General features: G+C 32.5%; 3 protein-coding genes and 1 long non-coding RNA gene across 4 annotated transcripts; all 4 read right to left on the minus strand.

The window, feature by feature from the left end:
- Nucleotides 1–3970: 3970 nt before the first annotated feature.
- On the minus strand, nt 3971–5048 carry LOC103492870 (2'-deoxymugineic-acid 2'-dioxygenase-like). The gene is made up of 2 exons (XM_008453415.3): nt 4902–5048; nt 3971–4213 (listed from the first exon to the last, which is right to left on the minus strand). The coding sequence occupies exons 1-2, from the start codon at nt 5046–5048 to the stop codon at nt 3971–3973; spliced, it is 390 nt and encodes a 129-aa protein (XP_008451637.3).
- Nucleotides 5049–32051: 27003 nt separating this feature from the next.
- Nucleotides 32052–35473, minus strand: LOC103492609 (palmitoyl-monogalactosyldiacylglycerol delta-7 desaturase, chloroplastic-like). Its single transcript, XM_008453037.3, has 4 exons — nt 35113–35473; nt 34243–34590; nt 32810–32916; nt 32052–32701 (listed from the first exon to the last, which is right to left on the minus strand). Exons 1-4 carry the CDS (start codon nt 35422–35424, stop codon nt 32473–32475), a joined length of 996 nt encoding a protein of 331 aa, XP_008451259.1. The 5' UTR covers nt 35425–35473; the 3' UTR covers nt 32052–32472.
- An 11148-nt stretch (nt 35474–46621) lies between these two features.
- LOC127151655 (uncharacterized) lies at nt 46622–47328 on the minus strand. Its single transcript, XR_007824697.1, has 2 exons — nt 47159–47328; nt 46622–46797 (listed from the first exon to the last, which is right to left on the minus strand). It is a non-coding gene; the product is annotated as an uncharacterized LOC127151655 (long non-coding RNA).
- Nucleotides 47329–47913: 585 nt separating this feature from the next.
- LOC127148514 (magnesium transporter MRS2-I-like) lies at nt 47914–56505 on the minus strand. The gene is made up of 10 exons (XM_051082520.1): nt 56412–56505; nt 50824–51332; nt 50698–50756; nt 50382–50472; nt 49662–49736; nt 49121–49345; nt 49006–49050; nt 48498–48542; nt 48310–48462; nt 47914–48209 (listed from the first exon to the last, which is right to left on the minus strand). The coding sequence occupies exons 1-10, from the start codon at nt 56503–56505 to the stop codon at nt 48144–48146; spliced, it is 1362 nt and encodes a 453-aa protein (XP_050938477.1). The 3' UTR covers nt 47914–48143.
- Nucleotides 56506–60948: the final 4443 nt, after the last annotated feature.

A 60948-nucleotide genomic window follows, 5' to 3' on the forward strand; every position in this document is an offset into this window, starting at 1 on the left:
GGGCACCACCATTTGGAAACCTTCCTATTCTCTGATTGAGATGGTTTGTTGGAACAAAATTGGAATAAGGGAATCGAGAGAATTTTTTCAGAGAGAATGGAGAGTCTTCTTCGTAGAACTCACTGTTGTGATTGTTACGCAAAGAATTCCCACTTCTTCTGACGAAAGAAGTGGGAAGTTGAAGATAATAAATGGGAACGTTGGAAAACCACCCACGTTCCCTATTAACTTAATAATAATTATTAAATTAATATATACATTAAATTAATTAATTAATTTAATTAAATAATTAATTAATTTAATAATTAATTAAATCATATTTAATTAATATTTTCATTTAAATCATATTTAAATGAATATCTCTCGCATAACCTATAGTTTTAATTTAATTAATTTAATTTAATCAAATTAAACTAAACTATTAATTAATTCTCCAATTAATAATTTCTAAATTAAATATCTTATATTTAATTTAATCCATAATTTGAATCATATTCAAATATAAATTTCTCTCATAACCTATAGTTTTAATATGTATCATATTCACATTAAATTTTAACTTATAGTTTTAATATGAATCTAATTCAAATTAAACTAATATTTGAACTTATACAAATATTTTATTCTATCGTAATTTAATTTTGAATCATATCCAAAATTAAATTTATATAATAAAGTCTAATAAACTTTATATTATAATGTATCAATATACATTATATTAATTCCCAAAGTAAATTTGAACATTTCAAATTACAATAATATAAATAAATCTCATTACTCTTTATGAGCTAGGAAGGGGACCTAATGGACCTACAGATAAGAAGCTACAACGATATGAGATTAATTAACTAAACTCATTAACTACATTAATCAATATTCGTTAAATATGTGTACATTCCACTAAGGACTCACAGCTGAACTCTTCTTACTGTAGATATATTTCTGTGTCCACGGATATAGACCAATACCAGTAAGTTAGTCATTCACAACTCATTGCATAGGATACCCTCACTCGCATGTCGCATACATGAACACATTGGATCAATGTATTTTTATCAAATACAAAGTGAGACGTATCCATAGTGTTAACAGGATAAAGTACTCAACCTTAACCCTATACTATAGACCTTTTAAGCTGATCTTGAACATTGATCCCCGTATGTCTCTACATACTGTTCAAGACTCATCAAACAGCTTAGGATGTTAGTTTATTGGATTTAGGTTATTAAGACAAAACTAATAATATAATCAATAACACTTATTGAAATTATAATAATAAAACACTTTATTAATGACAGTCAATTGATTATATTTACTATCTACGAGTTTTAGGACATAAAACCCAACAATATTAGTCTCAGATCAATTGATAAAAATTTTAAAAAAAGAACATGATGTTTTGGGGATAACCTTGTTGCAAATCAACCCTGATTCAATATGTCGTGAATGCCAAAATTAGTAAACAAAGTAAAGCTCCTCATAGAAAGGTTGGGTAGTTGCTATACTAATAGAGTTTTGGAACTTCTTCATATGTACATATATCATTCGTGTGGATGATAATCAAAGGCATTAGCGCTATATATGTAGTTGATCATCATCTCATCACTTATTCCAACCATATAAGATTGCGTCAAAGGTTACCTATGTGTTTTAGAGGGGTGAGAAAATAGACAAATTAAATGTGGATTTGTTGATATCTTTACATGTTCCACCACCGCGGGCATGGTAAGGCGTTGAGATTTTGTAACGCAATACGTGAGATGCAATGAGTTAAGACTTTGAGGCGTTGAGAAATGTGTTAAGTCTTTTAACGCGTTGAGACTTTGAGGCATTGAGGCATTACATATAGACATGATCGTTAAAGCATTAATTGCGTTTTGACTTGACCATTGAGGCTTTATAGATATCGACCTTTACTACTCTTATGAACATCGAGGCTGATGGAATACGAAACATGTGCAGTGGAAACAAATATCGAACTTTACTCTATATGCAACTAAAGACTTTACTGATTAACATGCTAAAAAGACCTAATTCAAACTAAATTAGGGTTAAGGAAATACTTACCTTTGAAGCTTCCAATCCCCGGAATCTCCTCAGGATCACAAACCCGGGACCACCATTAGTGTTGACCCGCTATTTTCGAATTTAGAACCGGGTTATGAGATCCATCAAGTGAAGGGGAAAAATTAGAGAGAGATGAAATTTGGAGGTGGAAGTTAGGTTGAGATTGAGAGAGGAAAAAAATTATTTTGTAATTCAAAATTACAAAATTGGCAAAAATCTTTTTCAATTTGAAAAACATCCTTTATATAGACAAATTATATGTAAAATTGCATGTAATTACTTTCTTAAAGCTCAACACCTAATAATCCACTAAAAATTAGTGGAACTTAGTGGACTAGGTGTTTACATCTCATCTAGCCACCTATCCCACTAAGTGTTAGTAGGATTATCCAACAAAATGTTGGATTTTCCCACTAACTTAGTCCAATGGTATTTTGGTCATTTTGACAAATTAAGTCAAAGTCAAACTTTGACTTTTCAAATCAAAAGTCAACTTTTTGACTTTTTACCATTTTGTCCGTTTTGACTAATTTCGACCTCCCGAGCATGAATCCGCATTCATTTTTTTGAAATTCAAATCACATTTGAATATAAAGCCGGTCAAAGAACACTTTGACCTTTTCCATCAATTTCGAGCTTCCAAATGTGAATCCATATTCATATTTTTAATATTTAAACTACATTTAAACATAAAACGCTATAACTGATGGCTATATCACATATATTCGTCGATTTCTCTCTCTTTATCTAATTCAAACAATTTGAATTATTCCAACATATTATTCTAAGTTAATTCCATATGAGCTAGCAGGGGAACCTAATGAACCTATAGATCGTGGGCTCCAACGGTTCAAGATTAACTGGATAAACTCTTTTAGACCGAGTTAATCAACATTCGTTAACTAACGGGTCATTCCACTAAAGTTTCGTAGTTGCACTCCCTTCACTATATATATATTTCTGTCAATCTGATATAACCATGATTAGTAAGTTAATCTTTCACAGGTTGTTTGAAACCTCGGTTGGGTCAAAAATATCGTTTTACCCCCAATACTACTACATCTTGTTCTTTTAGTCCCACTGATCCACTATTGAACATTTAGTTTAAGGTCCAACCTATAAATTAAATCCTTCTCGGACCAATGAGAGGGCGAGATCCCTTGTTCAAGACTTGGATTTAGTTCTTAAGGGAATAACGTATCTACTAACCCTAAAACAGGTAGGAGTAAATTCCATCTTGCACACTATGTCCCTAGCCATCCATCCGTTCTTGCTTACTAGACCGACACCATTGAGTTGCCTCACCTATGTTGAACAGAAGTTCATAGTTAGCTCAAGATTAAGATTAAGTTACCTAGGTCATCATAATCGAAATAGTCAGTTTATATAGTCAATGGTGTTATAACTTAAAAGTGACTATTTCATGGTTCTAGTCTTATGTAAACTCTTTACATAGGATGCCCCCACTCCCATGCCTCTACATGAACGATTCAGGATCACATCATTCCTACTAACTATAGAGCAGGTCGAATCCATAGTTATTTCCGGAATAAGGTGCCCAACCTTATTCATACACTTTAGATCGTTTGGGCTATAAACTCGAACTTGATCCACATTTATGTCTCTACATAAAGTGCATCTCAAAACCAATTGACAAAATAAGAAGTATCCCATATTTATCTTATAAGGAGTGTGAGTTTCTCTTGGTTTTTTCAATATGAAATCATCAACATCTCAACGTTAAGATGTAGCTACTAATCCTTTGACCTCTCTAGAACTCTTTTGGAAAACAATGATTCCATATCATAGTTAGCATATAGGTAATATAGTTTTTCTTTTACATTGAGATATATAACACGGTAGTAATCAACTTATTTTGAACACTCATTAAAAAGTTGCATGTTTATGCTAACATAAACTTCATCATTTCATCATTATTATTTGACACAGCAAAAAAATGTCTATTGAAGTCTTCAACCTTAAAGGAACGATAATGTGGAGGATTGGCTTCATTTATCAAACATGTTGCTGGTTTTATTATCATCTCTTTCTCAGGAAAAATAGTATACACTAAGCTTTGTCGAGATGCCTTTGCGTTTGTCACGACTCGATGTTCAACTGCCTTGAGCTTTCCATTGCTAATCACCTATATATTTTATAAGATAATCACACAAAATCTACTTGTATAGATCATAGTATTAGAATAAATATTGCTTCACCTAAATGTATTTTAAAGTGCTTTTCTATGACTTGGTTCGGACTATATTAATACTTTTTATACATAGAAACGAAGGTTTTCTAATGACAATACAAACACTAAAATTAATTATAAACGAACATAAGTATATTCTATTATTAAAATTTGTAATTTTTTTGGTGGAGTTTAACTTCATTAATTAGTTAGTTTGTAGATTAATAAAACTTGAAGTTGTGAAAATCTTAATAGTATAGGAGCTCGTGAGTTTTGTAGATATTTTTAGACTAAATTTTTACATTAACTTTTGTTAAATGATTTGGTATGAATAATTTTTTTTCCCAATCACTACTAAAAGTAATTTTAAATCAGTAAATATAAAAGACGATAATGTCAAAGACTGATGTAAATATTTGGAAAAGAAAATAAGATTAAACGTGTAAATATTAAAACTTAATGAACAATAGAAGAGAAACTCAAATCTAAAAAATAAGATTGTAATATATTATGTAATGTAGGAAGTAAATTAAGTTTGCACGGAAACACAAAATGTAGCCATTTTGAAACTTAATTAGTAACCAAATGAAAACTAGCTAGATCGAAAAACCAAGTACCATTAAAATAATCCATGCCAACTTACCTCTAAAAGATAGCCAAAGTTAACCACAAATGCACCCTCAATAGGATCAATAGAAATCCAATGGCCATCCTTGAAGACTTGAAGACCATCAACATCTTGAAACAAGATGGTGATGAGGTCCCGATCGCAATGTTGATTCAATCCCATAGTCAAGCTAGGGTTTGGGCATATTGGATAGTGGTTTGTTGTTATCCTTCTATATGAACTCATTTCTCCCTCGAAGTAGCCTTGGCCAAGGCCCAACCCTTCACTTATCAGATCTATTATCTCTCGAGAAAATTTTTCCATTGCAACACAATACGCTCCAACTACCTCTCTGCAATAATAATAACCATCATTTTAACTTTGATTGATTGTTGTTAGATGATATAATATAAAATTTACCTTCACTCCACAACTTAAAACTCTTGGATCAAATAGTGATTTAACAGTTATTAATGTGTTTGATAACGTTCCTATAACTAGAGTGATCAAACATTTAATATTCATATTGATCGATTGCAATTGATTATATATAGGTAATTCAAATCTTGATCCTCATTATATATATATTTTGTTTATCAACAAATAATATATATTACCTAACGAAGTTTGTAGTTAGTTTTAGAAATATTATAGATATTTTATTGGGATAATTTATTAGATAGACATGTACTAATATTTGTAAACGATCAATCATTTATTGTTTTTAAAAAATAATATATTAGTCTCTGCTATTAATACACAATAACATTTTACTATATTTTAAAGCGATTCAAAAAAGTATCTATTGCTCCGCATTTATATGCAATACAACATATTTCATGTTTGCAGAGCTTTTAGGGTATAGATTAAAATGTTCTACAAAAATATATATTATTAGCTCATAAAGGTATTCTCAATTTATTTACTATTTTTTTTCTTGAGAAAGTTAAATTTATTTACTATTTTTTTTTGAGAAAGTTAAATTTATTTACTATTATTCATGCTATTTTTAAATTACCTTAATTTAGGAGGATTTTGAGGCCAAGAATGAATATTTTTGTGTAGAGGATAACAAGTTAAAGTCAAGCAATCTCTCCACAAGTGTGTTTGTTCATTCTCATAATTGTTTGAGCTTGTGAAAACTTTGCAGCTTTTATTGTCTTTGGAAAATTCCCTTCTTTTACCTTCTGGTGGCATGGAATGAAACTCCTTCAAAACACTCATAGTCTCTTCTACTAATTCTTTTGATACTCCATGGTTTATCACCTATAACAGATTGCCATCAGGAAAATGTCGATAAAGATTTTTGTTGACGACCAAAGAAAAAGTAGTGTCATCAAAACCTAAACGTGTAATATTATGACTATGAAACTATAGTAATCAATAATTTTAATTTAAACCCCTAATATAGTTTGATAGCTCATAAAGTCCAATCAAATATTCGATATTAGAAAAAAAAAAAAAAGATTTGGTCCATTATTGTGAAGATTTTGAGGGTTCTACATTAAAAAAAATGAAAGGACTTCTTAGTCTTTGTAAAGATATATAACTTATTTGTCTCCTTGTCAATTGTTTTGATATAAAACCTATATTTATCTAATAAAATATAAGATTTGACGATAAAAATTGAGTGTTGTTTTGAAGAATAAAAGATTAAAGTTTAAGAGTTAAAAATAAATTTAAGCTTTTAAAATTGAGTGTGTTCTTACCCGAGTTAGTTGAATAAATAACCAAAAAAGAAAAAAAAAGGGCCTAAAATAATGGGATATATAGCACAAAGATAAAAATAATTGCATATATAACAAATGTTAGTAAAAGCTATAACTGATTGCTATAATAAGTGAATATCACTAATAGTTGTTATCGGTCGTTATCACTGATAGTTACTATCATGATAACTTTCTATTTGCCATCAACCATTATGAGTGCTTCTTCCTGGATAACTCAAATTGAATGCTATCATTAATAGTTTCTATATCAGTGATAGCAATTAACTATTAATGATAGCAATTGATAGTTGTTATAAGTTGATATCGCTGATAGATGTTGTCAATGATAGCTTTCATTTGAGAAATGTGCTATTAATTTATATCATTAATAGTGGCTATTAACAATAACTCCTATCAATGATAGCCACTCAGAAGTAAACTAACTTTAGATTTGAGAAATGTGCTATTAGTTGTTATAGTTACCTACTATTCTTGATAACTAGTATTAGCGATACCTTTCAAATTTAAGAAATATGCTATTAGTTGTTATCATTAATACCTTCTATCAATGATGTTGCTAACAATAGAAGGATATCACCAATAACATTTAATAATAATATTCTATCAATGATAAACAGTAGAAGAATATCATCAATATAAGTGATATCTCTAATAGGGTTACGATAAATGACACCAAAAGTAATGTTTCTATAAAGTGACATTGTGGTTGTTTGTTTTTAGTGTAAATAACAGACAAAGAAAATAGATAAGATTAACATGTTACCAGTGATACTAATTTTGAATTACAATGATAACATACTATTTGAATTGCAATGATAACATACTATCCATAATAAGCTTCTAACCCTTGATAGTATAAATAACAACATGCTTTATTTAACTTATATAATAGACGTTTTTTTTTAGCAAGAAACAAAAGGGATCTATGCGTATTCCATCTACAGTGAGATGGGACACATAGAAACCCTTATAATAATATTATAAAGTAGTTACAGAGTGAAGGGCTGGAGAAAAGCCCTGAAGTAAACATTAGGAGGCAAATAAACTATTTGAAAAAATCTTGAAGGTTAAGGGCAATTTGTACCAAATTGTAGTTTGATAGTAGTTTGCATCTGCAAGACCACAGTCCTATCAGGTTACAAACATTTTCCTAAATGTTGAATGTGGAGTTTTGTTTTTCCCTAAAAGTTCTATTGTTCCTTTCTTTCCAGATTGACTAAAGAATTGCTACACCTCCACTTAGTTTTATAACATTTTCATTGTAAGTGGGTTTATAAGTGCATAGGGTTGATCTAAGAGCTTCCAAATTTCTTCTATCTATAACTTCACCAACAAGTGAGCATAGTTTGTGTCATAGATGTTTAGCAATTTTGCAATTGAGGAAGAGATGATCCAGATCCTCTCCTTTTTCCATACAGAATGTGCAGATACTCGAGTTGAGACCAGAATTTTGGAGCTTTCTCTAAAGGATATCCACTATGTTGATTTTCTTTTGAAATAAGGACCAAAGGAATAATTTTATGTTTATCGGCAGCGTGGACTTACACAGGTTTGAGAAGATCTAATGATTGTCGGACAGTTGCTAGTTTCGTGCAGGGTCGTCGGCTAAGGTATGTTTGATATATAAGCTATATTGTTAAAGAATGATCCTTATTTGGCTTCTATCTTTGTTTTCCTTCTCCCTTTTCTGGGTTTGGGTTGTTGAGAATAAACTGAAAGCAATTCCAGTTGCTTTTTTCTCTATCATTTAATGTTCTTCTATGGTCCAGGGTCCATATTTTATTAGTATCGTTCCATCTGTCTTTTATGGTCACCTCTTTATCAAAAGCTAGAGCAAACATTCTTGGGTAGGCTTTATGAAGAGAACCCCTATTAGTCCAATTAGCAAACCAGAAAGAGAGGTTCCCATCATTATTGGTCGATCTCCAATTGGTAGTTGCTTTCAAACTAATCTAGCCCTTTCATTATGGAATTCCAAAGCGCATTAGAACTACTGTAATTGCTTTTTTTGGGAATTCCCCCTACGAAAGACGTTTCATATTTAGCAGTGATGATTTTCCTCCATAAAGCGTGATGTTTAGTTTGAAAGCGTCTTAACCACTTACATAGAAGTGCAAAATTAGTATCCTTTAAAGTGGAGATGCCCAAACCTCCTTTGGATTTAGGTCTGGTAATGTCATCCCATTTTCAATTTGTGAATATCATCCCAAACCTCCTCAGGTGTGTTGTTGAAGACTCTTTGTTTCCTCTCCAAAGGAAATTTCTCCAATGCTTTTCAATTTCCTTGTAAATAGAAACCGGAGCTTTAAAAATAGACAGTTGATAGGTTGGGGTGTTGGATAGCAAAGCCTTGATAAGAGTAAGCTTTCCACCTTTGGAAATATGTTGGTATTTCCAGCTGTTAAGTTTTTTGTGAATTTTTCCAATGATGGACTCCCAGAAACCTTTGGTGCGAGGCTTCCCCCCTCTCCCCCTCCCCCCCCCCCCCTCCCCAGGGGGACTTCAAGGTAATTGGTAAGGAAAGGTTGGCAAGGGATGTCCTAAATATTTGTGAAATTGGTAACCCTTTCCTTAACAACATTAATAAGGGTGAGCGACGATTTTTTGCAATTGATGCTAAGTGCTGATGCTTTTTCAAAAAGAGTGATAGCCATTTGGAGATTTTTAATGGAAGAATCACTGTCTTCAGTCAAAATGAGGATGTCGTCGGCAAAAAGGATATGGTTGATGATGATTCTGCCGTTTATTTCAACCCCTTTAATAACCCTTTGCTCTTATAGGAAGTTTAATAAACTACTCAGGTAGTCCATAGCTAGGATGAAGAGAAAATGGGAGATTGGATCACCTTGTCTAATGTCTCTGTTTGGTTTAATTCTGCCATATGGTTTTCCATTCATTAGCACTGAGTATTGAACACTTCTCATGCTTGATTGTATCCATTTTGGTCTCAAAGGGCAAAAAAGCTTTGGATTAAAGAAGGAGATGAAAACTCTTCCTTTTTCCATAGAGTCTGATTCATTCAATAAAAAAGGAATTTAATCTCCAAAATTGTTGATGATCAAGGTATAGAACTCAATTCCAATACCACTATTACTGAATCCTTCGTGTCACACTTCAAAAAAATCTATATCGGTTCTGAGACCTCAAGATTCATCATAGACAACCTAGATTGGAAGCTGATTGGTAGCAACCACCACAACAATCTCTGTGCAGTTTTTGAAGAAGACGAAATTAGAAAAGCTATCTTTTCTTTTAGCAACAACGAAGCCTAGGATCCTGATGGTTTCTCAATGCCTTTCTACAAAAAATTCTGGCACTTGCTAAAGACATATATTCTCACAGTATGCAGGGAATTCCATTCAAAAGCAATTATCAACAAGAATGTGAATAACACATATAGTACCCTTATAGCTAAAAGGTCAAGCTATGAAAAGTCAACTGACTATAGGCCTATTAGTCTAACCACCTCTTTATACAAAGTCATTGCACAGATTTTGGCAGAAAGAATAAAGAACACCCTCCCTACCACTATAGCTGAAAATCAACTTGCCTTTGTTAAAGGGAGGCAAATTACAGACACCATCTTAATGGCTAATGAAGTTGTTGACTATTGGAAGGTAAGGAAGACAAAGGGATTTGTGCTTAAGCTGGATATTGAAAAAGCTTTTGACACAATCAACTGAGATTTCATTGATTTCATGCTCATGAAGAAAAACTACCTTGGGAAATGGGAGCTTTTTTTCTTTCTAAGTTGGTAAGATCAACTTTCAGAGCCTTCCTCTTTTCACTGTGTATGTTGCTGATCAAATTTTGGGCTTCGAGTTTATCAATAGAATTGATTTCTTCAATCACGGATTGTTTTTGTATTTTGGAGAACACAAGCTTGCTATTCTACCATCCTCTTATTTTGGTGGCTAACTGCTTAAGCCTTTACATGAAAACGAATCGCCTTCTTGTGTCGTGTTGTCCCACCAAAACTTTAGATTGTTCTTAAAGTCGGCATCATTCAAGTGAATATTGTTTCAACGGAAAGGGGTGGGGCCCCAACCGATCTTAGAAGATTCAAGAGCCACGGGATAGTGATCTGAAGTGGTTCTTGAGAGGGTTTTGGAGTAGTGAGGTCTGAAAGCTTGTTCCCATTGGGAGTTGTAAAGGAAACGGTCTAAGTCTTGAGAGAACAAGATTTATCCTTAGGTTAGACTAATCAAAGGAGGATCGGCCAAATTGTTCTTAAGGATAAAATTGTTGAACCTATTCATGCTAAAGGGAGCAAGATTTTTGGCACTAGTTTCCTTTCACCATCTAATCACATTGAAACCTCCTCCAATAAGCCAACCGTTAGTGTACATAGAAGAGATGTCACTCAGTTCCTTCTAGAAAGCAATTCTTTGTCTTCTTTTAGCTGGACCATAAATGGCTATAAGGGACCACACTAGTAAATATTTTGACTTGAGAAGTTTGTCGTTAAAGAGAATTTTCCTTCATGAAAATTTACCATCTTGTGCTTGTGATCATTCCATAAAACTAAAATGCCTCCTGAATTTCCATTTGATTTTTTATATATGAAATTTATGGATTTTAGCTTTCAAATGGATTTGATAATGGACTTCTTAATCCCTTTCATAAATATCCTTGGCTAATGTGGGATCTTCTTCTTTTGTCAACTCTGCCATTAATGCTCTGTTTTTCAACTTTTCAAATTCACCGGTCGGAATTGCCAAGTCTCCTACGAAAATGAATTGTTCTGCTTTAATTGGGTTGAAATCGTCGAAATCAATGGCGGCTTGCCTCTTGAAGGGTCCATGAATTTTCACATCGCGTTTTGCTAACCATTTTCCTGAACAGATAGTTACTGTATGAGTACTACGAAAAAAATGATCGTCTTTGTCTTTAATTCTAATGGCAGTTGGAATAAAGCCATAGTAGTTGTATTTGACCTTGATCTTAGCTTCATTGAGGTTAACCATGTCCATCGTTACTTTGTCTACTTCCTCCAGAACCCCTCAGGCATTTCCTATTTGAATGAAAGTGTCCATATTCCAGGCATGGATAGGGATACCCCAAAAGGAGATCCATCCACCATAGCTTGGAATCAATTTTTGTCCTACATATTTTTCTATGGACTAGAATTCAAATTTTACCTGGAATTTGCCCACTTTTGTCCATCTAAGGTTGCTGCATAGGGACTTTGCATTCCATGGTTCAGTGAAGGTGATCAAAGCTTTTTCGACGTAGAAGGGATGGTAGGAGAATTTTGATTCAATCTGCAGTTTTAGACTGCTCATAATTATTTTTCAGTCGTCATGGAAGAACCTCCTAGTTATCACTACCGCATTTTCAAGAGGAAATTTTTTCACTGATTTTTGTCTCTTTAATTATGAGCAGAAGGTTGAGTCACTTGAGTATCCTTGAGAAACAACCCTTGCATAGGATTGAGTAGGAAAGTTAGAGTGAGTGTTACCTTATAAAGTAGTTGGTAGCTTTCTGGATTCCAAATTTGTGATATCTATCCATTTGTTGCATGTTCCATTAATGAAGGGTGTGAGTAGGAAAGTTAGAGTGAGTGTTACCTTTTAAAGTAGTTGGTAGCTTTCTGGATTCCAAATTTGGGATATCTATCCATTTGTTGCATGTTCCATTAATGGAAGCCGCCACCAATTTTATATCAATGAAGTGTGCTTCAACTTATGATAGATATATGTAATTTGTTATTTTATTATTTCAGATTATTGAAAAGACTCTTAAAAATAGTACAAAAACATATAGACCAAATGTTGCAATTAAAAATATGGATGAGCTTGTTGTAAAAAATTGACGAACAAAACCAAAACCAAGAAAAATTTAGAGAACGTAAAAAATCCATTAAAAAAAAGGTTTCTCCAAGTAAAAGCACAAGGTATTCTCCAAGGTAGAATAGTGACACTCCAAACTTTGATCTTAAAATATCACAAATATAATTAATGTGACATGTTTGTTTGACATTTGATAGGTTTTCATTTGACAATAAATTGTTATGTTTATGTTTTTGTTAGAATGATTAAGCTTTTGTAAATTACAACGTTAACAATATAGATTTTACAGTTTTGAAATGAAATTGATATTGTTGCAATTTTTGTTGAAATAAATTATTAATTTCAAATTATGCTATCAACATTTATATCATTTTAAAACTCAAAATTCAAACAAAAAAGAATAGATTCATGAAAAAATATATGGGCGTATTTGGCATTACCCTAACCTGAGAAGAAGAAAATTTAAGTCAAGGAGAAGGAAACCAAAAAATAAAAAACAAAATTGGCACTTTAAATAAATTTATCGAATGACCGCTTAAAAAGTTCTTATTTTTGTAAATATCGTTTCCTTGTACTATATTTATTTCCTAAAAGTGTGCTAATGGGTGCAATTTTCCTTACAAATTATTACCTTAATTTTGTACTTGAAATTCAATTCATCTAGCTAGTATAAAATTGTAAATATTCAATTTAAAATCCAAAGTTTTGTTTCATTGTTTGGATTCTCCAATCCTATATTAACTTGTTATCTTATCCATCGTCATTTTCCGAACTTGTTATCTTATCCATCGTTATATTCCGAACTTCAAATTCAACCGTTGGTGTCACTTGAGAGTCAAGTACATTTTTATCATTTCCTAAAATTTGGCATCAATATGAACGTAGCTCAACTATCATAATACTATACTAACAACCTCAAAATCAGAGATTTGATGTTCCCACAGTAAAAATTAAAAAATTTAAAATCAAAATTTAAGATAATAACAAAATCACACAAACCATCCTTTGTTTGGAAAAGAAAAGGGATTCACGAACTCTTTCAAACCTGAAAAATTCCAAGCTCGTGATTACTGTCGAGAATTTTTTGGAAGAGAAGAGCTTGATCCTGTGTGGCAAAATCAAGCACGGGAATCGGCTTCTTAAGCACAATGCTCGGCCTCTTCTCCGGCGGACAAACATAACTTTCAGGTACTGATTCAACACCCTCCCAGTTGGACACAAAGTTCATTTGAGCCAGATTGAGTGACTAATTTGATCAATATAATGAGGTTTGGGGTAGCAGCTCCTTTATATACACAATGGATGCATGATCTGGTTAGGTTTCTTGTTTCATTTGCTCTCTCTCTTCCTCATTCATAATATAGATAGGTCCCACGCTATCAAGAGTCCAACAAGTGTACGTTCAACATCGACTATGAAAATAGTGATTCATATAATATATAAGTGAGGATATTTTCGAATTATGCTTTAAATTCAAAAAACTGAACTAAACTAAATTTACTATATTATTCTTAATTTATCCGAGCTCTTAAAAAATAGAAAATCTTTAAGCATAATCAACTCGAAGAAACATATGGCATGGAGAAGAGCCTACATGAATTCTCTCAGTAGAAATGATATCTCCAAGATCGATTTTCTAGTTCGACAGAGTACGTAGATAGTATAGCACGTAACTTCTTTCAAGAAAACAAAAAAGATATATTGAATTAAACTTAACCCTTTGATAGGTGGAGACTTTGATTTGGTTTATGCTTAATTAATTAAATTACTGAATCAAACCAATAATCATGCATCCAATTATGAGCCAAAAATGTAAACCTAATCAAGTTGGCTCTCTTAAACTCAGTTAACTATCTTGCTTAGAACTAAATCCTAACATGTTTCTGATTTTTCAAAAAGCAATAACATCAAGGTCTCCGTTGAAATTGACCTGAAAAAAAAGAGTTTCGAAAAACTCCTTTTATTTAAACTCTTTTAATAGAAATGGTTTAATGTAAACATTTCAAAAAGTTATTTTGAATGATTGGTCAAATACTTTCTTTATCAAACAAATAATTTTATCTTTTAAATTAAATTATTAGAAAAGTACTCCAAACACACTCTAGCCATTAATACTTTCTTAAACTTCTTCGGAGTTGAAGTGGATGAGCCAAGGCGAATTTAATATTTATTCATTTAACACAGAATCTTCTTTAAGATCACTCCTCTAATATTATCTTAAATTATCATTGATCCAAATGTTTAAGCTCATAAATGAAGGCAAATTTAATATTACATTACTTACCAAATCTCTTTAATTTTCTCCTTCTCCAAATATCAAACCTTAGCTTTTCATTTTTTTTTTCAATAATAATGTTTTATTTGTTGTTACCAATCTCAAGGTCCACTCATGGCGGCTCCTCTTCTTCTTCACCACCAACCTTGGTTCTTCTCTACTTTTCACCATAAATTTGCAGATATGAAAAAACATGAATCTTTTTTTTTTTTTTTTAACTCATTGATCTACTAGGTTTTCATTGTTGTAAATGTAACCTAATTGATGGAAAGACTTGCTTTTTTTCCTACTAGTATAAATAATGTGTGTGGAGATTGAAATTTTGAACCTCTATCTATTTATTTATTTTTTTCTATAAAGTATAATGTCTTAAATTAGGTGATTTATCTTGAGGGATGGTTACTTTTTGTTGCCAATCTTTTTTTAGGAAACTTGTTCCCTTCCTTTCTTGCTTTATAGTAATTAATTATTCACTATATTTATTGTGAGAGAGAAGTTAAATCATTTTCTTTGCCACCATAATAGCATAGTTAATCCAAAATGTAATTAGATTTGAAATTTAAGGAATCCAATAATTTTGAAACAATTCCTAAATTAGAATAAAACGTACTAAAATTATCTCTTCAATTCAAAAGAGTGGTGCTCAAGTTAAAGATTTCCACTTTTAGGTAGGACAAACCAGTTTTATTTGTTTAGGTTTCTTTCATAAGTGGATTAAAATATTAGGTTGATTCCAATAGTTTAGAATTTGTTGAATTTTAGTTTATGTAATTTCGAACTATTTTGAACGAATCTTAAATTTAGTAATTTCAAAATTAATTTTTACTAAAAGTGGTTAAACAGTACTAATCAGCATCCTAATTAGTAATTACTAAACAAACTCATGGAGCTCTCTCTTTTCAATTTAAGTTTTCAATAATTATTGAAGACTTTGCAAACTAAAGACAAAAAGTTAGCCTTGAGTGAAAATTTGAGGTGAAGTATAAACGTTGAAGCGTCAAAAGAACCAATATTATATATATATATATATATATATATATATATATATATATATATATATATCAAACACAAATTTTAAAGATAAAATTGTAAAATTTTGAAAATTTTTAACTAAATTAAAATCAAACACAAAACTTAAAAATAAAAAATGTGACATTTTGAAAGTTATAAACAAGAATATATATATATATATATATATATATATATATATATATATATATATATATATTTTTTTTTTTTTCTAAGAACCTTTTACCACAAAAAAGCCACTACTTTAGGAGTTTGTCCAGGTGAACAAGAAAGAGGAGTCTCGATTAAGGAAAAAGTAGACTGTTTACTATTTTGAATAAACTGAAAGTCTTCATTTTGAAAAGGAAACTTTCAATTTAATCAAAATTGTAAACACAGTCTGCTTTTTCTAGAAAGTCTTCTTACATCACCAAATTATTGCATTCAAAGCTCTCCCTTTACACTTCCCCTTTAAAGGAGAGGAAATTGTATAAGACCTATCTCAAGACGACAGGTAAACGGTACAGTTGAAAGCAAACTAAAGCAAGGATTACAAAACTCCGTAGGTTGTGCAATTAGTCAAATGATTAACTCAATGGGTTTTGGGCAATCAACTATAAATTTGGTGATTAATTTAAGCAATCTTAATGCACAAAATATCTTTTCTGTTTCGGTCCAATGACACATCGAGAAAATAAATGTTCAGTTTTGAGTGTATAATTTGTTGAATCACGAGTTAAACACAAATGATTTAATCACGGAGACTTAGTATGTATAAAGAAACAACACAATTAGCTTTGGTGAACCAGTTCGATGAAACATCATCTACATCTGGAGGGTATGGAACCCATGAGAAGAGATTCTATTACTTTAGTAGCACATAATGATTACAATGTTATGACTTAAGTTTTGACACTCTACAAGTTGTCCTGTGTCTAACTTGAATTGATATAATGAATCAGATAATAATGTAACATAATATGAGAGAAAGTACTCCTTTTGAATCACTAGTTTCGGACCCATTCTATCTTTTTCGATCCGTGAGATCTTCTTATGATTTCAAAATTGGAAATGATAGATTATTGAACACCATTAAACTTTTCTTACCACTCTTTTCAAAATAGGTTGAATTCTTGTTCACGGTAAGCATGTACACCTTTTCCATACACAACATCTCCTTAAATACTACACGATTAGTCGCATCCAAACAGTTCACAAATTAAGGAGATTATAACCAATTTTACCCAACTAACGAATGCTGAAAATATGGTGACAAACTAAAGGAAGTAGGGCCACAATATCTTTCCTAACAAGCTCTCCCTTGGAACCATCTTCCTTTATTTGCGCAGACCAGCATTTCCAAAATTCCAACACCAGATTTGTTACAGACATGGTTTAATAATGATATATAAACATACTGAATTTGAAACATACTGCAAGCGCGAAATATCCATTATATCCTAAACACAGTTGATCACAAAACAACCTTCATTAAATTCAAGCAGAAAAACACACAAGTCCATACCATATGCACCATTAATCAGACCAACCAACTATCAGCAGAGCAAATTAAGCTTAAAAAAAACAAACAAACCCAAATAGTAGCAACAAAAATCCCGAAAAAAATGTTCAGACTAAAGCAACACCTAACCAAAACTTCCAATATCCTCCCCCTTGTTGGCTGCCAAATGATCCTAGGAAAAGGAACACGCAACACAGAATCAACAACATTTTTCTGAGCATTCAGATCACGAAGAGTATTCGTAATGGCCTATGATTCCTCAGTTAAAGCCTGAAGCAAACAAATTGCGGTAAAGTGTGGAAGAGGTAAACCATCAAACGGAACCGAAGCTGCAGAAACTGATGGTACAAGACCACTACCAGGAGTAGGACAAAACTCATATGGCAAATTAGGTACATGACCACCTTGGAATAAGCGAGAACTTAAGGTCACAGTCTTTGAGGTGTGACTAGGTGCATCCATAGGGGTGAAAAGAGAGACATGTTGTGATAAGAGAAAGGCATACAACAATCGTGGAAAGCATATGGGAATATTTATCCCAAATGTGTCAACATGTCGAAGTAGATGTCGAAAAATAAACTCATCAGCATTTAACCGAGCCCCTGTACTAACCAAGTAGATAAAGTGACCAAGTGTTGCAGATACTGTAGAGGCATGTGTAGAGGAAATCCAGTTAGCAATCCCAATCTTGTGCAGAATGGCATACTTCATGCTGAGACAAGCAACCGATAATTGACCCTCACTTGGCCAAGACTTCACTAGGCCACTAGATAGTTGAAGAGCCAATTGCTCATTGAAGGAATAGTTAATAACTAAGTCATCAGGTACAATTAACCCCAAGAACTGATTTAGTATAGTAGGCGAAATTGAAATACATATACCTCGAACATGTACTTTCTAAAAATCAACAGATGTAAGATCATTGAAGTTAGTAGGCAAGTTGACAATCAATTCTTGTATAAATCTGGGGTAGAAAGGACCAACATTCTCAACAATTTTCATCAGTCCGACAGCTTTAATCAACTCGATGACAGGGATGCAGGATTGATGCTTGGTCAAGATATTCCATTCATCAGCCATTCTCCGCAGCAGCACATATTTCCATTTGTGCACATTGTCCTCTGAGTGAAACAACACACCATCTAGGGGAATAGGTGGAACATTAGGTGAAACTTTTCGATGGCCAGAGGGACCACCAAGATCACTAGATTGCTGATACGGGTGTGTAGATGTAAGGGTATCAGGAAGAGAGACAGACGAAGTGGAAGCAGCAGCAGGAGAAGGAATCTCAAAACGAAGATCATTAGTTGTATCTTCCACAAAACCCTAGTATTAACAGTAATATGCACAGGTGAGGAAACATCATCCATGGACACAGGAGAGCTATTTACAGCATTATCATCAGGAATATCATATTCGACATGGCTACTTGTATTAGGCGGAGCCATACTTGGGGTGGGCGTTGTAGATGGTCTTGGAGATAACGAGGAATGACGTTCAGCAAGCTTTGATTCATGCATGCGATGAAACAGCCTAGATAAAACTACATTATCCTCTTCATCAGAGGAATCTGAGTCAGCTTGTACCGTCTTAATCGAAGTGGTAGCACACAGTGTAGTCGATGACAGAGTCGGTCGAGAGACAGAAGTTGTTTGGGGAATAGAAGTGGACCTGTGAAAACTCTAAGTGGTCGAGTGATTTCCAAAACCCAAAGTGCTTCTAGCAGTGACAGGTTGTGGCAGAGAGCTCTCAGGATGAGTTAGGTTTCCAATCTCCCTAACTCGTCGAAGGCACCGATAAAGATGATGTCGGGGAATAATTTTGATACGACAGCCACGAACAGACGAACCAACATTGGAAGATGGGGAATCCATGGAGATTTTTTGGGACAAACAATAAGATGCAGTTTGAGTTGAAACCATAGCTGAAACACGCGATATGAAATGGGGTAGAGATGGTAGCTGAAGCGACCAAACTAAATACCAAGGGAACCAGAGAAGACGAGTCAATTGGTTAAAGGCCTAATAAATATCAATAAATTTTATACTGATTCCTTGTGGATCAAGAAACATAGATATGGCCAAAAATTTTAAATTAACAACAAAAGTTTCAGGCCAAGCCTATAGTTGTAATGCTATTTAAGGCACGTGTAAACTTCAAGTGAGGCCCGAAGACTTTCAAAGGTTGTTGCTTCCAGCGGTATGGTAAAAGTATCTGCAAGTTGAACAGAGCTTCTCATGTGTTCAAGAGAAATAACATTGACTTCAACAAGTTCTCGAATAAAGTGATGTTGAATGTCAATGTGCTTCATACGACTATGCTGGACTTTTTGAGATGTTGATTGGGCTTAAGTTATCACAGTACAAGAGCATAGAGGACTGAGATATTCCATATTCTACGAGCATTTGCTTCATCTAGAGGAACTGTGTGCAGCTACTGCCAACAGTAATGTATTCGACTTCCGCAGTGGACAACGAGACATTATTCTGCTTTTTGCTAAACCATGCTCTAAGATTATTTCCTAAGAAGAAACAGCAGCTTAAGGTACTCTTCCTATCATTAGAACACCCTGCCCAGTTCGCATCACAAAAACCCACCAGTGCTGATGAACTATCATATGTATACCACAAACTCATATTCTATAGTGCCTAGTACATATTTTATGATCATTTTGCAGCATGAAGGTGAGAAATACGGGGAAAAGCCTGATATCATGCACAAATGCCCACTGTAAACACTATGTCAGGTCGACTGGCCGTAAGGTAAAGCAAACTTCTAATGTTGCTTCTGTACAAGCTTTCATCAACCTTTTCTCCATAATCATCTTTCGAAAGTTTAAGGTGAAGTGCAGCCGTAGTTTATTTTGGTTTTTCTTTATCTAGTACAAATTTTGTAATAAGAGTACGAGCGTACTTACATTGAGAAAGGAAGATCCCAGATGAGCATTGTTGAATCTGGAATCCTAGGAAGAAGGTGAGCTTACCCAACATGCTCATCTCGAATTCCGACTTCATCTGTTCCACAAACACTTAAACCGAATCAATAGAAGATCCTCCAAAGATAATATCATCCAAATATATTTGAGCAATTAGAAAATCAGAACCTAATTTTTTAATGAACATTGTCTTGTCAACTTCTTCTCTATTATATCCTTGTTGCACCAGGAACACTGTAAGTCGTTCATACCAAGCCCGAGATGCCTACTTAAAGCCATACAATGTCTTCCAAAGTTTGAAGACGTGATCAGGGTGTGTAGGATCAATGAACCCTTTTGGTTGGGCCACATACACTTCTTAATAGAGAAAACCGTTTAGGAATGCGCTTTTGACATTCATTTGAAAAGGCTTGATATGACAAAGTCAGGAAAAGTTAAGAAGTAGAGGAATGGCTTTCAGTCTAGCTATGGGAGCAAAAGTCTCACTAAAATCAATTCCTTCGATTTCTGTATACCCTTTCGTCACTAAGTGAGCCTTGTTTCGAGTTATGACTCTGTGTTCATCGGTCTTGTTCTTAAAAATCCATTTTATCCTAATCATGTTAACATTTGTAGGTCTAGAACCAGTTCCTAGACATCATTTCTTTCACACTGTAACAATTCCTCTTCCATAGCTAGGATCCACTTCTCATCAGTTAATGCTTTTTTCACACTCATAGGCTCAATTTGAGAGGTGAAACTTACATTCACAATCATCTTAGCATGGTCTTTTCATTCTTTTATTCTTGTGGTTACACCACTACGTACATCGTCAATTACTGAAATGATGGGATGATTCTTGAATACATGCGAAGATAGTGCCAAAATTGATGACTTGGGAACACTGGGTGGACCTGCTGGTGGTGAAGCACTTGGGACAATGACTCTAGATACATTTGAGTCATCTACAGATGGTGTGTGTTTGAGGTTCTCACTAGATGAGGTACATACTCACTCGTTTTCTTCTTTTGAAAAGAATCTAAAGAATGTTTTAAAAAAAAGAAAACTATTAAAATAAGCATGTCTTAGTAAGCATATACATGCATATATGCATTCATGAATGACATTTATCCTTTTTAGCTATGATGACGCTTGTTTATCTCTGGCCTCCAACTCTCTTTTTGTCTTGTGCCGCTTATTTAGCCCTGGCACCCAGCGTTTTATCATTCCTGTGATGGCACTTGTTTATCCCTGGCCTCCAGCGTTTTATTTTGTCATGTGGTGCTTGTTTATCCTTGGCCCTTGACACCTTTTGTTGTGGAGGTGCTTGTTTATCCCTGGCCTCCAGCGTTTTATTTTGTCATGTGGTGCTTGTCTATCCCTAGCCCTTGACACTTTTAGCTGTGGAAGTGCTTATTTATCTCTGGCCCCCAACGTTTTATTTTTTTTATGATGGCGCTTGTTTATTACTGGCTTCCAACTCTCTTTTTGTCATGTGGCGCTTGTTTATCCATGGCACTTGACACTTTTTGCTGTGGATGCGCTTGTTTATCCTTGGTCCTCAACGTTTTATTTTTGTTGTGATGACGCTTGTTTATCCCTGGCCTCAAGTATTTTATTTTGTCATGTGGTGCTTGTTTATCACTGGCCCTTGACACTTTTTGCTGTGAATGCGCTTGTTTACCCCTAGCCTCCAGCATTTTATTTTTTCATTTGGTGTTTGTTTATCCCTGACTCTTGACAATTTTTGCTATGGAGGCGCTTGTTTATCCCTGACCCCTAGCGTTTTATTTTTACTGTAATGCGGTTGTTTATCCCTAGCCTCCAACATTTTATTTTGTCATGTGGCGCTTGTGTTATTCCTGACTCTTGACACTTTTTGCTATTATGGTGCTTGTTTATCTTAGGCATCCAGTATTTTCATCTTGTTAAGAGGTGCTTTTTTATCTTTGACCTTTGACATTGTTAGTATGTTTGAAGTATTTTACCTTCACAAAATTGTGGCTACGCATTCGTCCACCATGAAATTCTACAAGGATGTACGAAGGGGGCATATTGTAGCCACCTAATTTTGTCCGACATTATTTCAAATAAATTTAATTACTAGATTAATTTTTACCATAATTTGGCTTATTTTTAATCTTGTGATTAACTACCTTTTTCTAAATAAAAAGATGTTCTTTAACTACTTTTCAAGTTTTGTAGGTAGTTTAGTTAAAGTAATTAAACCATTTAGTTAGAATAACTAAGGTAGGTGGAGATATACCAAAGATGGTAACTTTCTTTAATTTGATTTTGGTTATTAAAGGCTCCATGTCATTTTGATATGAATGCTAAAGTTGGTATTATTTTCAAAATTAAAAAAAAAACTAGTCATTTTGAATTTTTAGCCTTTTAAAGAAGCATTTTTGGCTATAAATAATATCTTCTTCTTCGTCCATAAGGAACACAACATAGAGAAAAGGTTACACACAAAAAAACCTACAAATTTTTACTACCTTCACATCCTCTCTTCTTCATTTAAATCTCTAACTTTCATACCCCCTACTTCTTTTAACCTTCATACCTTCTTAAAAAAAAAAAAGAAGAAGAAGAAAGATATACAACATCCATTTTATTAGCTTTTCTTCTAGCAACCTCTAAATCTTCATCTTTCTCCCTACAATGCCAAGAATGTAACACACAAAAAAAAACTTTAACTTAGTTAGAGGTCTATGGTAGGGTTTTGGTCCCAATGATCCACACCTCAACAACAAATGAGTTTAGTGTGTTGAGATTTCAACTTTTCTTTCTTTTCTTTTTCCTCTTCTTCTATTTATTATTTTGTTTATTTTCTTTCAAAGTTCTTTATTTTTCATTATTCTTAATATTTTGATTATTTTATTTATCTTTCTTCAATCTTCCATAAATAAATGCAAAAAAAAAAACTAAATAATTAAAGTTTGCTTATTATTATTGTCTTATTTCTCTACTTTTGTTTCTCTTATAATTGTTTATTTATTATCTTATGAGCTTCTCTTTTATAGTTTTTTTTAATTTATTACATATTTCTTCGTACCTTGTTGCTATCTATTTTTTATTTATTATTGTCTTTTCTTTATTAATTTATTTTTAAGCTTTATTTTCTATATATTGTTTATTTAATTTTTTACATATAATTAGCATTTTTATTGATTTAATTCTTTTTTCTTTTTATAGCATTTATTATTGCTTCATTAGTATTTTCTCATCTTGATTATTGTTTCTTTAATATTTTTCTCATCTTGATTATGGCTTCTTTAATATGTTCTTGTCTTTTATATGTTATTTAATATTTGGTTTCTTTTCCCTCTTTTGTGGTCATTTAATATGTTATTGCTAATAATTTTAAAGTTTGTTAACATTTTAATTATTTTTTTCTTTTAAAAAAATCCAACGATGGAATTTAGGAAATTTGGGAGTCCAATTTCTTCAAATTCTTGATGTGAGGAAATCAATTCTTTGGAAGTCCGAGATTGATCTCCTATATGTTTTTATTAAAATCTAAATATTTTATTTTATGCTTGCAATAATTTATTATGATGTTTATTTACCCTTGTTTATTTCTACTTTATAAGCCTCGTTTTGTTTCCTATTTAAAATTTTCAACTCTTTGTAATTAAAATTCTCAATGTTTTAAAATCTTTCTAACTTAAAATTATCCAAGTTTTAAAACATTTCACAAAACTATTTTTATTTTAATAATTTAGATTTTTTTTAAGTTCCATTTTTTTTTATGTTTTTCAAACGTTCAAAATCTAATCTATGATTTCATAAGGTTTCTTAATTAATCTTTTCTAATAACTTATACCGTTTTTCCTAAACGAAATCCTACGATGGAATCTAAGAAATTTGGGAGTTCGATTTCCTAGAATCCTTGAGGTGAGGGATCACATTTTTTAGAGTCCAAAGTTTGATACCAAGACAAAATGATTTTAATTAATGTTTTAAAAAAAATCTTTTTATTAGAAGGTTATTCCCATGATGAATTTTGAGAAATTGTACTAATTCCTCACTTTCTTGAGGTGAGAAAATTTTCTTCAACATAGTCTAATTGATGGAATGTTTTTCACTTATTTTATGAGATCATTGATTCAAATATTGGAGTAATAAGGGGTAAAATAAGACATTAGTTTTTAAAGAAATTAAAGAATATTTTCAATTCAAGATTTGCAATTTGGCCACTGTTTTCTAAACGGGTGTTGTGGGGTGCTAACACCTTCCTCATACACAAATGACTCCCGAACTCAACTCTAGTTTTCGCAGACCATTTTTAAATGATTTTATTTAAAAGGTTTTTACTATATTTTAATGTCCAATCACACCGTAAAAAAGATTGGTGGCGACTCTTATTTTATTTTAAAAACTAACTCATTTTGAGGACATCGGCCGCTCTGCATCATCTCTAGCACGTGGCGACAGCATGCATCATAGCTCTAGCCATCTCCTACAACGTCCTATTTTACGCTCTACAACTTCATTTTGTTGAGGAGTGATAGGCGCAGAAAACTCATGTGAAATCCCTTATTCTTCACAAAATTCACTAAAGCTGCTATTTTCAAATTCACGCCCACGATCACTCCGTATTCGAATGATACCAGTATTCTGCTCTCTTTGAAGTTGAATAAATAACGCTCGACAGACTTTCATGGCTTTTAACTTTTCACGCAAAAATTTTACCCTTGTGTACCTTGAGAAGTCATCTACACACACAGGCATATCTTTTCCCACTGAGACTTTCTATCTACATGGGGCCTATGAGGTTCAGGTGTATGAGTTCCAAAAATTTGGAGGTGGTACAACTTCCAAGTGATCAGGAATGAGATGCCTTCGTTTGTTTCCCAGTCGAACAATCAAAACATGAATCATTATAGTCTTTCAGCATGGGAACTCCAAGAATAACATATGCACTAATCGCCTTGTAAACCGTTGATAAGCTAATATGGCCTAACCGTCGGTGCCACAAGGTAGTTTCGTCAGTCTTTAATAAAGGGCACATGGACATTACCGAATCTCAATGATAGCAGTTATCTGATAATCGAATACCTCTGAGAATCACCTTATTCTTTTAATTGATCACTTCACATGTGTTCCGTCCAAACTTCACAGAAAAACCTTGATCACACAACTGACTAATGCAGATAAGATTTTCTTATAGACCTTTAACTAGTCGAACATCTTGGAGACATGGAAGACCAAGTTTATTTATAGATCTCTTGCCAAGAATTTTCCCTCTTTCACCATCACCAAACACAACATGACCTACACGACACTCTTTCAAGTCTATTAGAAAACTCACATTATCTGTCATATGGTGCGAGCATCCACTGTTAAAATACCAATTAGATTTACTAAAGAAAATGAATGTTTAGTTTTGAGTATATAATTTGTTGAACCACGAGTTAAAAAAGATGATTTAACTACGAAGACTTAGTATGTATAAAGAAACAACACAATCAGCTTTGGTCGCCCAGTTTGATGAAGCACCATCTACATCACGGGGGTATGGAACCCATGAGAAGAGTTTCTATTACGTTAGTAACACATAATGATTACAATGTTATGACTTAAGTTATGACACTCTACAAGTTGTCATGTGAGATCAGGTCGTGATGTAACATAACATGAGAGGAAGTACTTCCCCTAAATGGGTTTCTAACCCCTTCTATCTTTTTCGGTCTGTGAGATCTTCTTCTGATTTCAAAACTAGAAATGACAAATTATTGAAACTTTTCTTACCACTCTTTTCAAAATAGGTTGAATTCTTGTTCACGGTAAGCATACATTTTCCATACACAACATCTCATAAAATATTGCACAATTAATCGTATCTAAACAGTCCACAAATTAAGGAGATTCTAACCAACTTTATCCTGCTAACGAATGCTAAAAGTATGGTAACAAATTAAAGGAAGTGAGACCACAATATCTTTCCTAATACACGTATCTCTCGGTGTATCTCTTGGTAATCTCAATGATTATTTTAACCCGCCATACCTCTCGGTAATCTACATATTTCTCAGAGATAATCTTAGATATTTCTCAAACAATCTCCCCATCACTCTTTTGGTATATATTTTAATGTTTTTGTTTCTTTCCTTTCTTATTTTCATTTTATTCCTTTCCATGTAAGTCCCACCGTGCTAGTTAAATAGAAACATTTTATGTATGCACGACATCAAGTGAATAAGAATATATAACATTCTTTGATTCTGTAACCTGTAGTACGTTTTTTAGTACATACAAAAGTTTATAGAAATAACACTGCAAGACTTGAACTTAGAACATCCTGCTCCGATATCATCTTAAAATCACCAATTTATCCAAAAGCTTAAGTTGATGGGTGAGGCTAAATTTAATATAATATCTAATGGAGAAGACCATAGGATAGTAAAGAAAATTTATTTTCAAATACTTCGGAATTGTGGAGATATGACATACATGTTCGAGTAACCATTGTTATATATTATATTAAATTTATCTTGATCCTATCAGCTTGTTAAGAAACTACTTTAGGACTGAAACATGCTCACGTGTGTTTGTTTTTGTTAAGTTAATTTAGTCCAAGTTTGTTACTATTTCTTAGGAATTAGTTATTCATGATTTGTAATCATGGAGCAAGTTTAGGGTCATGTGGTTAGTGGGTAGTTATTTTTTAAAACTTTAAATATTGTATTTTTCCTTGAATGTAGGTTGAAAGAATTTGTCGTCAATTTTCTGTTGCAATCTTTATTTTTTATCTAGAAAATAACAATTGGTATCAGAGCTCTCTTCTCAAGGGATCTGTGAGTGTGTGTGAAGTTGTTGTTTCATGGACGCTGTAGCAAGTTCCAATTTCTCTTCAATTTCTCCATCGATATTTAATGGAGACAACTACCAAGTTTGGACGTACAGTTCGTATGGAGGCATATATGGAAACTTTAGATATTTGGGAAGCAATGGAAGAGGATTATGTAATTCTTGCTCTTCTAGACAACCCTACCATGGCGCAAATCAAAGCACAAAAGGAGAAGAAGACAAAGAAATCCAAGGCAAAGGCCTGTTTGTTTGTTGCAGTCTCATCTACTATCTTCACTCGAATTATGACTCTGAGATCAGCATATGAGATATGGAATTATCTCAAGTCAGTGTATGAAGGAGATGAAAGAATCAAAGGAATGTGTGTGCTAAACTTGATTCGAGAATTCGAGTTGCATAAGATGAAGGAAACAGAATCGATTAAAGAATATTCTGTTAGGTTATTGGACATTGCAAACCAAATCAGATTACTTGGTTCTGAGTTCAAGGATACAAGAATTGTAGAAAAAATTCTTGTATCAGTGAATGAAAAATTTGAGGCATCTATTTCTGCCTTAGAAAATACCAAAGATTTGATTCAAATCACTCTTGCAGAGATACTCAATCCTTTGCAAGCGCAGGAACAAAGAAGAGCCATGAGGCAAGAAGGTGCTGTTAAAGGAGCATTGTCTAGCCAAGCATCATGAGAATGTTAGAAACAATAAGAAGAAGAATTTTTTCAAGAAGAATCAAATTTCTACTAGAGAATCTTCATCTTACAACAAAGCAGGAGTCAAAAAGGGATCATACCCTCCATGTCCACATTGCAATAAACAGGGTCATCCTCCTTTTAAATGCTGGAGGAGACCAGATGCCAAGTGCACCAAATGTAACTAAATGGGCCATGAAGTTGTAATTTGCAGAAACAAGAATCAACAACAAGGTGTATAGGCCAAAATTGCTGATCAGGAGGAGGAGGAGGATCAACATGCTTCGTGGGTGGTGAGTCAAATGAAAGCTGGCTGATTAACAGTGATTGTACCAACCATATGACTCATGACAAGGAGTTATTTAGAGATCTAAAGCCAAAAAATATCGCCAAATTCAGAATTGGTAATGGAGACTACATCTCAGTCAAAGGTAATGGGACTATTGCGATTGCAAGTTGTACAGGTACAAAACATATATAGGATGTTCTTTTTGTACCTGACGTTAACTAAAATCTGTTGAGTGTGGGTCAACTTATTGAAAAAGATTTTAAAGTTACTTTTGAAAATGAATATTGCTTGATTAAGGATGCAACAAATCAAGATATTTTCAAAGTAAAAATGAAAGGAAAAAGTTTTTCATTTAATCCTTTAGAGGAGGACCAATCTATTTTTGCTCTCAAAGAAGATGTAACATAGCTTTGGCACAAAAGGGTCATTCACTATCATCATCAAGGGCTGCTACAACTAAAGAAGTTGGTACTTGATATTCCCAAGCTTAGTGAAGTAATCTCAAGCTGCAAAACGTGTCATTTTGGAAAGCAAAATAGGAAGTCATTTCCCAAGTCATCTTAGAGAGCCACTAAAAAATTGTAGCTCATTCATACAGATGTTGCAGGCCCTTAGAGAACACATTCTTTAAAAGGCAGTCTCTATTATATTATCTTTATTGATGACTTCACCAGAATGTGCTGGATTTTTTTCTTGAAGTTTAAATCAGAGGTTGCTCATGTTTTTTGAAAGTTCAAAGCAAGAGTAGAAAATGAAAGTGGTTGCAAAATTCAAATCGTAAGGTCTGACGATGGGAAGGAGTATATTTCAACAGAATTTGACAAGTTTTGTGAAGATTCAGGCATAAAACATCAACTTACAGCTCCTTACACTCCTCAACAAAATGGAGTTAGTGAGAGGAGAAATAGATACATCATGGAGATGACAAGATGCATGCTGCATGAGAAGAGTTTACCAAAGAAGTTTTGGGCAGTGGCAGCAAATACAACTGTATTTCTTCAAAATAGGCTTCCCACAAAAGCAGTGAAGGAAAAGACACCATTTGAGGCATTGTATGGTTACAAACCATCACTAAAATTTCTCAAAATATTTGGTTGTTTGTGTTTCACTCATGTTCCACAGAGCAAGCGTGACAAACTCGATAAGAGAGCTTCATCGGGTGTCTTTATAGGCTATAGTTCTATCAGCAAAACCTATAAAAAATTTCAGCCAAAAACTGGAAAGATTGTCGTGAGCAGGGATATTCACTTCGTGGAGGATGAATAGTGGAACTTTGATGATGCAGAGAAGAAAGGTCAGACCTTGGAAAAGATGAAATTCAAGTTTTTTTATTCAAGCATTGAAGAGGAAGATGACAGGCAGAATGAAATAGTAGATGATGCTTCTGTGAGAGGAACAAGGTTGCTTTCTGATATTTATGAAAGGTGCAATGTTGTTGTGTGTGAGCCTGCAAACTATGCAGAAGCAAAGAAAGATCAAAAGTGGGTAGCTGCAATAGAGGAGGAGTTGTCAATGAATAAAGAAGAACAAAACTTGGATCCTTGTTGACAGACCTCAAGACAGGAAGGTGATTGGAGTTAAATGGGTGTTTAGAACCAATCTTAATGCTAATGGCTCGATTAACAAGCACAAAGCCAAGCTTGTGGTTAAAGGGTATGCTCAAATCTTTGGTGTTGATTACTCCGACACTTTTGCTCCTGTTGCTAGAATGGACACAATCAGCTTACTATTTGCAATAGCTGAACAAAAGGGCTCGAAATTGTTTCAGTTGGATGTCAAATCAGCTTTTTTGAATGGTGTCTTACAAGAAGAAATTTATGTTGAGCAGCCAGAAGGATGTGAGAAGCAAGGTGAAGGAAATAAAGTCTATCTTCTCAAGAAGGCTCTTTATGGTTTAAAACAAGCTCCAAGAGCTTGGTATAGCAAAATTGATGAACATTTACTAAGCTTGGGATTTTTGAAAAGTCTATCAGAATCAACCTTATATGTCAAGCACAATGGTACTGGCATTCTTATTGTTTCACTGTATGTTGATGACCTACTGGTTACAGGAAACAATGTAGATCATATTCAAAATTTTCAAATGGGAGATGATGAAGATGTTTGAAATGACAGATCTCGGGCTCATGTCCTACTTCCTTGGCATAGAGATCAAGCAAAGGCAAGGTGAAGTTTTCATCTGCCAGAAAAAATATGCAAAGGAAATACTAAAGAAGTTTAAGATGGATGAGAGTAAGGCAGTAAGCACTCCAATGAATCAAAAAGAGAAGTTGTGCAAACAAGATGGTGCTGACAAAGTTGATGAAGGATATTTCATGAGTTTAATTGGTTGCTTGATGTATCTCACAGCAACAAGGCCTGATATTTTGAATGTTGTGAGTATTTTGTCTCGTTTCATGCATTGTGCAAGTGAATTACATCTCAAGGCAGCAAAAAGAGTGATTTGATATGTCAAAGGCACAAGTGATTTTGGTGTTAAGTTCACTAGGGCAAGGAGTTCAAGCTGATTGGTTTTTCTGATAGTGATTGGGGAGGTTCCATTGATGATATGAGAAGCACTTTAGGCTACTATTTTACTCTTGGCTCTAGTGTTTTCTTTTGGAACTCGAAAAAGCAAGAAATTGTAGCCCAATCCACTACTGAAGCAGAATTTATTGATGCAAAAGCTACTGGTAATCAAGCTTTATGGCTGAGGAAAATTTTACTTGATCTTGATCTGGAGCAGAAGGAAAGCACGAAGATTCTGGTTGAAAACAAAGCTGCTATTGCTATTTCTCATAATCCTGTGTTTTATAAGAAGACTAAACATTTTAACATCAAGTTATTCTTTCTAAGGGAAGTGCAGAAAAATGGAGAGGTGATCCTTGTCTACTGCAAAACAAAAGATCAAGTTGCAGACATATTAACTAAACCGTTGCCTACTTCAAGTTCGAGTTTCTAAAGTCAAAACTTGGTGTTTGCAACTCCTAAAGCAAGGAGGAGTGTTAAGAAACTGCTTTAGGACTGAAACATGCTCACGTGTGTTTGTTTTTGTTAAGTTAATTTAGTCCAAGTTTGTTCCTATTTCTTAGGAATTAGTTATTCGTGATTTGTAATTATGGAGCAAGTTTAGGGTCATGTTGTTAGTGGGTAGTTATTTTTTATGACTTTAAATATTGTATTTTTCCTTGAACGTAGGTTGAATGAAATTGTCTTCAATTTGTTGTTGCAATATTTATTTTTTATCTAGAAAATAACACAAATTAATTAAACTAAATCAATATGTACTAATGATTTAAGATGATGGACAAAGCAGAATGTCATCTATTTGAACCCCTATAATAAGGTAAGAAAGGATGTTATAACATATTAAATTTGCTTTCATTCACTAAATTACACTTTTAGGTTCATCTATATAATTTTAAGACTCATTCAAGGATTCAATACGAGACTTTAATGTTAGGGCGGTGGAGTAATGAAACCTCAGCTACCTTGATCACTTGGCTAGGTTTACAGGTTATGAGGAAACTCAACTCGTTCATCAACAATGGCAGCCCATGCAGGCTTGTTGATAGGCTCAAGCCTTCGTAAATGTCAATGTTAACCCTTTGCAAATGACAAACCACAATAGATTAATTGCTGTCAGAATCTGTGCAGAATGGTTATATATTTTTTTCCATATTCTATCATTAGAAGGCTTTATGTATTTGTTAGGGCTTCATGCCGTAGAAAACCTTATAATTTGAAATGTTTTCTTTACATAATTTAGCTGATCATAATGTTCTTGTTTATTTAATTTAATATTATCTGTTATTTAGTTGAAAGCATAGGGGTTTTCAAACCCTAATCTTGAATGAAAAGTAATTAACATTAGATCGGTAAAGTTATATATGTTTCAAGATGTAATTTCAAACGCTTACAATATAAAAATAAGATTAATTAATAAGAAATACTAATCCTGAATGTTAACCCTGGTAGGTTTTGGATGTTTTTTTTCAGAAACAATGTTTGAAGGCTTTTTTTTCCATTCAATATATAGACAAAAACATTTTGAGTCTGCTTATGTATGTTTATAAATGTGAACATACTGTTATCGGAAATACGATTTAAAGTTAGGGTCAGAGTTAGGAACAAAAAATATAACGAAAGAATTGAAAATTGGGGGCATGATTGTGAACGGAGAAAGTCGCGACAACAGGTACAATTCACAAATCACAAATGCACTGTCTGTCTTTTTTTTCTCATTATGTATTTATAATTTGTTCTCATAATTACCATATGCATATTTATCATCTATGAATTTGACACCCAAAAACAATTATAATATAGGATTGTTTTGAAACAAACTTTAAACTTCAAGGTTAAAATTTAACGTAAAGTTCAAGAGTATTTTATCTTTAACTACTATCTTTATAAGATGAAGAGTATAGATACATAATTGAAAGAGGGTTACATAAAAACATACCATATAAAAAGAGTTTATAAGCATTCATGCATATATATATATATATATGTGTGTGTGTATATATATATAGATATGATATGCAGTTTACACCGTTATCTTGATAACAAGTATAGTTAAATACGATTAATATCAATTAATGGTAGGCTTAAGAAAGGTGGGTTTTGATTTGTTTAAAGCAGCCAATTTTTGCTTTTCAGAAGGAAATTTCACATTGGTTGCTAATCCGATGACCTCAAGAAACCTAATAAAATACCAACCATAATCAATTTGCCACCACTCAAGGCCATGTCTTGCTGAATACTCGAAAGCATGGTGGTTATTGTGCCATCCTTCTCCAAAAGTTAATAAAGCTACCATCCTAAAAAGAAAATAGTGAACTATCAATATTTTTTTATTACAACAAAAAGAGAGATATTATTTAAATATGATTTTATCCGAGGAAATTAAAATGAAATAAATGTCTTACCAATTGTTTTTGGATAAATCACCGGTGTTCCATGGTTGGTTTCCCCACATATGACATACTGAATTGACCATAGATGTGACATGCACGCTGTATACGAACCTCACGCACTATATATACATTTAGTTTAATAAACACAACACTTAGTTTAGTAAATATTTCATTTAAAGAAAATAATTAATAAAAAAATATTATTATTTTATAATCATTAATTAAATAGATGATCAAACTATTTATGAAGAAAAGGAACTAACAATATGTAGAAAAATACATTTCAATTACTTTTTTATTTATATTTATGGCTAAACCATAAGATTTAATTAATAATTATAATCATATTAAAACAATATACATAGATTGATTATTATTACTTTAACTTTGAAATTTGTACATATTTAACTTTCAACTTTTAAATTGCAAATTTAGTTTCTAGATTATATTTTTGTACTTTTTTTAATAATGAAACTTATCATCGCTATTATGAAGTTTCACTTGTAATTTGTTTTTATTATCTTTTTGATTAAATAGTGATCAAAAGTTTTGAAAGATAAAATAGAACAACAATGCATATATTTTTAAAATTTTGGTTGTTCATTGGAATTAACTAAAAATATTATTATTTGTAAACAATTTGAAAACCATGGAATAAAAATGGGAAGAAAACAAGTATATATAAGTTTTACACACAAAAAAAATCATTATCAAAAAAATCTAAAATTCACAAATTTCTAACCTATAAGATTGAAAGTTTAGAATTTCACTAAACATTAAATATAATTTCCAACTTCAAAATCAATCAATATTTTATAAAGACTCAATTAGACAAAAATGAGAGTTAATATTAAAAATAGAATACACACATTTCAAAAGTTCAAGACAAAACTTTATAATTAAACCAAATAAATAATGCTAATCAACGACTAATTGTGAAATAAAATAAAATTAAAAAAGTGAAATTATGGTAACAAACTTCTAAAAATATTTATAAATACAGTAAAATAGTACAATTTATCTATTCAAGATATAGACTGCGACACGTGTCTATCATAATATATAACATAAATAATAGTTTATCTTGAACTATCGTAATTCATCACAAATAGACTTTGAAATTTTACTGTATAAATGTTTTATATCAATTACTTGAAAGTAGTATTAAAAAAAGTTGAGAACTATCTTTTGTTAATGTCAACACAAACATACATGCATGGTTTTTCCTTTTTTTTAGAAAAAATATCTTAAATTTGCTAGAGTATAGACTCCTAAAAACAAGGAGTGAACTAAAGTTAAAAGCAAATGTCAAAAATCCAAACCAAAGGAATTTGTAAAAGATGAATAAAGACTAATTTTAGAAGACTCATAGATAAATGTAATCAAAACTTACTAATTGAAACAGTAAAAATTTAAAAAGAATGGGAATAATGATTAGATTTTACCATTCCCCAAATGATGAAAGGAAGTCCTCCAATGGCATAGAGCAAGAGTGAAAGAGCAAGTGGATGAAGCCAATATGTTTTATGTATAAATCTATAGAACCATTGTTTCTCCAAATCTGGCACGTTGTCTGGGTATCCATGTTTCATGTAAAGCATGAAGATGTTTCTCTCTGCCTTTTGATAATTATTAAAATAGTTTGGACAAACTTTTCTCGTCAAGTTATACGAATCGAAAAGCCATGTCATTTGACTAAACCAAAATCCATAAATAGGACTATGTGGATCTCGTTCTGAATCAACGAACCGATGGTGGCATCTATGGGTGCTCACCCAATCAATTGGATCACCCTAAAATTAAGAGAAAAAAATACTAGCTAAATTTTAACAAAACACATGGATAAAAAATATGCTCTAGGGTTTTGTCACTAATTTTATCCTTTTAAATGACATGTAGGCAATAATCACACTATACCATTGTTTAATAATGATTTGGTGTTTAAGTAGAGTGTATACAAATTATCACCATAACCATAAATAATGATAATTTTTGTATTACAAAAACTAAAATGACGAATGGATCCAAAGTATCTAAGGTAACACTAATGATCACCAGTAGGGTTGCAATATGTAAAAAACCAACAAATGAAAATAAATAGTGAGCCACCTACTTCGATTCCATGTTAAATATATATCCTACTGACTTATAGTTTTATACTAATGAGTGACCATTAAACTTACATATTTTGTATTCTCTATCATGTACAACCTTAAATTAAATAAAAAAATGACATGTATTTGTAATTCATGTTTTATATCTCTAACTTAGATTAGTCCACTTTTAGTTAGAACAAGGAATTCAAAATATTGAACCTGAATTGCATGAGCAGCAATATAAGCAAGAGAATACTCGAACCATTTTGGAAGTTTGAAGCTTCGATGTGCAAGATTTCGATGGTACGAGACACTTATTCCCATACCTGATAAACAAGATAACCCCAAGGCAAGCAACAAACGGGTCCAACTAAAACAGAAGGGTGCCAAAATACAGAGAAGATGGAAAGTGAGAAAGTAAAAGGCAAAATTTCTATCAAACTTTGTCCATTTTTTTCTCCTAAAGAGCTTCGGAGGAGATTTCATCAAAATGATCTCCTTTGGCTTTTCTTTGGATACTTCATTATCCATTTCTTTCCCCTTGTTCTTTCTTTCCTATAGGATAGGTAGTGGTGAGTTCATGCATGTAGGGCATAGTTTGTATTTATAGTTGTGAAGTATACACAAATATTTAAAGTTAAGAAAATTAGTTTATGGTCCCAAAAGGCAAAATCTTTAACAATCTTTAACTATTTTCTATTCAACATTTATGAACTGTCACACACACAAACACAGTACCCCTAACTTATTTATTGATAAAATTAGGTGGACAGCCTCCATTATTTATTACCAAAGTTTTTCAATTTTTTTCATCAATTACGATGTGATATCCTCGGGTTTTGAAAAACCATAATTTTTATTTGGTTTAAATTTTATATTAATTTATTTGCTTTTAAAAATATTTGTTTTAATATATAAATTTTTATATAGAGTCGTTAGGATTTTCTATTAACTTTTATATAAATTAAAATACCTTTTCAATATTAATTAATTAAAAGATAGACCGTAATTAAATTGATGTTTTATCGAATAACTAAAAAACGCTTGTCTTTTAGACTTTCGTTGTCACCATTTTTTTTTACATTGTCATTCTACTCTACTTTTTCACACTCATATACTTGATGCAATTCATCTATGTATAATTTTATTAATACCTCAAGTTTGGGATATTTCTCTCTCTCAATTATTTCTTCTTCCCTTGTTTGGGGATTTTATAATTTATTGTAGAAATATTTGTTTACAATTCCATAGAGTTTATTTTAAATAAGTGTTGTACTTATTTTATTTTTCTAGTTTATTTTATATTATAGATTAGTTAAATACCAATAAAGTTTTTTTTTATTTATTCTATTCAAATTTTGTTTCGAATTTGGGTTTAGTTAATTCAATTGTGTTAATTATATTTCCTTGTTGGCATAAAAGATTTATTGAATAAATTAGTAAGATTTCTTGATTATTTATCAATTTAATTAATATGATAGATTGTACAAAGCCTAATCATCCAAATGAGCAACCAAAATATAATAAGATGCAAACTTTATGAACCAAAATAAGATTTTAACCATTTTATTTTAAACTTATATCTATATATTTTGGGGATTTTTCAAAAATAATAATAAAAAACTAATTATTTACACTTTTATCAAAGTTATTATTTTTATGGTTAAAATTTTAAAAATGTCTCTACACTTTTAAAAAATTTAAAAATGTCTCTAAATTTTTGAAAAGGATTAAAAAATACTCTTACCGATAATTTTGGATGGAAACCATTAAAGTTTTATTTCAAAAATACCCCTAAATTATAAAAAAAACATAAATATACTTAAACTTTAAAAAAATACTTTTATTATTTCAATTTTTACACCAAATTTCTTAGCACAAAAAATAAATACCAAAATGTTAAGTTAAAACCATAGTTTTAAATTTCTTGTAACGGCTCAACTCCTTATACTAAGTCGAAGTCATTACTAAATGTAAATGACAGAAATAAAGTTATAAAGTTTGGCTAAAACGGAAAAACCTCAAAATTTTATTTATTTAAAAAAACCAAATCAGGTAATGTGCGAAATGTAAACAAATATTAAAATCCTACTCGGGCCCTATCTACTTTTAAAGAAACAAAAAAAAATAATTAAAGAATAATAAAATTCAAATACTAAAAGTTTAAACGGGGTGTAAAGCGGAAGCAGAGATCCCTATGGCTCGCCACAGTCACTTTTGGTCGCCCGCCAGCTTGCCCTTGCCCTTACCTCAGCCTCTACCTGAAAAATATGACATGGAAAGAGTGAGTATAAAATACTCAATAAGGGACCCACTACTAGTCCCACTAGGTGCCTGTTAACCTCTTATTAGAGTCCTGAAAATAGTACCCAATAGCTGGCACGTTCCCGAACACGTGCAACATGCGCTCCCGTAGGAACAGAATCTGGTCTTCGGTGTCCCAAGGGAACACCTAGGACATACTGGTCTATAGCGTACCCAAAGGAAACACTAAGACAATCGGGCTGCGAGGATCCCGTCGAATCACTCGAATCATATCTATATCTATGCCAGACTGGCGGTCCCGTCGAACTACGCAGTCCTAAATAGGTGGTAATCCCGAAGGACACCCATGTAGGTACGACTCTAATAGGCTTAGTTAACGGGTACCCTAACCATAGCATACATATAACATCACGTAATCATATCAGTCTAATCATCATATCACATCTCATCATAATGTCAAAACGTAATGTCATAACAAGCCACGTCATCACGTTAATATCATGTCATCATATCAAATCACACCATCAGCCACATCATACCCTTATTAATTAACATGTCGTTATACAGTCTAGTCCTCAACGTGCATAACTAAGGACGTATGCAATCTCGTAATTCTAGTCGTAGAGCTAGTAGTAGAAATCTCTTACCTGGAGATTTGCTCAATCGAATTCTAACAGCAAGAAAATGCGCGTTCCAAGCAGCAAGGTCCTAAATGATTAATAACGTCAATTTTCATAACTTGAACATTAAACGACCAAGGACTCAGGAATTTAGTTCGAATAACTTACTCGTGGTCGGGTTACAAGGAGGTGGTCCTTAACTGGAGAAGTCTTTCACTCTGCAATTCAATTGGTCCAAGCTACCTTTTTAAGAGAGATAAATCAGTTTAATCCAAATAATTTGTTTAGGTTCAAAAATCTTAAGTCCTTGCTGGGTGTGCCAAAAACCCAATTAACTTACCAAAATAGGTGCAAAGGACCAGAGCAGGCTGACGGCTCAAGGACAGGCGAATCGGCTCGGCTAGAAAAGCAGGAATCGGCTCGACTTGAAGGCTGGAGTCGGCTTGGCTTGAAGGCTGGAGTCGGCTCGGCTTGAAGGCTGGAGTCTGCTCGGTTTGCGGCAGAAGGCGCGGCTCACGCGGGCATGCGGCTCACGCTGGCGTGCCGGCGCGGCGCGCGTGCGGGTTGCAGACGCGGGCACGACTGGCGTTCGGCTCACAGAGAGGGGCGCGGGTCGGATTCCGGGTCGAGACAAGGTGCAGCGCAACTGTTCGGGTCGGCTGAGGTCGCGAGTGGCGTTCGACTTGCTCGGGACTACTCGGTTGGGGGTAGACGACGCTGCTCGGTTGTACGACGGAAGCAGCAGCGACTGACTGGCGACACGGGCTTCGCAGACCTCAATTCGAATGCGGCGAAAAAGCTCGGGCGGACATCGGATGACGGAAGAATTCGGCTGGAGGCTGGAGAGACGCGGGTCGGCTTCCGATCCGTGAAGAGTGGCGGCTTGGATGGGTGTCGATCGGCTCAGGCTGATCTACTCGGGTTGATCTGCAGCGAACACCCGACGGCGACGACTGACGGAGAAGGGAGGGGCGGCGGCGGTTTAGGGCTAGAGTTTCCTCCTTCTTGGTGAAGATGGTTTGCACATCCCAATGCCCAATTTAAATAAAATAAATCCCTTTATTTTATTTTATTTTGCTTTATTTTAATGCTTTATTCTCTTTCCCCAAAATCTTCACAATCTATCTCTCTTTAATTAACACACCAAATCTCTCTTATCTTCTAACCAATTACTCTACCAACTTCGTTTTTCAAATAAAATAATTATTATCCTCCACTTAATTAGTTATGCAAATCGAAAATATCACTAGTGAACTTTCCTCAAATAAATTCAAAATTCGATAACTACACTAAGATAAAATTTTAAATTCCAAAATTTTGAGGTGTTACATTTCTATCGATACATTGATATGTTCACATTTTCATGGGTTCGATATTAATAAAATGGCTGAATAGATATTTCCATTACATGTTAAAAAGTTCACGAATCTCAAAAAATAAACATGAAAATGATACTAATATAATATAATAAAAATAATAGATATGTTTACTTATTTGAAAATAATAAAATAATTATTTAATAATTTAAATTTATTCTTTGACTTTTTTATAACTTTTCTAGAAATATCATCCACATCGAAATTTTTGTAAAATTACGACTTTGAACATCAACATCAATACTTTAAACCTTAGTTAAAACATAAAATTGTACAAAATCTCACAAAGTCCCAAATAAAATTTTCTCCTTAAAACATACTAAAACAATAATTAGTCAAAAAAAAATATCATACTGCAATGTTGTTAATAGTCAAATAATAATTTAAGACTATGATTTTAACTTAAAATTTAGGTTTTTATTGTGGTTGATGATAAAATTGGTGTAAAATTTGGGTCCACGAGAATATATTTGAATTTTTTTAAGCTAAAGAGTATTTTTGAAACATAACTTGAATGGTTTTCATCCAAAACTAATAATAAATGTATTTTTGAACCATTTTTGAAAGTTTAAGGGTATTTTTTATCTAAACTTTTATAGTTTAGGGGGTTTTTTCTTTTTTTTTTTTTTTTTTTTGTAAATTAACGTTATTTTTATCTTTGTTTGCTAAAGGTTAACATAAAATTGAAGAAAAATGATAAAAATAAGATAAATATTTAAGGGGTTAAATTACAAATTAAGAATCTCCCAATTATTACGTTTGTGTATATTTGAATTTTCTTCAACTTCAATAAATCTCTATATAATGGTCATTCTCTCAACTTCAAAAGTGCTTAATAAATCCATGTATATGCTATCGATCGTATCAAATAAATGACTGTCTGTGTGAGTGTTCTTTTTAACAAAATACTTAAAAGAAATGATCAATAGATGAAATCAGAACCTTTCAAGTAGGTTGACAATTTCTTAATTAGCAATATTCTCATCATATTCCAAGACCATTAGAGGATGTATTAAAAAAGGTAGAGGTGAATACAAAGTACAGGGGAACTCCTACAAAAGAAAAAACGATGAGAAACTAAAGGCTTTCTTATTTAGTGCAATGATGGAGGCATCATGGTTACAAACAAAAGAAAAAGATCTGATTTAGTACTCCATTAAACTTAGCCAGGGGAGAATATCTTCCCGCAGATGGTTGTGTTGCCTATCCACGTCTTGAAAGGTTCTTCTATCTCTTTCAAGCAAGATATATATGTGAAAGAATAGCAACAATGAAGTTGCTCCATAGGATCCTTGACTTTATGTCTGTTTTGAGTTGCAGAAAACTATCAGTTCTGTGGTTAATACAATTTTTAGTTCTATTGTTTATGTGTATATTATACTCATCTATTTGACATATATAGTTGATTGTTCATACATCTATTATATTTGGGGATAGTATGGGTAGGAGAAATTTCAACATTCCATTCTTCTTCATAGAAGGTAGTAGGTTGATTTGGGTCCATTTTGATTAAAATATAAAATTCTATTTAATTTTAAAAAGAAAATTTTATAGCTTATTGGTTAATTAATCTTAAAAATATTAAGAAATGCAACTCGAACTCAAACTTCTTATCCAAGAACAATTCGAATATATGCAGCAACCCTAGCAAAGAATACAACTGAAGCTTTAATTAGAATCCTAGAGCAAGGAAACGATCCACAAAATAAATCAATAGAACTATAAAAAAAGGCAAATATTATCCGACCATCCAATAGAATAATGTAAATAAGAAATGAAATGTTATGGAATATTTGCAACTTTCATGACACCTGCTAAGACAAGAATACTATGGAAACATTTTGGAACAGCCATTAAAACAACTCAGCAGCATGCCAGAAAAACTTAACCAAATATATTTAGCCAATCAAGCAAGACACCAACCATTTGAATTATCATCCTTTGAATTTTGTAAGTCGTGTCGAGCTATATTCAAAATTTATTTATTTTATTAGAAATTTAGTGTGTGTGTGTGTGTGTGTTTGTTTATTTAGTTTTATTAATAAAATTTATTAAAGGTATGAACAAATTAAAAAGGTTCATGAACTATATGTTGAGAGGATGGAAATGGAAACGGTCTTGAGGAAGAGAAGAAAAAATATATATAAATGTGGAATCAGTCGCAACAACTTGATCTCATCTCCTTTGGGAAACTTCTTCAAAGGAACTTTTAGGTAATTAAAAGAGTTTGTTGGACCAAATGTAAAGAAGATAAAGTGATAAGGTTATATAAGAAAAGTTTAATGTTGCCATTGCCATAGCCATATAGAGAGATGAGAGAATTGTTAAGCTTCCATTTTTATCTTTTCCATAAGAAAGTTAATTTTTCTTTCCTTCCGACCTACTAGGGTAAACTGTATGCATCTATTTTTAATTTGATCAATGGAAACGGATTTCATCATTCAAACCCGTGTCAAATAAATAGTCTTAGTGGAAAATCTAGATCAATCACAAGGAACACATTGATTCTCAGACAAATTAATTTTCAACCACAGAACCGAAGGGAGAATTTTGAGTAAAAACTGTTGGCAAGAAAGTTAAATTGCTTGAAACAAAGAGAAATTTGAAAAAATTGATCAATGTCAAAAGGATTCTAGTTTGGGTTGTAATGATTGCTCCCTCATCCAAAGAATTTATTGATCGAGTTATCAGTACCTATCAATATGCAATCTTCAACTAACAAATATAATTGAAAAGCCAATAAAATTGTCCCAAGGGTCTAATTGTTCTAACCCAATACGATTAAGCATGCAATATTAAATTAAATTTTTCAATAGCATTAAGTTGTAGAGACTCTTGGTGGAATGCCTAATTTCCATCTAATATAATTGACATTCAATATGTTTCAATGCTAGGTTGGTTAGAACAAATGTCAATCAAATTAGAATTACAAACTAACCTAATCTATTGCTTCAAACCAAATCTTATCTAGTTGTCACAAGTCAAAGATTCAATGCAAAACGTGAGTCTTATAGTCCTATGCGTCAAAACATATAACAAAAAATCATTAAGATTCAAAATTGAAACCAAAGATTACAATAGAAATAAGTTTAAGCTCCCATAAATTCATAAGGATAAAGGAAGAATCTCACAAATCGAAGCTAGAAAATGGTACCTTAACCTCTCATCCACCTGTTGGATGATGAGGAGAGGTTTGAGCTAGAACCAAAAGTACATGAAAAACAGGCCAAAGCTCCAACGGGCCAACTTCAGTTTCTTACTCCGTATTGGCCTGGGTGATGTCGTGTAACTCCAACTGTCCGAATTAATTAGCTCCAAAATGTGACATCAACTTATCCAAATTTCATCAATAAATTGCTCAAATCTTATAACACAATTAAACAAAATCGTAAAATTACGGAATGAGTTCATATCAAATGAAAATAGATAGGATATTTCGTACTTTATCGATCAATAGCACCCGCTAAAGAATGAGATTTTTTTAAATGAACTTATAAATTTTTAATATAAGTTGTTTATTGCAATCAATTCATGTAGTTTGATAAAAAAGAAATTCATAGTTCAATGTAGAGAGACAACTTTGACTCAACTAGTTGGGTACTTTTCAATCCCATACTTACAATAACTTCAACAAGAAGTTTCGAGTCATTACGCCCACATCTTTTACACCTGCCATAATGATAATACATGTGAATTAGTGGGCTATATTCCATCGTTGTCATGTCATTGTTTCACATCAATTTAATCTCACATCCCTTCTCCCCCGTTTTCACCTCAACGTTAGAATTCTTCTTTTAGGGAATGTTAGAATTAATGGAAAATATTGTGATGTAGTCCAAGTTTCAATTTTACGAAAATATTAATCAAAATATCGATAAACAGTGGTTGATTTGATATTTCTACTCAAATATAATAATAATAATAATAAAAAAAAAAAGTCAATAGAGTATTTAAATTTAATTTTTATGCTAATTAGTTTATGCTTATTATTTGTATTATATTTATATTTTGTTGTTTGATTTTTCTTACATTTTATGGAATTTGTCTAGGGGAGTTCGCAAAAATAACAAAAAATTTTATAATAATAGGATTCATATCACTACATTTTGTAAATTATAAAAGTAGTAAATTTCAAAGCGGATAACCCTCTGGTAGCCCTCTGATATATCTAATTACTTGTCATATTTGTCATATTTTTTTTAATTTTTTGTCTTCTGATGCAATTTTCCTTTTTTACATTGTCACCGCGTGTTTGAGACAATGTGGAACGACCGACGTCCTCAAAATGAGTTAATTTTAAAATAAAACAAAAAAAAAAAGAGTCGCACCAATCTTTTTTACGGTTGTGATTGAACACCCAAAATAAATTAAACAATTTTTAAATACAATCATATAAAGAATAGTCTGCAAAAACTAGAATTGAGTATGAGAGTCATTGTGTATGAGAAATATGTTAGCACCCCACAACACTCACTCACTAGAAGAAATATAGGTTCTAATGTCGGTTAGGAAATATGAAAAATGAGCATTACTGTCGGTTTCGAAAAGGCGGATGTTTAATGTCGGGTTTCCACCGATATTAAAGAGTAAGCTTTAATGTCGGTTTTAAACCGACATTAAACGTCCTCCATTTTGAAAACTGACATTAATGCTTCATTTTAATTTTAATTTTAACATTTTTATTTTGTAAAAAAATAACTCTCTCTCTCATACTTTACTCTTTTGCGAATAGTTCTTCTTCTCCTCTCAATCACTTAGCTCAAGCCCTTTCTTCTTCGAATAACCATCGCCCTTTTCTTCTCCGAATAACCTTCGCCCCTTTCTTCTCCGAATAACCTTCACCCCTTTCTTCTCCGAATAACCATCACTGCCACCATTGTGCTTGTTGCAGCCATTGTGCTTGCCGCCACCATTGTCGTTGTGTTTGCCCACACCTTCTGAATAAATTCACCCACATTTCCCTCCTTCTAAACAAACTCGCCCGTGTCTCCCTCTCACATTCTCACCCGAGACTATTAATGTCGCTCCTACCTTTAACAGTCACAGCTTCTACACCCACCTTCTAAACAAAATCGCCCGCATCTCTCTCCCTCTCACATTCTCACCTCTTCGTGAAATCACTGTTGCTGTTGGTAAGGTCGCCCGCGTCTACACCCACATTCTCAAACTCGCTCGCATCTGCACCCACATTCTCAAACTTGCCTGCGTCTATCTTATAAACTATCACATTCCCCAATTGGTAAGGTCGTGACCACTACTCATTTTTCATTTCCACCCTAATGTTTTCCTTCTTTGTTTTCTCCTTTTGTTGTTTCATTGATTTATTCTGTTCACCCATCTAGTATAAGTTCAAAATTAGCATGATTATTATACTGTATTTGATAATAGTAGGTTTTTCTTTCTGATTTCAGTGTGACTGATGATAGGCTTACCAAATTGTTTGTTGGTTTGATAATTTTTAGAAGAAGAAGCCTTTGTTTTTGTTCCAGCTTCTTCACATGTTTGATAATTATTTGTTGTTGCTAGTCTGTTGTGCTAGTCTTATTAACATTTCTCGTGCATTTAGTGATTAGTGGCTACATGTTTGGTCCATTTGTTGTAAGTATGTCTTCAATTGTAAGTGTTTGAACATGTGTTTGAAATACCTTAATTATTGGGTTGTTTTGTTGAAGGGATTCGTAAAACTAGTTTACCTTATATCTAAGACAAGGGTTGTAAGTATCATATCTAAGACAAGAATAGTAATTCAATCATCCTACACAAACAGACACATGTAAGAAAGCATCATAACTAAGACAAGGGTTGTAATTAAAACATGCTATAGTTTACCTTCTTAGGATAAAATTGGAGCGTGAAATTGAATTTTGATCCTATCCTTTCTTCTAGCCATTGTTGAATGTATTTCTCCTGTTGTGAGGGTAAGATGAAGGTTGTGTTGTTAGGATATACAAGTTCTTGATCCTTTAAATATAACTAAGGAACTACCAGTGTGGCCTTTCTATCCCTATCCATAGAAAGATAAGCAGCACAAAATAGAGGGTTTACTGCAGTTCCAGTCATCCATTAATAAAGTATTGTTGTAAGTAGAAATCAGTCACCATAATTATGATAAACAGTAAAGTTATGCGTAAGAGTTAGATTGTTCAAGTTAAGATAGGATCGACAGGTATCATCGAGTAGCTAGGGATAGGATTTGTCGGTTTCATATCGCTTCCTAAGCTTAAAGCATTAGGTTTGAGAGAAAGGAAGAAAGTTTGGCTAAATTTCATAAAATTAAAAACAAACAGCTACTATGTTCATTAATAAATGTATTTAGTAAAGGTATCTGTAGGATGAATGATGAAGCTCTTGTTTCGGTCCAGGACTAAAAATGTTTTCCTTCAAAGTAGTCATGTGGACAAAAAATATTCTAGTTTTGTTTGGTTCTCTTGTACATGGATCTTTAATTGTTTTCATTCCTAACAGAATAAAGGGAGTAAATCTTAGATTTTTTACAATTCATAATTTGTTATTCCTCTTAAGATTAGTAGCCGATTTGTTTCTATTAAAAAAAGAATGCAAGAGGTAATGGCGGACTAGATGCCCATCCCTAATCCTAAAACTAAAGAAAATGGAGACTTCACAAAAGAAAAACTGTCAAGGAATTGTGAACTAAGCTATTTCATGAGAGAGAGCAAAGAGAAACTTTCATGGATTTCTCTCATTCTAGTTTGTTTAAAAATTCAATTGCTTGTGTTATGCATTAGGTAGGTATTTATAATTATTAAACATCTAGATATCCTTTTCAATTCAGCTATCTCTATGTGTAAATTCTTTGCACAATACATTTTATGATTGTTTTATCAAACGAATACATATTTCATCAATTTGTAAGTGTATTTTTGCATAATTATTATTTGCACACTACAAGAATTTTGGCCTTTAATGTCGGTTTAAAACCGACATTAAAGGTCTTTAATGTCACTTGGCAACCGACATCTTTGTGAGCGTTATTAAAGGTCTTTAATGTCGGTTGGGCTTTAATGTCGGTTTAAAAACGACATTAAAGACCTCTTTAATATCGGTTTAAAAACGACATTAAAGGCCTTTAATGTCAGTTTTCAACCGACATCTTTGATGGTGTTATTGAAGCCCTTTAATGTCGGTTGGGCTTTAATGTCGGTTTAAAAACGACATTAAAGCCCTCTTTAATGTCGGTTTGTCAGTTTTCAACCGACATCTTTGATAGTGTTATTGAAGCTCTTTAATGTCGGTTGAACTCTGATATGTCGGTTTAAAACCGACATTAAAGCCTAGTTTTTTTATTCATTTTTACAAATTTATTTTTATTTAATTGTTACATTATTGTCCTATAGACCGACATTGGGTCAATGTAGATAAATATGTTTTTCACACGCCAACAAATCAATGAAATTCATATTATGTTAGAAACTATAACATTTGTCTTTTACATTTGAATACACAAAATAAAATATTAATATTATGTTTATATATACATTCTACAATAGTACATGAAAAAAGATTCTAATACAAGAATTAAATAATTAAAAATCCTAAATGCCTTCTCAGTCTTCAATTTTCAACGGTCGCTTGACCATTTCTACACAATCGCTTAGCTTTCAACCCGATATCACTTCAATTATCTACAAACAATATCCAAATAAACCATTTATATGAATAACAAAGCTGTTTGAAGTACTGAAATTGCAGAAAATGATGAAAAGTTCTTAATATTGCCCACCAAATGAATAATCAACATTTTTTTACATAACATTATTATGAAAACCAATATCAATCTATAAAGAAATAAGCAACATCAACACAATAAGCTGAAAAGTAAAGCTTATTGTAGTCCAACGTAAGCATAAGTAGCGCAAAGAAAAAATGTCCCTTACGTCACCAATGGAATTTCATTCCAAGTAAACATAAACATCATTAAAAATTAACTAAAATAATAAATAATAAACAAAACCAGAGAAAGAGAGGAAGAATCACACAACTTACCAATAATCCCACCACCTGCTGTTTCGCCAGCAAGACTACCATTTCCACTACCACTGCCAAGTTCACAAGGGAGATTAGGATCACCATACGCAACACCTCCATTAATGAAGGTGCCATTATAGTATCCATCACCACCTTTCCCACCATGTCCACCACCTGCACCAAGACCATTTGCAAAAATTCGTCCTCTACCCACTCCACCGGTGCAGCCTGCACAACCAAGTACAAAACATGGTGAGTTGCAATAATGGAAAATTTTCCTCTTATGAATAACCAAACTTTCATCAAGAAAAGATGGAGGCAATCACATACAATAACGAAAACCCACAAAGGATGCAAGATAAAACTAAGATACCAATTTAAATGGAAAAAAGAAGAAGAAGAAGAAAAACGATACATAGCCGAAGCACAACAGAAAACTTTAATTTATCTACAATAGTGTAATGTAATATGTTCAACCTTCAGTTGAGATGAAGCTGCGGTATATTAACAATTTTTCATTAAAACTACTTGAACCTGCCAGGTAAGAACAAAATAATTGGAAGAAAAATGCATACCAAGACCAGAAGCACTAATTGCACCAGATAGGTAAAAATAAAAATACTTACTCGGTTTCGCTCAGATAAGTGGAGAGCTCAATTTTTGAAGCAACAATATTGTGTATAACCCAATAAGTAACTAATGGAATTAGACGAAGAGCAGCAGGTAATTCAGGTCCTATAAAGAAATTTATTTTCTTTAATTTTTTCCTTTTTTTTTCTTTCCTTCTTTCCCTCTTTTCAATCCTAAAATCCCACAGAAACTGAAATTGTAAGTATAGTCAGGTATGTATATCACTCCTAAACTCATCAGCAATGCACTTCCTTTCTATTTTTCTTCCCGTTCTTTTTTTCCTTCATTGTCTGTCACAGTTCAACTAACGGTTTCCATTGGAAAAGGATTTCATCATTTGAATGAAAGAAGATCAAGATCCCACCAAACCTTTTTAGCGAGCATAGTAAATAATTGTGATGAACAACACCGTGGAAGCAAATCCAGCAACAATGACAACCTGCACATAATGAAAACAAGATGATTGTTGTAAGCACTAGATCGGAGTCTCAGTTTCCTGCATTTCAAGTCAGAAATCAAAGTCGAGTCCTTTAGCATACCCATTTAAACATGTATCCATGATCGTCATTCCAAGTGTAAGGAATGTTCATGCCGAATATTGCACTCACCAAAGAATAGATAGACAAACAAACAGTACCAGAACTTAAAAAGAGCTCCAACTGCAGATCAAGAGAGCCAGCAAAATTTAAGAACTTTTAATAAACAAGAATCTTGCGTTTTTTGTTACCTGGATATTAATATAATCTTCTGTGTCATCAATATATTCTCGCAGCTGCAAATTATTTAAAACAACTAAAAATCATAAATTAGAATAAAACATGACCAAATATGCCCTTGGATTAAAGACAATCGTACTTTGTAAGAGGTTATTAGTCCAACATAGTAATATTTTACTGGAAAATTAGGCCAGTAAGATGTTCTTCATATAGTTTATGGATTAAAAATCCAGATAAAGAGGTAGAGTAAGATGATCGTGAGTGAATAATAAATTTGATAAGCAGAAGTTAAGGGTGTGTTTCAATCTGATCCAACAAAAATTTTAAAAAAATATTAATCTAAAACCCCTTCTCAGCGATGACAAAATTTTTGTTTTTAGCATAAATTAATCCTAAGTCATTAAGAAATCTCTTCCTGTCACACACACTATTAATATAGCAAAGTATTACGGAACTCCTTACATTTTGTTCAAGTAGCTCTTTTCATAAATTAGATAAGCAGGGAACAGGTGAACTTACTGTAGTTAATTTGTTCAATGTACCATCAATTTGCATAAAGTAAGCCTGCAACAAAGAAACTTCCATTATAAACCTTCATGAAAATTGAAAAACCAGAAACTATATGTATTATTACCTCCAGCAGCATTTCAAGTTCCTCGATGTCATCCTCGTCCCCACGTACAGTTGCAACACTTGCTCTGCTTGCTCTCGAGATCTTTGAACCAATGGTAGGAGAGGCGGGAAACCAATTGGCAGGACCAGAACCACTTACAGGAGAAGATGAGCTCATCTTTCTTGACAAGTAAAGGTCTGCCATATCATCGTCGTCGTCCAGTAATTGTTCGAGCTCATCTCTTACCTGTATTGAAAGGAAAGATTGGAGCCACAAATCAAAAAGTTATAATTATGCGTATCATAACAATTGCTGAAAGTGATTATAAATATGATTAGACAAAGAAATCCAATGGGGAGGAAAACTTGAATAATTAAGGGAAAAAGAGATTATGAAAGGGTGTCAAGATATTCTCCATTCTAACCAATTCAATTTTATTCAAGTTCATGATAAAATCATAGGAAATGAGACAAATGATATTCTATAATGCAGCAATCTGCTTTTTCCAAATAGATTGGACAAAAGTTTCTACACCGTGTGATATGTGAAAAGTTGCACGTACCTTTTGAACCCTCGCAGTCAACCTGGTCATTGCACTCTTCAACTTACGAACTCTGTCCAAGTTGCGGGAACTAATCTACAGACTCAATGAAAAACAAAGCAAAAAGGACGAATAAGGCATGAGGTCATACAGCAAAAACAGAACAAATAGATACGTCGTTTTGTAGTGAAAGGATTATGGTAGAAACTAGGAAGGTCACTTGGGCCATATTAGTCAGTTGCTGGTAAAATTGTTGGAATGTGAGATACGTTTTTTAGTGTCCTCTGGAGTCTTATAAATAGGGAGGGTTAGAAGTGTTCAAGGCAGGCATATTTTGAGATCAACATTACATTCCAGTCCCTAATTTCTTAATTTTCAATCTCATCCTCTTACTCCTAATTAAATAATCCTCTCCCTATTTATTAGTGTTCAATAGTAAACAAACAATCAGAAATGCTTTATAGTATTTAACATAGAAAGCAAAGAACATACAGGAGTATGGTGACTCAAATGAAAGATAATTTACAGTGAAATGTGATTAGATGGTATCCACAAATCGCATAGTCATAGGAATATGTAAATATCAGATGATATAGTTACCAGATGGATTCCATAACTTAACAATATGATCTCATGGAATTATCAGAAAGTTTGTGCATTTCAAAAGTTGTAGCCGAGAGGAAAACCAAAACATAGAAGTTGTAAGAGATACCAAAATGAGATGAGAAAATAATTATTCACCTTGGCAGTAAGCTCATCCAAGGCAGGATAAGCAGCAGTCTCCAGTTCAGTTGTCCGTGCAGCAAGAAAACTACATATAGCTTCCGTATATCTGCATTTTCACAAACATGCGAAGGGCCCCGTATATCTGCCATATCAATGATAGCTCAGTTTTTCACATTTAAAAAAAATGATATATACATCTGTTTATTAACGGAAAAAGAAAAATAATTGACAAACATAACTCAGGCTCTGTAATCCACAATAACCAAGTACCAACCATTCAAAAACAAAGAAAATATGAAATTTTTTAGCCTATTGAAGTAGTAATGGGGACCGAAGAAAAGGATTAAAAACATCCAAATGCCCCAAAAAGTCGTTTTTCAGGCAAGCAACCTTAAAATCATCCACACAGTCTCACTAATACCAAAAAAAGTAAAAAGAAAAAGCGAGCCACAAATACCTGAGCAGCCCTATAAGCCAGCATAGTATCCTCAGCAGCAGTTTTTCTCTCATCTCCAACCTTAAACTCCGCCAAATACCTATGGTAATCCCCTTTCATCTTCAAGTAGAAGACCTTAGACTCACTAGCAGAGGCAGATGGAATAAGATTCGAGTCCAAAAGCTGCAAAATACTCGCGCAGACATCGGAAAGCTCAGACTCAACCTTTGATCTATAATCCTTAACAAGAACAACATGCTCTTCATTCTTACGACTCTCTTCCTTTTGCTCGATGGAAGAAACAATCCGCCAAGCAGCTCGAAGTGAGCCAATCACGTTCTTGTAAGCGACAGAGAGAAGATTTCGCTCCTCAACAGAAAGCTCAGAGCCAGGTGTTGAACCAAGAAATGTTGAACCAAGAAGAGAGGGGAGAAAGTGATGAGATTGAGAAAGGAAGAAAGGGAAGAAATGTTGAGAGAAAACCTTCTTTCGTAGGGTTTGGTAGAGAAGAAAGGAGAAAATAGTAAAGTCTAGGGTTTGGTAGAGAAGAAAGGAGAAAAGAGTAAAGTAAGAGAGATAAAAATTCAACTTTTTACAAAATTAAAAAAATAAAAAATAAAATAAAAAAGACCTTTAATGTCGGTTCTAAAAAACATGATGTTTAATGTCGGTTTTAAACCGACATTAAAGATAAAGCTTTAATGTCGGTTTAAAACCGACATTAAACATCCGCCTTTTAAAAACCGACATTAAAGCTTATTTTTCATTTTTTCCACCCGACATTAAAGACCAGATTTCTTCTAGTGGCATCTGCATCTGCTTCAGATTCAATCTTTTTGGCTTAAAGAATGAATGACTCTTCGCCAGCTACTAGGACCTGTTTAATCAAATTTTTTATATCCTCTGTTTTTGCTTAACATTTATATATATATATATATATATATATATATATATATATGAGTCATTATATAGTCTAACATTGGTCCGTCAACTGTAATAGATTTAGTAAAGTTGAATTAAGGGTATGTACATTGATGTGGTATGTCTATTTAAGCACTTCAACTTGTGTTGGTAGAGTTTTGTTAAGTCATCACTAACAGATTACGCAAAGATATATGGTAAATTTAATTATATATAAATAATTTGACATTCTACCTCTGAGTTTGATAATTTGGAAAAAAAAAGTATAATTGACGGAGAGGAAATGGTAAATTTAGTTAAATGAGTTTGATCGAGACATGGCCTTTTGGATCCTTTTCTCTAATACCATGTTAAATCATTGATTCACACAAATGTAAAGGACATTAATATAGATGTAATTTGAACGCTGGTTTATTGATCTCACTTGTGGTCAATCGGTGATTTAACATGGTGTTAAAGTAGGAGATCTAAGAGGGTCTTATATTTAAATCCTTACATTGTTATTTTCTCCCAAACCAATATATATTGATTTCCTACTTGTTTGGTCTTCTTCATATATTTTAAATCCAAGAGTGAGAAAGAGTTGTAAGATCATGGGATAGTAATTAAATTTTTTGGTCAATGGAAGGTATAATGAATCTATGTATAGTAAAAGTGGACTTTCAAAGCATGCTATGATTATAGACTATACAAGTAGAAGAATATTAGGTATATGTGTGCTGATCAAAACCTGCCCTTGAGTGAGTAGAGTTGCAATAACTTCAACGATGACCTATTAAGATTGCTTCATTTCAAACGAATTGTTGTATTACTATTCGATTTTGTTTTTCCTAATATAAAAAGATGAGTAAATTTGGATAAGGAGCTCCTAATTATTTGTTTTTCATTTATACTTAAAAGAGATGTAAATTATAATGTTCTTAAATTTTGGGTTTAAAGGGAAATTCAAAGGGAACTATGGTATTTTGATATAAACTTTTTTTAAATATTTAGGTTGTGAATTTTTGTGACATATGTTTGTTCATCATCCTTTTTTGTTTTTCATATATTATTAAAGAGATTTAGAGATTGTTTGAAGCATTGAGTTGAGATAGGATGTCAGATGTTCATATGTATGTGGAGTTTGTTATATGTTTGTGGAAGTCATATGTCTGTGTTTGGGATGCAAAGTTGTTTTGTTTCATCGAATTGTTTATTGGTTTGATAAGTTTTAGAAGAAGAAGCCTTTTTTTTTGGGATAGTTGCAAATGTAGCAATTATATTCAAAATAATTAAGTATATAGCAACATTTTAAAAAAATTGCAAATATAGCAAAATTTGTCAAAATCTATCAATGATAGGAGTCTATCACCGATAGACCATGTAGCAAATGTTGGTCTATCACTGATAAACCATAGGAGTCTATCAACGATAGAAGTCTATCACCGATAGATTTTGCTATATTTGCAATTTTTTTAAAATGTTGCTAGATAGTTAATAATTATTCTAACAATTGCTATCCATTCTAATTACCCTTTTTTTTTTCTATTTTTATTCCTTCAGACTTTTTTGTTTGTTTTTTTTTTGTTCTAATTTCTTCTTCACATCATTGAATTGTTTGTTGGTCTAATTCTTTCAAATTTTTCCTCTGTTAAAGCGTGAAGCGTTTTTTGGAGAAGTTTTTGTTTGGCTATCAAGAAAGAAAAATCTTGATTTTTCTTTGTGTTTTTCATTTTGGCAGACAAAAGAAGTTAAATATAAGTTTTTCTTTTGGTTTTGTGTAATGTTCATGTTTGTTATAAAGTTTTTTTTAGTGTTTTTAGGTTATGTTTACTAATTCATTGGATAGAATTCATTGGTTTTGTGTAGTTTTTTTTAGTAGTTTTAGGTTCATGGTTTTAGGGCTTTATTATCATGTGTGCATGGCAAGTGGTGGGGTGTGGTTCCATGAAGTTATTATATATTGTCTCGAACTCTATGCATTATATTATATCGATCCCATAGTTGAGTTTTCATTCATATACTATTTTTCTTCCCTTACTATTCTATATAAATGCATGACTTATTGCACTTTGAATGAAGTTCAATCAAAACTAAGCATATAAAAGAAGCAAATTTATCCTTCTTCTCCCGTGCAGGCTTTAATTAATAAAAGTTACACAGAATTCTTTTTAGTTAGAAACAGAATAAATAAAACAAAATCTTCAATCTAAGCCTAAATCAATCTAAGCCTAAATCAAGAGCCAAGATCGATCAAATTATGTAACAAAAGTATAGTAAATTTAATATTAATTACAATCTAAGCCTAAATCAACAGAAATAGGGGTCTCAACAATTATACATTTAACAAATACAAAATAATTAATAAGAAAAAAAGAATTTTAAAACGGCAAAAGATGAAGAAGAAGAAGAAGAGTAAAAGCTAGCTTATGGTTATGGTGTGATGTTCATAGGTAGCGAGACTCCAATCAAAACTTTACCACAATTTCAATAAGCAAGTTCATGATTCCGACTCACGAACTCTTCTTCATGACTCGAACTGAGCTTGTGTTTGGTTTTTGTGGATGGTTTTAATTTGAGATTTGTTTATTAGTTAATTGAGTGATACAATTGCGAGTTTTGTAGTTGTTTGAGTGTATAATATAGAACGTTTTGGTTTGGGTTATATAGAACTTGTTAGTTTTTGGAATGTGGGTAAGAGTTTAAGTTTACTTAATTTCGTTGTTTTCTCAACTTCTTTTTGTAGATTAAATTGCATCTTATATAATATGGATAAGTCGTTGATGAAAAACAATAGAATGTCAACTGAGTATACTTTTGGGGTTGAGATGTTTATTAAAAATGGGTTGGAACATTTGAAGATGTCGAACGTCATGGTCTGTCCTTGTTTAAAGTGCGTGAATGCAAAAACATTAGATGTGAATACAATTAGAGATCACTTGTTTTTTAACAGCATTGAGCAACGTTATCAAGAATGGATTTTTCATGATGAATCACTACCAATAAAGAGAAACAATGAAAGTGTCTTTAGTAGTGTAAGAGAAGAAATTGACGAGGACGATGTTGATGATATAATTGGAATGTTTGAGGCTATGCATAATTATTTTAATGACAAGTCAGAAAATTTTGAGGAACTAGTAGATGATGCCAAGAAACCATTATATCCTAATTGTACAAAGTTTACCAAAATATCTACGTTGATAAAGTTATATAATTTGAAAGCTAAATTTGGATTAAGTGATAAGAGTTTCACAGAGTTGTTACAATTAATTTATGACATCTTACCTACTCCCAATGAATGCCCTACTTCTACTTATAAAGCAAAAAATATTTTGTGTACTTTTGGAATGAAGCACGAGAAGATTCCTGTTTGTAGGAATGATTGTTGCTTGTTTAGGAAAGAACTATCGGATGCAAATGTATGCCCCTCTTGTGGTATGTCAAGATGAAAGATTCCTAAAAATTCAAAGAAGGAGGTTAAGAATGTTCTAGTGAAAGTCATGAGGTATTTATCCCCAATCCCAAGATTTGAAAGAATGTTTCGAAGCAAAGAAACATCAACATTATTGATGTGGCATGCCAAAAAAAGAGAAGTGAATGATTTATTACAACATCCAAAAGATGCATTATTATGGAAACAAATAGACAATTTGTGGCCAGAGTTTGGGTCGGAACCTAGAAATCTACGTCTTGGTCTTTCTACAGATGGGGTAAATCCGCATAGAGATCTTAACAGTAGATATAGTTGTTGGTCAGTGATGTTAATGACATACAACTTATGTCCATGGTTGTGTTTGAAGCAAATTTTTTTTATGTTGACCGCACTAATATCTGGTCCCAAACAACCGAGAAATGAAATGTTTGTTTATTTAGCTCTGTTAGTTGATGATTTGAAAAACTTTTGGCATTATGGGGTGGAATATTACGATGCATATAAAGATCAATGTTTCAGGCTAAAAGTTATTTTATTATGGACCATCAATGATTTTCCTACGTATGACAACTTGTGTGGTTGTACGGTCAAAGGATATCATGCATGTCCAATTTGTGGGGAGAAAACTTCATTCAATTATTTGCCAAAAGGAAGGAAGATGACATATATTGGGCATCACAAGTTTCTACCACGTCATCATTCATATAGGAAACAGAAGAAAGTTTTCAATGGTACACAAGAATTAAAATTGGCTCCAAAACTATTGAGTGGGGAAGAAATTGATATTGTACAAACAAGTAAGTATGAACACTCATTTGGTAAGAGAATTATCAATAAAAAGAACGGTGAAATGAGTTCTTCAGGAACTTATTGGAATAGAAAAGCTATTTTTTATAGTTAGAATATTGGAAGTACCTTGATGTGCAGCATTGTTTAGACGTGATGCACATTGAAAAGAATGTGTGTGTAAATCTCATTGGCACATTGCTTGATATTTTCGGTAAAACGAAAGATGGAGTAACAAGTCAATTAGATTTGGTTGAACTGAACATTAGATTAGAGTTAGCCCCTCAAGTAGGGGAGAAAAAGATTTTTTTACCCCTAACATGTTATACATTATCTCGAGCAGAGAAGTTGAGTTTTTGTAATACACTATCTGAACTTAAAGTACCCGAAGACTATTCATCGAACATTCAAAGTTTAGTGTCACTCACAAATTTGAAACTGTATGGACTTAAGTCTCATGACCGTCACGTTCTTATGCAACAATTGCTACCTGTGGCAATTCGTGGTATTCTACCAAAACATGTAACACTTATTCGACTATGCTTCTTCTTTAATGCTATATGTAAGATAACAAGGGATGACATGTTATCAAGAGAAGGATGTGTAAAAACTGTATTTGTTTGTTTTTTATATCAAGAAATATTATTCATATTGCCCTTGTATTCATTCAAAAACTATAGTACTAGTTAAAAAAAGTTGTACTTGTTTGTTTTTGTTATAAGATTTTCTGATTAAGAATAGTTGGCAAAAGCTGACGGGGAGGAAGATTCAAACTATTTTGTTGCCTATGTGGAAGGTTTTCCTAATCGTCACTTCAGGGGAATTTTATCATTTACTTGCAACAGTTCACAAGGGCACCATAAGCCAGATTTGCTAAGGACTTGAAAATGTATAATGCTACTACCCTTATGCTAAAATGAAATTAAGTTGAAGCTTAAAAATTTATGTAAAAGTTTTGTCGTTGTTCTGGCTTACAGGTGGATTATACATCTCAATTATTTTGTTTCAGTTAAAAAGGTGAATATGAAAGATGAAAAAGGGTCTCTATTGTAAGTATTGATATCATAATCTCAAGCTCATTCTGGATCTGAGATAGTTTCTACATCCCCTACAAAAATACATATTCAACTATTGTGGTTTAAAGTATATTTTGTATCATTAAATGATTAATGCTAGATGAGATGACTAATACACTCTCTAATGATAAATGGTTCTAATATCATCACTTTATGCATGCATGATAGTGCGAGGTGTAGAAGTAAGTATTAGGTAGCAACAAATAAAGTGACATGGACACCGATGGGAAGATGAAATCTGTTTGAAAGTTACTTTCGTCGAACCTCAACCCGTTATCTCCTCTGTCAAGGTGTTTGCTCTTGTAACCGTCACTAATTTAGGCCCTGCTTTGATTTCCTTGGCTACGACTTGGGAGATTATGTCTCTCTTAGTGTTGATTCCAATGTTCATCCAGGTAAAGTTACAATTTCTAATATTACAGGGAATAACACAAATAAACTTAGTAAAAATCATCTCTATAATTGTGCTGGTATTGCTGCTATTGAGGTTATGAAAATGCTAGGAATTCGATCTGTTGGTCTTTCTCTTTCACTTGAGAAAGGTTTGCTGTTAGGGAGTGGTTGGGATCTAGTGCTACAACTGCTACGTCGATTGTTGTTAATGGATTGTTCGGCGGATAATGTCACACCATTGGAGGATGGAAATTAGCAAGATCTCTTTACAATATGTTTATTAGACTCATGGTCTTGTATTACTTTGAATTCTACTTGTGGGTGTGCCCTCTTGATTTTGTTTATTTGTTTTTGCCCTTTTTAAAGTTGTCCCTCAGTCTTGATTTTGTTTATTTGTATTCACTTTTATTGTTTTTATGTGGCAGTATTACATTTTTGCTTATGTGGATGCACCGGGTTATCAGATATTGAAGAATTTTAATAGCATCAGCACTGGTATTTTATACCGAATTATACTTAAGAAAAAGTAAGTCCCATTACTTAGAGTTAAATTCTTCTAGTTGTAGAAAAGAATAATTCACTACCAAGCTTAGAAGTTACTATTGCATAGGAAGTTTGCTCATATAGCAAATGGAAAAGAATTACTTGAAAGAAAAATTATGAACTGGGAAAATAGGATTATCATTTTCACACATATATTTAGAAATCATTGGACTTTGGTTGTAATAAACCTATCGAAGGGTGTTGCCTTTTGGATAGACCGTTTGAAAAACCACATTGACCCAGATGTATCCGAAGTAGTTGAAATGTATGTCGTACTTACTTTTACCTTTACTTCCTTTTTTCTTAATGAGACAATAGTTTAAGTAGGTCAAACTTTGATATTCTTTTGTAGATCAATCAACATAATGAAGAAAAAATAACCAAATTGGAGGATCGTAAAGGTATGTGAATATCTATGTTGCTATGATTGTAAATTAAATTTCTATTTCTAACATAGATCAAGTCATTTGTATGTGTATCTCAAGTGTCCTAAGCAATCAGGAGTAACCCTTACATATGTTGTTGATTAAAATCTCCATTGGTTTAGTATCTGTAACTTGAATACACATTTTGCTGAGATGAGACACTCTGTTTTACTAATTGCCAGGCACTAAAAGTTGTTCTCAGCCTTCTACTCCAAATCCCAACACTTCATAATCCATTTTCATTCAAAAGGTTGTTTTTCTCTCCTTTTGCACTTTGTGCTACTGCATCGTTTGATCAATTTTTTTGCTTTTAGCCATTGATATGCTTGTAGATGTTTTAGCTTTGAGTTTTGTTATTTGTTGTTGGTTTTGGACTTTTTGTGAAGTTCCGTAATGAATTTAGCTAAGTTTGTGGGTTGAATTTGGTGTTTGCGATTCTGTTTTTTTCTTTTTCATATGGATGGATTTTGTACATTATGTACTTAAATAGTAGCATAATTTTGAGACCCATATATGTAAGGCTTTCCATTTGATTACCCTCTACATTTCCAATACCAAGCTTAGAAGTTATAGAAAAGAATAATTCACTGTTAAGCTTAGAAGTTATTATTCTTGAAGTGTGTGTGTGTTGTGTTGTTGAAATGTGTTGTTGAAATGTGTTGTTGAAGTGAATGTGAAGTGTTTATGTGTTGTCTTGTAATTGAATCATTTTTCCCTTTTCTTTTCTCACTAGGTTTTGCCACAATCCATTGAAGCAGTGAAGCCATATTTAAGTCAATTCATTGATGTATAGGCTTTTTTGTAGATTTGGTAGGAAATTTTTTGTTTAAATGTAGTTATTTAAATAGTTTGTTTATACCAAAACATATATGTACCAACAATTAAAGCAATATTAGAAAGTGTATGTTTCTTTATATTAAAGCGTTCGCCATTTCTTTCCATATGTGATTGTATTGGTTGGTAGGGCAACAAGAAAAACAGAATTTAATAAAAAAAATAGGACAGTTCAAAACAATGACTAAAAACACAATTATGACATTTAAATTGAAAAATAAAACTGTCATTGAAAAAGTTTTCTTAACAGTTAATTAAAGTTATGGTAAGTAAAATGATGACAGTTAAAAAGTGCCATAAATGATAAATAATGATAGTTAATATCTGTCATACAATATTAACAATAACAATTATTCGCTATCATAAAATGTAAACTATAACGGTTATCAGATGTCATAATATATAAACAATGATAGTTATTAACTGTCATAAAAAGTAAATAATGACAGTTATAATCTATCATAAAATATTTAATTCGTGACATTTATTCTATGTCATGAAAACCACATTTCATGACAGTTTTATAGAACTGTCATAAAATACTTTCCATGACTACTGCATCAATGACTGCAAAAAACTGTCCCGAAAACTTTTAATGACAGCATTTAATTGTCATTGTAGGCCCTTTTTTTACTAGTGGTACATGATATTATGATTGAGGGATCAATCCATCGTCTTTATACATAGATGTCGGTTTATCAACTTCTTACATGCATGGACATGAATGTGGCCATGGAGAACATAACGAATATCTGTACTATGAAGCATCTGCAGAGGTAACATCTGCAGAGGTAACAGATCAACAAGAGTACCAACAAGAACCAGAGAACCAAGAGAGCCAGAACAACATAGAGTTTAGAGTCGACGGCGACAACCAGCTTGAAATCGACGATGTCTAAATTGTGGAACACATTGATTTTCTTTTATCTTTTAAATGAATGTAATTCGGTTATTAAAAAAATGTTTTAATTTAGATTTAATTTTTTTCAAGTACGGGTCATTATTAAAAAAAATGATTCAAGAATCATGTTTTTTAATAATTAAAAACATAAATATAAATTTTTATAAAATTAGTGATAAATGAATAAAAGATAAAACATATAATCTATAAATGAATTGAAATTTCAATATGGTTTGATCTAATTATTTAATTATTTAAAAATATTTATCCAAATTTCTCGTATTGGAAGCCGACAATAACAAAATTTAAATTTTCATAAAAAAATTAAAAAAGAAAAAAGAGACAAACGGAGCCCAACCAACAAGGAAGTTGAGAGAATGTCGTATAGTAATGTTTTGGGTTTAACCCAATGGAAAGAGAAAGTAATGTCTTGGATTTAACCCCAGACATTGGAGAAAGGAAGTATTATTTTGAGTTTAACCCAAGACATTAGAAAGAGAAAGTCAAAATCTTACTTTTATAAATATTTTTAAAACAATAATATTTTAATAATTATTTTCAAAAGTTAAATTATTTATTCAAATTTTTGGGATCAAATATCTCAAAACAACTCTCACTATAATAATGGTAGAGATGGACCAAGTCCATCACATTTAAGACGGGATGGTTATGGGCACACTGATGTTAGTTATTATTCTTATGTGGATAGAGAGAGTATCCACATTAATGAGATCTCACAGCTAAATCTATGTTCATATTGCTTTTAATTTGAACTAAAATTATATATTGATAATAGTATAACATTTTTATTAATAACTTTATTTGTATTTCTAGTCATTCTCGTAAAGAAAAATA

The sequence above is a fragment of the Cucumis melo genome, chromosome 1 (assembly GCF_025177605.1).
Source record: "Cucumis melo cultivar AY chromosome 1, USDA_Cmelo_AY_1.0, whole genome shotgun sequence".
In the NCBI taxonomy this organism is placed as follows: Eukaryota; Viridiplantae; Streptophyta; class Magnoliopsida; order Cucurbitales; family Cucurbitaceae; genus Cucumis; species Cucumis melo.

Bases quoted from the DNA above. Each gene is read 5' to 3' on its own strand.
- LOC103492870 (XM_008453415.3), bottom strand. From the start codon at position 5,048: ATGGGATTGAATCAACATTGCGATCGGGACCTCATCACCATCTTGTTT. The intron at 4,214-4,901 runs GTAAGTTGGCAT...TAAAATATATAG, and splicing joins ACTTTGGCTATCTTTTAGAG to GTGATTAGCAATGGAAAGCT.
- LOC103492609 (XM_008453037.3), bottom strand. From the start codon at position 35,424: ATGGATAATGAAGTATCCAAAGAAAAGCCAAAGGAGATCATTTTGATG. The intron at 34,591-35,112 runs GTTCAATATTTT...TCTTAATTTTAG, and splicing joins TTGCTGCTCATGCAATTCAG to GGTGATCCAATTGATTGGGT. The intron at 32,702-32,809 runs GTAAGACATTTA...TTTTCTTTTTAG, and splicing joins GATTTATCCAAAAACAATTG to GATGGTAGCTTTATTAACTT.
- LOC127148514 (XM_051082520.1), bottom strand. From the start codon at position 56,505: ATGTCATCCCTTGTTATCTTACATATAGCATTAAAGAAGAAGCATAGT. The intron at 50,473-50,697 runs GTCCCCATTACT...GTGAAAATGCAG, and splicing joins GTTTTTAATCCTTTTCTTCG to ATATACGGAAGCTATATGTA. The intron at 48,543-49,005 runs GTAAGTTCACCT...AATAATTTGCAG, and splicing joins CATTGAACAAATTAACTACA to CTGCGAGAATATATTGATGA.